This window comes from Archocentrus centrarchus, chromosome 4 (assembly GCF_007364275.1).
Source record: "Archocentrus centrarchus isolate MPI-CPG fArcCen1 chromosome 4, fArcCen1, whole genome shotgun sequence".
NCBI lineage: Eukaryota > Metazoa > Chordata > Actinopteri > Cichliformes > Cichlidae > Archocentrus > Archocentrus centrarchus.
Window position 1 is genome coordinate 3,088,747 of NC_044349.1, and position 72,089 is coordinate 3,160,835.

Genomic DNA, 72,089 nt, shown 5'->3' on the forward strand with positions numbered 1-72,089 from the left:
ACAACTGTGTGAGTGCGTGCGCATGTGCGTGCGCTCACCGCGCTGGTCCGCAAAGTAATGGCTGCGGTCTGCCGAGTCCCGTATGGAGGTTCTTTGAGTACAAACACCTGCACACGACCACAAGGTAATTAACACACACAATCCAGCTACACAAGCATAAATGCGGACATGAGGTCGGCAACTTCTGTAGGTTGTGTACAGAGGCCGCAAAGACCCTGCAGGTTTAATTAGCGAGCATCTAACCAAGCTAGCTCCAAAACAGAAGCAGCTTCAGGTGGTGAGAACATCAGGATGCAGATGGATTTGAGCTTTGACTTCTTCAAAGAGTTTGTTTTTGTCTAACACCACATGTAGCTGTTGTTAATCTGCTGCACTGATGCTGAAGTTTATTGTGGAGTTTATTGTAGAATTTATTGAGTTTGGGAGTTCATGTTTTTCTTTGTTTCTCCCTGATTATGCTCATGTGTGTCCTTAATATTACACAAATTTAGCATGTCTTGTGAACAGTTGGTTGTTGACTATATTTCTTTAAACTGTATCTTTTGTCAAGTTTTCATTACACAATAGTCACTTTTGCGCCTTGAATCTTGCACCTGATTAGGTATGAAAATACTAAAACTAATACTGAAACTAACTAAAACTAAGCATGAAACCAAAAATAAAACTAATAAAAACGGGCAAAACCACTCTGAAAACTAATTAAAACTAACTGAATTAGAGAAAAAAAAGTAAAAACTAACTAAAACTAAACTATAATGTAAAATCCAAAACTATTATAACCCTGCTAATCACCTTACGTCCAGGCCCCAGGATGCCCTCAAAGCCCAAGAGACGAGCCAATGAGAGGGTCCCCTGTGTCAGTTGCTGCTGAGACCAGCCGCCTCCCCTCAAACACACTCTGACCAGTCTCACAGTAGGTTTCTAGCTCAGATAAAAAAAAAAAAAAAACTGTAAAATATGGGAAAACTGCCAGCAGTTTTTTGAGAAACCACTGTGTTTGGAAGAGATTTTAACTAATATATATCGTCATGAAACTATTACAAGATTTCATAAATGTTCAGTTTATGTAAATGAGGTATTATGAGAGGACATGAAGGGGGTTGGCATGACAGAGAACAGGAAGATACAGAGGAGATGTGGTGACCCCTGACGGGAGCAGCCCGAGGAAGAAAAAGATGCAAATGAGATATTATTGCAATAAATATGCACTAATTTGCATAAATTTCCAATAGATAGAATGTAGTAAAACAGACACATAAATGTGTATTTTGAATGTTTTCTTTTCATCAGTCTGAAAGAAGGCATGAAATTAAAGTAGAATCTTGAAATTGATCAATGCCTGTAGTATCTTGCCATAAGCACTCAAAAAAAAACTTCAAGCATACTTTTAGTAAGTTTTGACTGGCAGCAGCCAGAACCTTTACAAGTATGTGGACGTTTGACTGTATTACCCCACTGCTGAAGTCACTTCATTGGCTCCCAGTACAGGATTACCTTTAAAATCCTTCTGTTAGTTCACAAAGCTCTCAGTGGTTTGGCCTCCCAGTACATCTTTGACCTGCTCACTGCTTAAGCCAGTCAGACCTGTCAGGTCATTAGGCGCAGACTTGTTAACTTTCCCAAGAATTAGATCTGAGTGTGCTGAGAGTGCTTTCAGTCCTGTTCTTTTGAATGAGCTGCCTGCTGACCTGAGATCAATTACATCTGTGCATACATTCAAACACAGACTCAAAACCTTTTTATTCACCCAGGCTCACACTCAGCAGGTGCTGCTGACCTGCTTTGTTTTGTTTTTGTTTCTTTTTTCTGCCTCAAGGCATTGTGAGCATACACAGGTTTTTTTTAATGTTTTTATCTTCTATGTTAAGCACATTGCGTTTGCATGCAGTAGGATGTGCTATATAAATAAAATTGCCATTGCCATGACATCAAGAAAAAAGTGCATCTATTCATTCTTTGCACTGAAATTGCAGCACATTGTTTGAGTGGCTTCATAAAACCTTCTAATGTGGCTCTTCCCTCATTGTAGCTAGCGAGCTACAGTAATGAGCATACGGTTCCTCTCAGCGAGCTGACCAAAGTCAAGTGTTTACATGGTGCCAGTAAGAAATATCAAGCCCTGACCACTTCAATCTGCCCTGTTTTCTGTGGTAGAGCTTCTGTGTGTCTTTGTGAAATCCTCTGTGTGCTGATGATGTGAGATTAGCCATTTGAAACATAAATAAAAACAAAAAAATCAGCCCATTTAAGGCCAGTGCCAAAGGCCACAACATCACAAGCATTATATCCTCTTTAGTCATTCTGAGTGCTCCACCATTACCTCCCCCACTACCCCAAAATTAATCCATCTCCCTTCAGGCAACCACACACATGCACCCATACACACAAAACCAGGTCCAGGCTGGGTTTGCAGCATTAATTAATGTATGTCCCCTCCATCCCCCAAAGGACAGAGATGATATCGCTGTGACGTGTCCTGTGAGGCTTGTCACTGGGAGGTGTGTGTGTGTGTGTGTGTGTGTCATGCTAATTCTCAAGACAGAATACAAAAGCTTTACTGCAATTACAGTGGGTAGTGAAGAAAATGAATGCAATGATGGCAACGTCTTTAACAGAAACAAGATTTTATCTGAAGTCATTTACTGTTAATAACATCGCAGAATGTGTTTTTTATGCCTTAATGACTGAAGCCATTTAGGAAACAATCACCATTTTCGCAAACCTTTTATGATAATAGTTCCTCCATTTGAATTTATATAAATGTCCATTTTGCTTCTCTCAGTCACCAAAGTAATAATGCTCTGCAGGACAAAACAGTGACAGTCCAGATCCTTACCCCTGACCCCCACGGTACATCACTCCCAGAAATGATCACACCCACTTAAAACAATGTTTGCGATGCAGTCTGTTTTGGAAGAATCACGAGTCACTAAAATGTGCTAAAGTCAGTTTCTTAAGAAAGCCAAAGGACAGGAAGTTAGGCAACACAGAGCAACCAGTAAACTGTCAAAATAAAAGACATTGTGCAAAGTAAAAGCCCCCCCCCCCCCCCCCCCCCCCCCCCCCCCCTTCTTAAACACTCCTGGTGTTTCCTCCTGTTTACCCGCATTCACCCCAAGCTTACTCAGATATGATTGGGCTGTAGAACTCATCTAATCTCGTTAAGCCTTCTATGGTTCAAAACTCCATCTTGAGCCATAGCAGGCTTGCCCCAGTGTTTACAGTTGGAGCAGTACTCATCACTGACTGGACAAAATGACCAAACCTTGAACTGCTGTGGAGAACTAAAACATGTCTGATGTCCAGATGTTTATCACTTGTTCTCTGGGATTTTGTCTTGCCCTAATTTCAGTCTATGCCACTGGTCTTATCCTTAATAATCTTTGTCTTGACTGCTTTAAGTTCTTTTTCAAATCTAATCTGTATTTTATGTCTAATTCCCACCAAATCCTCTTTGTGATTTCACTGTAAAATTAGGAAAAGTAAGAGGAAGTACTCTCTGCCAATGGGATAAAACTCTGCTACAAGGGAACAGTGTCACCAGCTGGAATCTGCGTTTATGTCAGTTATCATCATGTATAGACCAGCTGGAAAAATGTGACTCTGGTTTAACAGCATTTGGATTCAAATTTGAGTACTTTGCTTGATCTTTTGTGCAGAACACATCAGAGATGTTACACTAATTTTATTTAGGGGGGTGGGGGGGTTGAGCCTTTATTTGACAGGAACATAGAGAGCAGACAGGAAAGTAGGGAAAGAGCAGCATTGTTTGCAGGTAATGATGTCATTTGTAAATAAAGCTACACTTCTACTGTTGTAACTAAGAAACTGCATTAATCCTGTAACAGAAAAAAATATGGTTAAAAAAATACTGTAAAGGTAAATGCTATAAAAAAAATGCTGTCAATGAAATTATAGTAAAGCTGCTCTAAACACTTTTTTACAGTAACTTACTGGCATCCAGCTGGCAGTAAGTAAAATTTACAGCAAGCTATAAAGCCAACATCATCTCTGCTGGCCTTCCTGTAAAAGTCACCACTCCCCACTGTTACAGACCACACGTCTGTGAGGGAGGAGGGGTTGTTAAGAAACACAAGGATGGTGACAGATGACTAACTTGGGAACATTTTAACTTTTTTTTTTTTTTTTTTGCTGGTCAGTGAAGAAGGTACTTTGGGCTGCACCCTTATTTCCCATGCCTTCACCACAACAGCTGAATCTGCAAGTTAGATTTCACACAGATTTGACAATGAATGTCATTCCTGACACCACCCTCCCTTTTTGGGACTGGGACTCAGAGAACACCAGCTTGTGACCCTCTGAAGCTGAGTTTGTGTGTCCTCCTGGTCATGAATCAGAGGTCATTCACATGTAAGGCAAATGTGTTAACCACTACACCTTGGAGCCATTGACTGACAATAATTATTCTGTGTTTATCAGTCTCTAACAATAGACACTAAACTATTCAATTCAACCATCTAGTTTCAAATCGGTGGGGAGGGGGTGTCAAAATTTAATACACAACTGGAACCAAAGACATTTTGGACTTCATCCAACACAAAGCCTAAAGATAATATAGCATTGAAAGCACCACACAGTGTTAAAACAGTAATAAAGAACACAAAGGTATCCAGATGAATCTTTTACGGCTCTCTGTTCTGATCCTTTTTTGCTCTTCTGAGATTTCTGCAGAACTTATTCTCTCTTTGATAATCTCTCTGAAATACTGAAACACTGTTGCTTCAACAACAGAAACATTCATCTGTGACATCATCAGAGTCTTTCAGCTAATTGTACATTAAAACATGAAGCTAACACCATTTAAGATAACTGTACCTTTTCATTACAGGGCCATTGTCAGTGTTCTTGCGTTGTCTTTATAGCATCTCTGCAGGTTTAAACAGAGCTTCTGCCACGACCAGCAGGGGCTGCTTTGACCACAGCACCTTTACCCAGCAAACAACCTGTGTTCTGACCTCCTTCTGACTGAACTAACCAATTAGAAGCTAGAAGGTCTCAGGCTGGGATAAATGTGGGAAAACCGCAGAGGCAGGTTCAGCACATTATCATAATCATTTTGAAAGGTGCATATGTAAACATGTAAATTCCAAATATAAGCACAAATACATGTATAGTTAACTCTATTTTTTGATAATTGAACCGAAATATATATTAACTTCTATACCTATGATGATCAGTATGGATGTTATACATATATACAGATCATGAATTTATTTTAGGAATATTTATATAAACATGGATTTTAGTGCTTCAGAAATCTGTTGCAATTTCATTATGATAGCCTGTGTGTTACACATGTATATTTTCCCCATTCATTTATAATATGTACTGTATGGTTCTGACCACTCTTTGCCATCCTAATATCCCTCCAGTGACACTAAAGAACATCTCAGCCAATGAAATTCAGTCCAAAAGGCTGACAAATTGTATGTTTTACACTTTCTGTAACACTTTTGGACCAATGTTGGCATTCAAATATGGAACAAAGACTTTGTTCTTTGGGCAGCAAAAGCTTATTTAACATTCAAGAACTACATTTTTCATGAAGGAGGGGCTTTGAGGCTCTCTTGAGAGAGATTTGACCGGGCAGAGCGACACAGATCCTGAGAGTGGGTCCTCTGGATGAAGTCTCTAATCTTCCATATGTTGACACTTTCTTCCAGTTCCTTTTAGAGTTTAAATATCTGCAAAGCACTTTGAAACTGCTCTGAATAAATTGTGCTATTTAAATAAATTTGCCTTGGCTTTGCCTTCACGATGCAAATGAACAGGTCTCTTTTTCAACTTAGCTCAAGCTCACAGTCGTGGCTGTGTTTGACAGAGACAGGAGAAGGTGCAGCACAGCAACAAAGCGTGATTATAATATAGGAAACAGACTAATAGGCGATTATGTTTTAAAATGCAGGCTTTCTGGAAAAGGCAGGAAATGCACTGCGGACCACGGATGTCATTAATTTGCATTGCAGACTATATATATATCAGCTACAACAAAAATTGGATAACTAAACAAACAGTAAACGTCTCAAAACAAAGCAAGTGTGTGTGTGATGTAGATGATATAGAAAATGTTTCTAAAGTAACAGAAAAAAGGGAAACATCTCAGGACTCGCCTACCACCACGCTGAATTCTCTTTGTTAGCTTGATTGACATCAGAAGATGAAAAGACTTTTTTGTTTTTTAACAGAAAAGATTTTACATGGGTTTAGCTCTGTTTCTCTTCTAGAAAGAGACTGTGCCATTAACACAAAGTGAGTTTTCAGACATGAACCGAATCTAATTCACAGCACTATCCGTGTACAACTGCACATAATAATCTCTTACTAACCTGTGTTTGTGTGTTACATGAGCTAATGTTCGTGTCCCACGCAGCCATGTTACGTAAGCCCAGGACATGGAAATTCATGGGGGTTTTTTCTCCACAGCATTTTAACAAGCAAACACATGATCCTCTGTGGAAAAAATGTATATTAATAAAAAATGACAAATAAATGATTCATATCCATTTTAATAACTGAAAAAAGCATGGTGACATAGTGGTTAATATGGTTATACTACATTGCCAAAGGTATTTGCTGACTCATCCCCATCATCGAGGTGTTCCAGTCACTTCCACGGCCACAGGTGTATAAAACCAAGCCCCTAGGCATGCAGACTATGTCTATGAAGATTTAGGAAATAATGGGTTACTCTCAGGAGCTCAGTGAATTCCAGTGTGGTACCGTGATAGGATGCCACCTGTGCAACAAGTCCAGTCGTGAAATTTCCTCACTACTAAATATTCCACAGTCAGCTGTTACCGGTGTTATAACAAAGTGGAAACCATTGGGAACTCAGTCACAAAGTGGTAGGCCACGTAAAATCACAGAGTGGGGTCAGCAGATGCTGAAGCACATAGCACAAAGGTTGCCAGCTTTCTGCAGAGTCAATTGCACCACAGACCTCCAAACTTCAGGTGGCCTTCAGATTAGCTCAAGAACATAGACAGCATAGAGAGCTTCATGGTTTCCATGGCCAAGCAGCTGCATCCAACCTTACAACACCAAGCGCAATGCAAAGCGTCAGATGCAGTGATGTAAAGCACACTGCCACTGGACTCTAGAGCAGTGGACACATGTTCTCTTGAGCGACTAAGCACATGTCTCCATCTGGCAATCTGATGGATAAGTATGTGTTTGGCAGTTGCCAGGAAAACAGCACTTGTCTGACCGCATTGTGCCAAGTGTAAAGTTTGGTGGAGGGGGGTTATGGTGTGAGGCTGTTTTTCAGCATTTGGGCTCGGCTCCTTAGTTCCAGTGAAAGGAACTCTTAATGCTTCAGCATACCAAGACATTTGGCACATATTGGCACATTTTGCACAAAGCAGGTCCATAAAGGCATGGATGAGCCAGTTTGGTGTGGAAGAACCTGACTGGCCTGTGAGGCCTTCTTGTGTCATGGTCCTGGGCCGGTGGCCCAGTGTTTTTTGTTATCCTTTTGTATTGGTCTTCAGTTGCTTTTTCTTGTTCCTTGTGTTTTCCTGGTGTCAAGTCTGCATCTTTGTTTCTTGTGTCTTCCTGTTTTACTTTGATAGTTGTCTGGTCCATGTCTGTTGTCTTCAGTTTTGCCTCCCCCAGTCTAGGTAATCAGCGTCACCTGTGTTCCCACCTGTTTCCTCTTCCCTCATCAGCCCTTCTGTGTATTTAAGTCCCGCGTTTTCTCTGCCTGTTGACGTGTTGTCTTTGTATGTTCTCCGGCTGTGTCTCTGCTCTTCCTTGGAATTAAGTTTGTATATTTTTTGGTGCCTCGGGTTTTTGCTACTAGCTCTGCCTAGTCCGGCTTTATGTTGAACTTCTGTGAATAAAATAGTATTATCTTTTACCTCCGCCTGACGAGTCCTGCTTTGGGGTCCTCTTTCTGCCTGCCGCACAGCTGACATCTTGTCCAACATCAGTATCTGACCTCACAAAGTGATTCTGGAAGAATGGTCAAAAGTTCCCATGAACTCACTCCTAAATAATAAGTAATCTTAGAAACATGGTGTCTAACCAGATACTTACTCTGGATGGCATTACTTTGGCCTCCAGTAACAGCCTATAATGCACTGTTTCCTTTCATTCACCTCTTTTTACTCTGTTTATACCCCACTCTGCATTTAATCATTAGTTATTATTATTGATCTCTGTCTCTCTTCCACAGTGTGTCTTTTGTCCTCTCTCTCTCCCCTCAGCCCCAGCTGGTCACAGCAGATGACCCCCCCTCCCTGAGCCTGGTTCTGCTGGAGGTTTCTTCCTGTTAAAAGGGAGTTTTCCTTCCCACTGTTCCACATGCTTGCTATAGTGGGTCATTTTGATTGTTGGGATTTCTCTGTAATTATTGTAGGGTCTTTACCTTACTATATAAAGCACTTTGAGGCGACTGTTTGTTGTGAACCCCAGGCCACCTGCAGGCCCCCCATGAGCACTGAAGACCCGAGACCACACATCCTAATGACAACCATGTGTCCAACCCAAGAGAAGGAGGAGGGCGGTCCCAGTTGGGGCTCCCCGCATCCACGAATAGTGTTTGGCACAACAGAGAAAGCAGCAGTTTTGCTTGCTTAAGCTGCTGGACTAAACAGTTTTGTTTTTTTTTAAAGAAAGGTTCATATGCGTGTGAAGGGAGATGAATGAATTACTTTTGGCAGTATTGTGTATCTCATAGGATGAATGTATTTGGTTTGAATCCACCAGCCGGCGGGGGTCCTTTCTGTTTGCATGTTCTCTTAGTGCATGTGTAGGTTCTCTGTTTCCTCCCAAAGTCCAAAGACATGCATATTAGTTAAATCAGGAATTCTAGGGGTCAGATTTCCTAAATGGGGCAAACTAACCACTAAGCATAATCCCCAAATAGTGCTGATAGGTGTTTTGCAGGTGATTTTCAAAAGTTGTGCTGCTTTCTAAACACAGGCATAGTCAGTTCATTTCAATATGACAAACACAGTTTAGTGCAGGCCCACAAACTAAGAGATGATATTCAGCTGCAGGTAATTTACTAACAGGATAGGTGCAGCTTGTTAATTGTAATCAGAAAAGCACATACATATAGGCCATATATGTGTATGTTAGGCCTATAGTGGCAGTTTGGCAGATGGAGCCATTATAATGGAAACAGGCTTCAGTAACTGACAGGCTCTGCTGTAAGACAGCTTACATCGGAGCCTGTTCCCGTTCAAGAGATAAAACAAACCGGAAATGCATGATTGACACGTGTTAGAGCACAGCTCATGAGATCAGGGTGAAAACCACATGCACCGTCTATGGTCCTGAAATTATAACAGTTTAATATTTCACTGTTTATTTGATTGTAATAAAACTTTATTAAGGAAAAAGTGTTTATTAATTTATATCATAAAAGCACTGATCAGAACAAAAACACACACCACCTTCAAACTATCAAACCAATTCCATATGAAGAACGCGCTGCCATTAAGACATCGTCATCCCTCCGTTCTCTCTGTTTGACAGCCGTTTAGCTTTGAACCCGATTGTTCTGAAAATTCTGCCACAGGAGCCACAATATGTTGAAAACAAGCAGACACCAAAGATACAAGAGTTTTGTTGCCACCAGTTTCATCCCATCTTTTTTTGGCAATCCAAATAAATGGACACAAGTGGAGAAATGTCTCACTCTTCCAGCACATGCTCTTAAATTTCTGTGACACCTCCTCAGCGCAACAATAACTGCCACCATGTCAAGTGTAAAAATAAGACTTTTTTTTGGTATTAAATATCAATTAGCAGTAAATTTCAAGTTGCAAACGTTAGTGAGTCAGTGATTTAAATATACTCCTCCCTATATTTTGCACCCAGAAATGTTTATGCAAGAGTCAGCCACATCTTCTCACTGTGTTCTCTTTGTAAATACCAACAGTACCATTTTATGCAAAACCCAGTTTGTGCTGGTGCAACACGTTAATAAATCTGGCCCTGATAAACATGGTGTATGTCTACACTTGCAGAATAGCTGTTTGCATTAGCATGAGCAAGCTGCGTCCTTATTTCCTTCTCCCTTTTGCTGTTACAAAAGCAAAAAATAAATAAATAAAATTTTTTTGCAAAGTTTCCTTGTCTTGGCACACAGCTAGGATGTTCTTTACTTTTTTGTGCTGTTGTGATAACTTTAAGTCATCTGCTGAGGAGCTCAGCCTTCCCATTGTGAAGGAGCAAATTGAATAGGCATGCAGACTGCTCCACAACACTCCCGTGGCTCGCTTTGAGCTAAAGCAGGCTCTCTGTGTGGAAAATTATCAAGCTTGTTGTGGGTTATGTGGTGAAAGATATGCAACCAATATCATCTCACTGTGCTGTGAAACAAAATCAATACACTCAGAGGTAAACGAACAGCAGCCTCACACCCTCTGGATGTATCACCAACATGCACAGGCTAATTATAAAGAGGTGTTCAGTTTTGAACGCACAAATCTCTTTACCACAAAATGTTATTACAGGATCTCAAAGTAACTCTTCAGCTGCATGCCTCTAAAAATCAGAAATAAAATGCATAAATATGACCTGTATGGGGCTCCTTCCTTCAATGCACCTGAGCACTAAGCTGGATGAAAATACCAACATGGACTGGCTAAAAACACCAAGTACAACAGAAATTTTACTGTGTGGCATGAAAATGAATCCTCATCTTTGAGGTCTTGCACCTTTTGCAGGTAGTAATATGAAAGCCTTGTATCGCAGCTGCAAGTGCAGAACATTATTAATTACTGTGCTATTATGTTTATTTAAAAAAACACTCCAAGAGGCTGGAAAATCAAAATCTATTGCATTAATTTGTTAGGACATTTCAAGACATCTGGATTCTAATCCACAACCCAAACTCATATAGATGCTATAAAATGGCTAGATGGATGGATCTGGTAAAAAATAATAAATCTGGCATTCTTGCTGATCTACAAATCAAACAAGCTTTAATAACTGGGTCAGATATTGACTGAAGAACAGCTGTTGATCTGTGGGTTTTAAGGTTATAAGAATCTGGAACTTAATAGAAAACCCGGAGAGTCCAAGACGTTTTCAGGCCCATAAGACAGTTACTGCATTTCTGTTTATGGCTGTCAACAACCCATTAAAGCTGCAGGTTCACTGCCTGCCGTTCACTGAAGGATGCTGATGAAACACAATCAATGGCAGTTCAGTCTGACTCATTTAACAACTTTACAACTAGAATCTATAATCTAATTATCTTGGTAAATGACACCCTTATTTGATGGATAGAAAAAAAAAACTGACTTACCCACTGCAAGGTCACCCACTGCTTTGGTCTACAGTTCTGATACCTTGAGTAGCGTTTGTTTGTTTGTTTGTTTGTTCATTGGTTTTGTTGTTTTGTTTTGTTTAACCCAGACGTTGACAAATTAGCTGCTGATCTGAAAACAGTGTATGTCCATAAGAGTGACTTGTCAATACAAATTGCCTGATTCGTTAACTCATACTCTGGTTTGTCTATTTTATTTTAATGGGAACATAAAGAACATGAAAATAATTTTTATTGAGAAGGATTTGAAACTGGCGAATGAGACTTTAAGCAAATCAAGAAATATTTTCTGAGCTCATGAATCAAGTGAGAGTAGGGTGATTTTCTTGCATATTTCAGTGCAATTATAAGAGTCTGAGTCACATGTTGGCTATTAGAAAGAATGCAGGTGTAAGCCAGTTTTGCAGTGGCTTCACCTTTCAGCCCAGGATGCTACATTCATCTTTTACATACAGTGTATTGTCAAGTCAGAGAGACAGAAGGGGAATGGACCAAGATTACATTTATTTTAATATCTGAATGGAATCGAGGCTTTTATTTGTTTAAGAAATACATTTTTTTAAATCAGAGACTTTGGGAAATGACTGTGTCACAGCAGAAGAAACAAACTTGGGTCGTTAAAATAAATACAATATCACAAAACAAACTAGCTCCAAAAACACAAAAAAGTAAAGAGCTCAATAGTTTAAAATCTAAAAATGATACAAAAAGGAGTTTAAATCTAAAATAAATGCAGGTATTAAAGTATGAGGTGATAAAGATTACCTTTAACTTTAAAATGTGGCTGGGGTCCCAGAAATGTTTCTCCTTCATATGATATTTTTTATATTACAATATCTGAATCCCACAAAAGAAACGGTGGAAATAGCCCTTTTTCTGTTGATGATAAGGGGTCATTCACAATTATCAAGATTTTTCCAAAGTGTACAAAGAGCACTCGTTTTCAGAAGCCCCGCCCCACAAAAAAGTCTACAAAGAAAATGTTGCTCTTCTTTTCATGACATTTAATTTCACCTGGCTCTTTATTTTAATGTAATGCGAAGTATTAAAAACATCCTGTCCTTGAAAAATGCTGGAAAACCTGGTATGAAATATACTCTTTGCTAGCTATTAAAATAAATCTGTTTAGGGTGCAATAAACTGATTTAAATTTTCATTTTGAATGTGAATGTGTACTGGATTGCATGTACACAAAATGTACACGCTGCCACACTATACACAGTGGAGCAATTTGCCATCTGAATAGCCGGTCTTTGCCAAAAAGTTTATTGCTGTTATTTATATTGTCATAAATTACATGTTGACCTTAACAATCAAGTTTATCAACATTCCTGTCACATGGTAGAACCTGCAATCAATGTTGCCAACATAGGAACCCCCCAGTGACTTTTTTTTTCCCAAAAAGTGACCAGCGACAAATTTTGTGACTTTTTCCGGTGACGTCTGTGACTTTTGGAGAGAGGCCAAATCCTCCACCGTCGTCGTGTTTTGTGTACATACAGAGCTTGTACTGCCTCCTGTCGTATGCCATGGCATCACTCAGACCTTACTTCAGCACTGAGCCCCCCCCCCCCCCCCGACCTTGATTCGTCCTTTATTGGCTTTTGAGACAGCCGATCGCGAGTTTTTTGTACACAAAAGTTGACAACAGTTCTGCCTGCCATTCAACAGATTACACATAAATATACGGGCCAGCATAGATGAAAACACACCAGGAACATGTAGAATTAATGTACATACCTTCTGAATAAAATCTATCATCATTTTCTGTAGTTTACAGTAATCCCTCGGTACTTCGCGGTTCGCTTTTCGCGGACTCGCTGTTTTTGCGGGTTTTCAATCAATATTAGTGTAAAATATTTATTGCGGTGTTTTTGCTGTTTAGCGGGTTTTTGCGGTACTTGTTCTTCTCATGCGTAGTACGTGTTGTACAGTAATGTATATATTTGGTGTATAAGTTTGTGGGGAGGGTTTATAAAAACTTAAAATAGAATATAACTACTAAAATAAATATAGCGTCCCTACTTCGCGGATTTTCACTTATCGCGGGTGGTCCTGGAACTTAACACCCGCGATAAGTGAGGGATTACTGTACTGTGTACGGTTTCCATTTGTGATTCGGCTTTTTGGACATTTGAATAACAACATTTTCTAACTATTTAAAAAGCGTATGTTGGGTGTTAACCCCCTCCCCCCGGCGTACGGTTTGTACGCTTTGGAAAATGTTGATAATTGTGAATGATCCCTAAGTAAAAAGTGCTGACTGTAAATGTGAAAACAAAGTCTTATCTCTTTCCACAGCCGCAACACTGTGTTGTTGCATTGAACCTATAAAAGACATTAGTGTTTCTAATGTTCCTCAGAGCTACAGTGATGGAGTGTGAATGGAAGCTGAATGTCACAAGCCTTGTAGAAGAACAGTTAATAATAAAAATTCCACATGTTAAACAAGCAGGAATGCAGAGCTGGTTTATATGAGAGCAGTCAAATGGACAGATTGCAGCAAATATTTATGAGTTGAGCTTATCTGATTTGTGAGGCATGATCATTAATGAAACGCTGACACCATTTCCAACCAGCAGTGCTTGCAAATCTGGTCCCCTGGTTCAGTTATCTGCCACCAAAACACTGCTGAACATCATGTGCATATTGGAAGAGAGAAAGGGAAAGTGTTGGATATTTAAATACAATGACTGGATATAGCCAGATATGATTAAATAACTAATTATAGAGAATTACTGTTGTCACTGACCGAATCTGCAGCGTGGAGCTCTTCAGCGTTTACTGAACGCTCTGTCTTCTGGTCAGCTGGGATTCACAGTCTGTTAGAGTTTTGTTCCAAGCTCACCAGAAGTCAGTGAAATCTGCAGAAACAATCATCTAATGACTTGAAATGTTAACAGCATGTACAGTGCCTGTTACTAACAGGTTGGCTCATCAACTGAAATGAAGTGCAAAACTTAAGCCATTTATGCATTCACATACTGTAAGCCTTTCCTGTATGCTAGATATTTATTTAAGTTTGCTCTTATTATTTTAGTTTGCATTTACCTTTGTGTGATTTTCTTATGGATCTTATATAAAAGATGGATGTAGCCAGTATGACACCCATTGGTTTCTGAACTCATGTTTTGAAGCCTTGATTTTATCATTTGGCATCGGCATCTTGTATTGATATATAGAATTCAATTACACTATTTGGTGATTAGACTCCGATGGTCCATCAAAGCAGAACAAAAGAATGTATAGTGGAGACTGATTGGCTTGATGAACGCGGGCAGAAAGACGATTGGACTAGAGCGATGATGTCAGCTTTGAGTTTGACAGCGTGGAAAATCAGAACTGATGCCAAAATTACCGAGTTTGGTTACCAAGGGACATCTAAGTGGCAACCGTTGTGGCTGAAAAATGAAGCCACTGCAGAAGTGAACAGCCACAGACTCCAAAAGCAAATCAATTCTTGTTTTTCCCTCCACTTCTCCTCAAAGATTTTGAGGACATATTCCACACCACGCCTAGATATGCCAGGTTTTCAGCTAATAGCTCTTTGGTAATCATTTTGTTGGTGTAAAAATACAATTTAATCCTTGTCTAAAGGTGTGATTTTCATTACTTTTCATAGATTCAAACAAAGAGGGAACAAATGGTGTTTTTTATAACAGACTGCTAGTAACAAAATGCCTAAAAGTACAATTTAAAATTAGTTCTTTGATACGTTATGTGTAGATGCAACACTGGTCCATCCCTTGAGTTTTATGCTTGAATAATTCAGGTCAGTGTTAAGTGTCTGAACAAAAGGGAAAAAAAAGATATGAGAGGCTCTTTGGAAGCAAAATATAAAGAAATGAAGGGTGGCTTAAGACTTTTGCACAGTACTGTATATATGTGGCATAAAGCAAAAACTGGATGAGCTCATTCAAGTGTTACTGTGTAACCAGAAGAGGATTTTTTTTTTAAGGTATAGCTTACATGAAGGTATTTTTATTTACATCGGTATTAAAAAATATCCTAATTGCATCCACTGTGATTCAAAAGTATGAAAGCAAACAAAACATGAAAAGATAGGATGAATACTTTAGGGACGTATGTACTGTACATTTTCAGACCTCATTCCAACACATGAAAGTGCTTGCTTTGTGCGCTGTATGTATTGTATTTGTGTATGTGTCTAATAATGAGAGGCCTATCTGTGCCTGCGGCAAATATTCCAGCAGCAGTTGGAGGGCTGGTAATATATTTATTGTGTAGTGCTGCAACACAGCCACTCACACAGTCACAATTATACCAACACAGACATCACTGAATACATTTCAGAATAGTCCCTACAGCCCTAAGAAGAGGTGTTATTGTTCATCAGGCTGCACATTGCAGGTCTGCACCTGTGTGCGCTGAAGAGTGTATCCATATGCCGGTATATTGGCAGGAAAACATTAACTTATTACAGTTCATATAGTGTTCAGATATGTGTTTACAGAGTTTCATTATGGGGGTGCGTCAGTCTCATAACACAATTTTCCTAGTGGTGATAATATGGTAAAGTCAGGGTAAATCCACAAGAATTTAATGGATGAGGTGCAGTTTCTGCCACTCCACCCATTTTTTATGTGTTTTTTTTTTTTAAATCACTCCATGGAAGTTCTGTTCAGACCACCAATGACCTCAAGTTGGAGCAAACATCGATTTCTGTGTCAGTGTCCCAGCTTTGGTGTCTCGAATCCACCGCTGGTTGTCTTAAGAGCTTGAAAATAAAAGGCGACTGGACTTCTTTAAGTTTTTTTTTTTTTTGGAAGACGTTTCACCTCTCATCCAAGAAGCTTCTAAAACCAAAAGATGGGGACTCCCAGGTTTTCAAACCCTAGTGGGGGTTGTCCACTTTGGAGGTGGTCATTGACCCACTATTAATCATGTGCTAAAAGGCGTGGGTCATTACCACCAGGAGTTTTGGGTGAAACCACAGTGAGACCTTGCCCCATCCTATCATGTGAGGTCACCTGAAGTAAGGTGTGAGTAAGGGTTGAGGCACCTGGGAAGAGATTTCGAGACTGCATTGTAGGTGGCTGACAGCTGGTATTGTAAGCCATCACCTCTGTTCAGTGATGGTTACTCACAGTGGACAAAAATGGCCTCTTTTGCTCCCTTTTCAAAAAATCTGTCTTTTCTGTCCACAATGTGAACACTGCCATCCTCGAAAGAGGTGCCCTTTATCCTTTAGGTGCAGATGTACAGCTGAGTCTGGTCCTGTCGAGGTGGCTCTTCTATGTAGTGCCATGCTTTGGTGAAGCGCCTGTTTGTATTGGCACGATCTGAAGTGCACTGGGATGTCACGCTTGGAGAGAATTCTCCTGTTTTGCTGACAAATCTGCTACATAAGGGATGACAGTGTTCTTCTGTTTGTCCATTATTGCTGTCTGACCTTCTGCATCTTTGCTGATTTGACTGGGCCTTGATCAAATCAGCGAATACGCTCAGGACTACGATGACCTGGATGCCTGAGAACCTACACAGATGTCCGAGCTGGTTAGACTCAAAGACCAATAATTGCAGCCAAGAAGGTTTTTTTTTTAAATTCCTCCATTCACTGAGTTTTGCACCATGAAGTTATCAACCAGAATCAGACTACAACAAAGAGTTTTACAGAGGCATATAAGGGGGAACCTTCAGTGCAAATGACCTGCGCTGTGGTTTGTACTATTGTGCACCCACACACAGGAGTTTTTTAGCCACACCAACACAATCTTCACGTGCCAGGTTCCATATTTGCCAGATTTAGTTTCCTGCAACTTCATCCTCTTCTCCTGAGAGATATTCAAGTTCAGAGGCTTCAATTTGGACAAACTTTTTAAGGATTGTGTCGTAGAAATTCACTATTCCACCTTGTGAGTCAATAATGTCCTCTGAAGTCTTGGATAAACATCTAGGTGCATGTGCATGTGCGTGTGCGTGTGCGTGTGTGTGTGTGTGTGTGTGTGTGTGTGTGTGTGTGTGTGTGTGTGTGTTCCTACCTGGCTGTGAGACTGTAAATTAGGACTCCAAATTTAGTTCAGGCTCATTAAAAAGTTTCTGCTGCTGCTTGCACACTACAGTTTTTCCCATCCACTTATCAGCCAGGCACGGGAAGCTGTGTCTGTAAAGAAAGCAGGGAAATACTTTTACTGAAGGTGCTGATGATTATCAGTGGTCCCCAGTGTCCTCAGCACCCCTCAGCACCACTGCTTCTCAGAGTATCATAATCTAATCAGGAACTAATTTACACCAGGGATCGTGATGATTGCAGCTAACTAGCTGACCGTGGCAGGGGGAAACTTTTTCTCTTTTTTTTGTCCTTCAAATTTATCCTGAAATGTAAATTGGAACTTTCTGAGCTTTTTAGGAGGCGAGAAAGGCGATATAATGAGTGATTTCTCACAGTCCAACAGGAATACAGTACTGTTGCCATGGTAACACTGCTACTGCTCAGGTGAATTAAATCTTGATCACAATCCCGATCACTGCTGCCATTGTGTTCTCACACTGCTGCCATTGTGTTCTCACACTGCTGCTGCCAGACTGGAGGGTGAGGAACAGCTCACTGAGGTAAACACATGCAAAAGTTAAAGATTTGGTGCTAAGAAATGCACACTGATGATATGCAGGTCAAACCGCTCTGCTGCCCCATGCCGGCAGATTTGTCCAAAGGCTACATGTGGGCAGAAGGTCAGTTTTAAAAGTGTCGAGCCTCCGTCATGGAGAACCAAGAGGTTAAAGACCTCTACATGCCGCTGAGAGCGGCATAACAGACACAATGAAGAAGCTTTTCATAATTAATACAGTAATACGGGTGGTCTTACTAAAGCTACTGACTTCTTCTTCTTCTTTGGTCACCTGGGGACCAGCAGAACATGCCAGAAGCACACAACTCCAGATGATCTCCGTTCATATGTAGCACAAATTATATCATGACTGTATTTGCATCAATTCGTATTTCCATCTGTGTATTAATTATGTTGTTTTCAAACTCGCTCCCCCACCCCCACATGTGGAAAAGAGTTCACACCACACGATTTTTAATCAATAATTAAGAATAAACCGCGTCAGTATAGTGAAATAAAGGTCACGACAGCAGCATTATCAAAGTCTTGTTTATTTTTCCTGCAGAAATGCCCCGAATTTAACTTAATTTCACTCCTTGTTTTTACCTGGACCATCCACACCTGCAGAGGTTCTTTGCTCCACCATAGGGGCCAGCACCGTAGTGTGAGAACCATTACATTAACTGGTCAGATAAACAACGGGTAGAGCTAACACTCCAGACTGTGGCACTGCAGAACCACTGCAAAAGAAAACAGGATAGAATAATGGCTCATTCAGGCCTGATAACATGAAAAACAAACATTTTTTTAATGGAAAACGTGCACTGCATTCATCATGTGCGCTCCCTTTTTAATAGGTCAGGGTTCATATACACATCTCTGCAACACCTCTGCCACGCCCATCATGCAGGAGCTCTCAAAGCCCCCTCGGTCCCTGCCGGTCACTATTTAAAGGAGAACCATGTTGTTCATTCCACAAGTGGTAGCAACATCATTGTACACTGTTTTTAGGTTCTGTGCTTGACATCTTTGTGTCTTTGATTAGTGTCAACTTAATGTTAAACAGTGAAATAATATAGAAAACATGATGTGACATCTGTATTCCTTATAACTCCACCTCTTCCATATTTATAGTGAGAGCCGGCCGTTGGAGCTCTAAACTAGGACAATTCAAGTTTAGGAAAAAAAACTGATAGCAAGTCATTGGCCCTGAGGGGTGGATGTTCCTAAAGTTTACTCAACAATATGGAACGCTAATGAGTTCTTGATCCACAGAGGTCAGCGGTCTGCATTAGAATAGTGGGTTTAGGCTGCTTCCACCTAGTGCAGTTATATAGCGTGGTGCCCACAAATGAAAAGATTAGAACTTCCCAATATTTCAGAGTTGAAGCACATATGCAGATTATTATTTTTTACACAAGATGCTCAGTGCAGAAGGCTCTGCACACTGTAGTTAGGTCATGTCCTCAAGGACTCTAAACGCTTTCAGACATGAAAGGTTTACATGTGAACATTTGAAACTGGCTTCATTAATTTATTCTTTATCATTCTGAAACATCTCTACATGTGTTGTTAACTCAGAGTCTAGATGAGCGGGAGGCTTGTTCGACCAAGCAAAATGTAGTGTCAGAAGCAAAGGAAGGAACAATGGAAGCAAGCGGTAAGCGGTAAAAGACAGACAAGAAGCTTGAGGGAAGCCAGGGAGAATGTGGAAGGTGAAATGAGGTGAGGATGAGTTTGGGATGCTTTAGATGATCAGAGCAAGACGTCCCACTGGGGCTGTTAACCAGACGACAGTAGAGGGACCCAATTATGGAGAAATCACACACTTAGCTTCACAGCCTTGCCTTGCTGCAGGAGAGGGGTGAGGGTGGGTGCATGGAGTCTAACTTTGTGCTCTGCTTTGGGCCCATCTCGTGCTCATAAATGATTCATCAATCCTCTCCAATCATTTCCATTTCAATTCATCTTCAGTCCCACTTTCAGCCAAAAATACCCTAATATTATTTTACTTCATTTTACAAAGTCACGCTGAGTTGCTGCGTAATGTTTTCAGTGATATTTGGAGGCTATTTAAATCAATCTTATCTTCAACCAGGCGTCAGCATGGCGCCACAGACTCAGACTCAGACAGGCAGAAGTTTAAATGCCCTCCTATCAGGCTTCACTAAATCTGTTAGACATTATTAATTACCTGCTTACTAATGCAATGACTAACATGAGATTAAATTAGTCCAACAGAGCATAATCTCATTACTTTCAGACACTATTACAATTATAATACCAAATATAGCTGCAAGTCATCTGTAAGGGTCTGGGCATAATACATCTCTCTGACTCAACATGCTTTAAGAAGACTGAGGAAATAACATGCATAGCTTACAGTCTAGTATTCTTTACTGTTGAGCCTGAAACATGATCGTTTTCATATTGACTTATGCAGCATCAAGTCTAATCAAATCATAAAGACAGCTGAGCATTTTTAAATATTCAAAAATGATTTAGAAATCACAGATTTCACAAATTTAGACTTAAGAAGATGAGCGATTATTAATATCTGTAATGCTGTACATATGGCAGTTGCAATGTAAAATGGAACAACAGTAAAATAAAAACCAGGGGAGTAGCTCTATACTATAGACTGTATATAAAAGATGGGCACATCCAGGACACCATCGCTCATTAGTTTGTGTAGCCTCCACTTTAGCCTTAAAGCCCCTATATTTATTTATTTTAATTAAATTAATTAATTAATTTATTTATTGGGGGGGGGGGGGGGGGGGGTTAGCTTAAAATCACTTTTGTACCAGGATGTAAACTTCTTAGGATAAGCAGAAGAGGATGGATGGATGGATGGATGGATGGATGGATGGATGGATTGGAAGTTTTAACATGCAAGGTCATGTGGAGTGACTCAGTTTTGCACCAAGAGGTCATCATCAGAAAAATAAATGCTTGGTGTTTGCTGAATTTTTTATCCCCAGAGGTTGCCACTTACTCAATGTAGTTTTTTTTTTGTTTTGTTTTTTTTTTGCCATATTTTTGCTTAGGTGGGAGAAATGTTTTTTAAAAGACGGAGCACAGAACACCACCAACCTTTTTTCAAGTGACTACTTTAGCTCTTTGTAATGAAAACCTGAAAATTGAGATTTGTTTTTCTGTTTGTCACCACACAATTTCTCAGTTCTTTAACTCTAAGTTAACAGAGAGTAGAAAACAGTGGTGCTCTGTGTTCGGTCTTTATTGCATTCAATGTAGAAAGTGATGACTCGCATGGAAAGGGACAGGGAAGGGAAGTAGAACTACAAGGTAATTCAATTCAATTTAATTATATTTTATTTATACAGCATCAAATCACAACAGTCGCCTCAAGGCACTTTATATTGTAAAGTCTAGACCATAAACCAATTACAGAGAAAAGCCAACAATCAAAATGACCCCTGTGAACAAGCACTTGGTGTTAGTGCAAAGGAAAAACTGTCTTTTAACAGGAAGAAACCTCCAGCAGAACCAGGCTCAGGGAGGGGGGGTCATCTGCTGTGACCAGTTGGGGCTGAGGGGAGAGAGACGGGACAAAAGACATGCTGTGAAAGAGAGACAGAGATTAATAATAACTATTGATTAAATGCAGAGTGGGGTATAAGCTGAGTAAAAGAGGTGAATGAAGAGAAACACTCAGTGCATCATGGGAACCCCCCCACAAGACGTGAACCACAAGTAAGCCAGCAGTCTGAGAGAGAAGTGCTCTGTTGGGGTGATATGGTACTATGAGGTCTTTGAGATAAGATGGTGCCTGATTATTCAAGACCTTGTAGGTGAGGAGAAGGATTTTAAATTCTATTCTAGATTTAACAGGGAGCCAATGAAGAGAAGCCAATATGGGAGAAATCTGCTCTCTCTTTCTAGTCCCTGTCAGTACTCTAGCTGCAGCATTTTGGATCAGCTGAAGGCTTTTCAGGGAGCTTTTAGGACAGCCTGATAATAATGAATTACAATAGTCCAGCCTAGAAGTAATAAATGCATGAATTAGCTTTTCAGCATCACTCTGAGAAAGGATGTTTCTAATTTTAGAAATATTGTGAAAATGCAAGAAAGCAGTCCTACATATTTGTTTAATATGTGCATTGAAGGACAAATCCTGGTCAAAAATGACTCCAAGATTTCTCACAGTGTTACTGGAGGCCAAATTAATGCCCTCCAGAGTAAGTATCTGGTTAGACATCATGTTTCTAAGATTTATTGGGCCGAGTACAAGAACTTCATTTTTATCTGAATTCAGAAGCAGGAATCATCCAGGCCTTAATGTCATTAAGACATTCCTGCATTTTAATTAATTGGTTTGTGTCATCTGGCTTCATGGATAGATAAAGCTAGTTATTGCCTACATAACAATGAAAATGTATGCAATGCTTTCTAATAATACTGAATGGTTTACATGTGAGCTCATCAACAGATGTCATGGATGAAAAAGCTGAATTTTATATAGACTGTAAATAAAGGACATAGGACCCCACTGGCTTCTTAACTCCACATATTGAAGCTTCAACATTAGCATTGGCTAGTTTAAGTCAGAAGTGACCATTTTTGGATTGAAGGAATTCCACTGGCTTCAACTAGCAGGCTCCATTACCAAGCAGCAGCTTGCACACACATACACCCACTAATTAATGCTACATACTGTAACAGACTAAAATTCTCATAATTTAAACTGAAACACAAACCTTTTGGGTTATTGGTATCTGATGTCAGGCTGCATTATTTGTTAGATAACATTAGTTAATAAGATAACACGTATAACACAGTTGAGAGGCCTGACAGACATCACTGGGCTACAGCAGAACGCCTGTCACTCAAAGTGGCCCTGCCTGTAACTGTAAGCTGTAACAGTATCCACTGGGATATTGTTAAAACTTAAAGGCCACTCAAGGAACTGCAGTTAATGGCATTTCCATGTTTGCTTCATTTTTCAGCCTCAGAAATTCTTGCTTGATTTCACTTTCAGCATCTCATTGCAGAAAAATCCAGCAGCTGCTTTTCAATCTTTACAGTAAGGCAAGCTGATGCAGTGGACCAAAACACACACACACACACACACACACACACACACACACACTGTGTGTGAGTGTAAGTTTGAGCTGAGGTGCAGGCTCAGTGCAGTTAGGCGAGCGGAGGTTACTCCTTTTATGTAAAGAAACTCTGTCAGCTTGGGAAACACATTAGTGACTCCTGTATTCGTATTCTGAGCAGCTGGCAGCATGGTGCGTACTGACTGACAGCAGTCGCAGCAACACTGACGTGGTGTGTCACAACATATCAGAATTACCATTGGCTCCAAGTGTGATGGATTAAGGACCACAATTTTGTTTTACTCCACAAAGTAGCCCACGTCATATTTATGATTGGCATTTTTTTATGAGTCACTACAGTTTTATTAATGATTAATTATTTAGTTTTTTATTTATTTTGTGGAGACTGCTCCAAGGATCCCAAATTTAAAAAAAAAAAGTTAAATATGAACTTATGTCACAGCTAAAATTGGTGACGACAGCTCACGGTTGCCAGTTGTCACAGAGAGGCACTTTCCAGGAAATGAGTTTACTGTTACTCCTAAATAAATAATCAGCTACACAAACACCACGACAATATTACCATTCTGCATCTCACCACTGTTCCCACATGTATATTACATTACATTGACAGCATGCATTTTTAAAAACATTTTTGCTTGTTGTTGCTTTAATGTTATCATATTAGGGTGTTTTCAATGGCTCCAGTATAAGCAATAAGATTACATAAGACAACATCAGTCTAATTTTAGACAACACACATTCAAACTAATGAGTTCCACAACATGCAACCCACATTTATAGCAGTGGTTTCACATAAAAAGGGGAGAAATGTCATGTTAAACATTTCATGAGCTAATAAGAATATTACACTGAGTCAGTTTGACATTTCTCAACAATATGCTTGATATCAAATATCTTATTTAAGTCTATAATGAGATGATGTAACTAAACCCTAAACTATGACACCATCTAGCCTACTAGAAGAAGCTTCTGGGTTTGTGTCCTCCCCCAATCCACAAACATGTTATATTAATTAGTGATTCTTAATTGGTAAAACACTGTTTTACACACCATTCAGATTTATCCCACTGTTATTTTCAACACTCCTACCTTCACCTGTGGGCACGAGCTGTGGCTATTGACCAATAGAATGAGACCGAAGGTACAGAAAATAAGTTTCTTCTGAATGGTAGCTGCACTCTGCCTGAGATGAGATGAAGAGCTCGGCCATTTGGGAGGAGCTCAACTTCTCCACATCCAAAGGAGCCAGTTGGTTGTTCAGGATGCCTCCTGGGTGCCTCCTAAGTTTGGTATTTTCTCCTACTGGGGCAGAAGCTCGAGAGTAGAACCAGGATATGCTGGAGATTTTCTATTATTGAAGAAACCATAACAATGCACACAGTCTGACATCAAAAAAGGAAATAAAGGCACCCAAATTTGATGTGGCAAGACAAAATCTTTATTTTTATTTTCTGAAAATCGTCATCCTGGAAAGTTGTTTTTTTAACCTTAAACGATGTTTGTGTATTTTGGCGAAAGGCCAAAACGAATTTTAGAAAAAGCAGATGTTTTCCAAAATACCTGTGTGCACAAGGACGGGGCCTGAATTGATCTTACAAGCATGTAAGTTGGGTTTTTCTCCAGATCTGAAATTAGAGCTGGCTTTTGATATGAAAAATTGAAATTTGAGAAGATGGGTGTGCAGTGATGCATTTGAATTCCTAGAAATGTGTCTTGGCAATGAAAAGAAATCTGTAATACGGGCTGAGTAAAAACCCTGTCACAGTATTCTGAATGGTCCAGATTTTGCATGATTGGAAAGCACAATGTCTCACTGTTCATGGGGGTGTAAACTATTTCAATATACCAATACCATACCCCAGCAACTGCAGTGCCTTACTTTCTAATAAGATTGCTTGCACAGCACATCTCCATATCTTTTCTTTCATACCTTTTCATATAGAAGGATCGATGGGAGGGGTGGGGTGAAGGCGAGAGGCAGGGTACACCCTGGACAGGTTGCCAGCCTGTCTCAGGGCTAACACAGAGAGACAGACAGCCATTTACACCTATGGGCAATTTTGAATCACCAATTAACCGAACCCCACATGTCTTTGGACAGACAGAGCATTCAAACTCCAAAAAGACCCCGGCCAGACCAAGATCTCGTTACTGTGAGGCAACAGTGCACCACCATGTGACCCACCTTAGAAAGTAAAGATATTAAATGTTTCCTCAGATTAAAAAAGAAAATTACTTTAATGCTTGGCTCTTTTTTTTTTTTAAATGCTAATTAGCCATGTTTTCTCTTGATTTAACTTGATTAGCTGTGTAGAGGGGAGCAAGAATTTGCTGGGGAAACAGGCGATGCATCAGGCAAAAGTGACTGTGTCCATTCTGAGGGTTATCTGGCTTTGGATGACATGGTCACCGGAGCCCTTCCTGTCTGGCTGCCACTTTCCTTTTTTCCGTTTCCTCCTGCTCTTCCTTTCCCCGGTCTGTGTCTGTGATGGTGGGCGTGTTTGTGTACATGTCTCTGAGGAGGTGCTTCCTGGTGTCCTCCCCTCCAGTCAGCGTCTCACCTGTGGATGATCTTCTAATCATCGCACCTGTTACACATGGGAGCTCGTCAGGGCGAACTATTTAAGATTGAAGAAGTTTCTCAGTCGCTGTCAGATCATTGTGTCTGCGAGGTGCAGTACTCTGGCTCCCGTCCTGTAAGCAATTTCCTGTTTGAGTTTCTGCATTAATCTTTGTCTCTGTGTAGACCCGGTCTGTTTGTGAAGATTCTTGAAATGAATGAATGAATGAATGAATGTGTGTGCCTGCAGATCACAATTAGATCACAATTAGCTGGCGAAATCCCAGATATTATATGGGACCATCCCAAGATGAAGCAGGTCGTAGTCCATGTGGGAACAAATTATATCCAATATCAGTATAAACTGCCTAAACAAGACTTTCTCCATCTGCTTAGGGTCCTGGAGTCTCTGAACTGCCACGCTTTCATCTCTGGTCCTACCCTCCGTAGGGTGGGTCGTTTCAGTCGCCTGCTGAGCATGCACACCTGGCTGTCATCAGTCTGTAGCAACTATGAGGTAACTTTTACAGATAGCTTCAACTTGTTTTGGGAGTACAAAGGCCTTTACTGGAGGGATGGTCTGCACCTTTATAGACCTGCTTCTTGCATGTTTACACCACCCACATGCTGTACTTTTCTCTGGCTGCTCATATATACCACCCAACCTCCATATTCACCAATCAAACACCACTCCTTCAGGTAACCGGTCCAGCAGTATCTTATGTTCTCCAGGTCTGAGCCACTCCCAGGTTTGTTTCCACAGTCTAATTACTGCTTACAATAAACACAGACCCTTAATTTCAGTAGCCTGTCTTAATAGAGCCTTTATTAATCCCAACAGAATGACCGCCATAACCTACAAAACCATAAACCCCTAGAGACTGCCTGTGCCCAGGCCACCTAAAAATAAACAAAATGCCAGCAAAAATGTTTTAATTATAATATAAAATATTGATTTTTCACCTTACAGAAACCTGGTTGCAGCAGGATGAATACATTAATTTAAAATGAGTCAACACCGAAGTCATAGTAACTGCCAGAATCCTCGAATCACAGGCTGAGGAGTGGCAGCAATCTTTGACTCTGGCCTGATAATAAACCAAAGACCTTGACAGAGTTATAATTCATTTGAAAGCCTTACTATTTTATAACTGGAAAACACACACACACACAAAACTGCTGTTGATTGTTTTCATTGTCGTTGTCTATTGTCCATATGGCTTTATTCAGAGTTTCTATCCATTTTCTCAGACTTATCTGATTTTAGTGCTCAGCTCAAACATGACATTTAATTCTTCACTGCCATGTGCCCACACAATACAGAGCAGCTACCTAAACTTTATCCCCACAGCGTCATGATTTGTGTCAGGGATAAGACGCAAATGCAGACTGGAAATTTTTAACAGATTTAGGGAGCTGGAGTGGTTCCCGCCCCTTAAGCGCAAGGTGTGGTTAACCAGGACTAATCACACCAGACAGGGAGAGAAAGAAGACAGTGTTAACAGTGTTACATCCTCACTGTGCACTATGCTGGATACTGTGAATACTCCAAAAAAGTGTCAAATCAGAGAGGTTTGGCTCCCTGGAATAATCTGCAAGTGCGCAACTTAAAGCCAACAACGTGTAACGCTGGAGAAGAAATGTCACTGAAACTCTTTTAGATGATCTTTGTTTGGTCTGGAAAATAGTTTGCTGCTCTATTTAAAAAAAGCCCTCCATAAATCTAGGACATCTTACTATTCGCCACTGTTCGAGGAAAACAGGAACAACCCCAGGCTTCTTCTCAGCGCTGCAGTCAGGCTGAGAGAGTCAGCAATGACTTCATAAATTTTAACGGTTAAAGAAAAAAAATTTTCAGTATACATCGAAACAGTCGCTTCAAGGCGCTTTATATTGTACGTAAAGACCATTTAAAAAAAAAAAAAAAAAAAATTACAGAGAAAACCAACAATTAAAGCTCCCCCTTACGAGCAAGCACTTGGCGATGGTGGGAAGGAAAAACTTCCCGTTGACGGGAAGAGGCCTCCGACGGAACCAGGCTGAGGGAGGGGCAGCCAGAGACAGGCCAAAAGACATGCTGTGGAAAAGAGCCAGAGATTTATAATAACTAATGATTAAATGCAGATTGGTTTTATAAACACAGAGTGAAGAGAGGTGAGTGAAAAATAAATACTCAGTGCATCCTAGGCCTACTGCAGCATAACTAAAGGAAGGTTCACAGCCTTCAAGACCTCAGGGTGGATCTCATCCACCCCAGAGGCCCTGCCACCAAGGCCTTGTTAACTACCTTAGTGACTTTACCCCCAGTGATGGGCGAGCCACCCCCCCCCCTCCCTCAGACTCTGCTTTCACTACAGAAGGCATGTCAGCAGAATTAAGGAGGTCCTCGAAGTATTCCTTCCACCACGTCATCTGCAAAAGCAGAGATGAGATTCTGAGGCCACCAAGGAGAAAACCTTCTGCCACTTGGCGACGCCTAGAAATTATGTCCATAAAAATTATGAACAGAATTGCTGACACAGGCCAAACCTGGCAGAGTCGAGCACTCACTGGAAATGAGTTCAACTCAGTGCCGGCAATGTGGACCAAGCTATTGCTGCAGTTGTACAGGGACTGAATGGCTCACAACAACAGGCCAGAGATCCCATACTCCCACAGCACCCCCCACAAGATACCCTGAGGGATGTGGTTGAACGCCTTGTCCAGATCCACAAAACACATGTGGACCGGATGGGCAAATTCCCACACACACTTAAATTTCCTTGACACATAGAGCTGATCCAGGATTCTGCGACAGGATGAAAACTGCATTGTTCTTCTTGAATCTGAGGTTCGATGAACGGATGAACTCTCCTTTCCAGCATCCTGGCGTAGACCTTCCCGGGAGGCTGAGGACTGTGATTGACCAATAGTTGGAGCACACTCTCAGTCCCCTTTCTTGAAAATAGGAACCACCACCCCAGTCTGCCAATCCAGTGGTACCGCCCCAGATCTCCACACAGTGGTCCAGAGACGTGTCAACCAAGACAGCCCTACAACATCCACAGCCTTCAGGAACATGGTGAAGGGTTAGGGTTAATAACTCTACTAAGACCAAGCTTTTAACCTACCTTCATGGTGTTTAGGTGGGTTAAGCTCTGGCGAAGGCCATGGCACATGATTCACATAATTTTCATCCTCAAACCATTCACTGAACCCTCACGGTCTTTGGATACTGATATTGTCATCTCAGAAGAAAACTCCCTCATCAGGATATAAATGTCTTGTCATAAGATGACTGTGATCACTCAGAATGAGACCTGAGCCACACCAGAAAAATGACTAAGGATTTAGGGTTTTCTATTATTTTATCACATGTCTGTATGTTCCTTTCTGTCTGTTGAATGTGTCATTGGACATATATTTTCAGTTACCAAATTCAAAATGAGGTTAACTATACTCTAAATTTCCTTTTAGATTATCCTGACCAAAGGTCTAGTTTTGTATTTTCAAGTCATCCAGCGTTAACTGCCTCGCGACTTTCTTAACACGCTGATGCTGCCTGAGTTGCCTGTGCTTCATCTTCAGCTCTGCCACTCAGCCTGCCCTTTTGACTCTGAAGTCCAAGTTCTGTCTGTCCATGAGCAAATGCAAATCTCCCTCACCCCTTCAGCCAGAGCTGCTATGTTGATCAAAGCTCCTCGGTGCTGCATACAAATACGCTGGCAGTCTGGCTTGGCAACATGCACCTGCACGAGCACTGAAAATCAACAAAATGTCAAAACCCAGACGATCATGAAGGTATATCTTGGTTTGTGGAAGTATATTCAGATGTTTGTGGGTGAGGGAGGGCCCTAAAGCTGATGAGGAGAAGGGCCTTGAATAAAACATTACATTTACTGGGATAGTTTTCCTCGCATGAAGATTACTTGCTCTGTTTCTGCAGGGAGCCATGTGAGCTGATCAGCGCGAGGACAGAAACACGCCCCAGTTTCGAGACTTTTTAAAGATTTAAAAATCAACCTCTGCTTTTAAAATGCTGATTAAACATTGATAACAGGGTCCAGAGAAAATCAATGGCTGAGTGATATTAACCTAATTCTCTCTAACACGGACCCTCTCTGGGAAACGCCTTGTGTTCTCCAACTCTCAAATACAAGTCAAAGTCTAGGCTTCTGGCAGGCATCACAATTGCATGTTTTCGAAGCTGGATAAAAGTTTGGAGCCAGTGAAACAGAATAGAAGTGTTTGATGTGAGGATGCAGCTGAGTGAATTCAGAACTGCTGCAGAGTCTTGGCCTCCTCCCTGGCTGATGCCATGGTGGTAATGAAGCCTGATACTGAGCCAGGCTCTACATCTCCCTCTAGACTCTCCTGCGCAGCATATAGTGGCTCTCACTGTGGCCCTGGTGGCTAAAAGCTTGTGGCAGCATGTCATGAGCTGAACTGGGAGGAGTGGCCACATGAGAGTCCTGGGTTTGAACAACTGCAGATGTATCTTTGTTGCAATGTGAAGTGCTGCTTTTGTGTTCTGTTACATGTGCTTCTGAGACAGAAAACATTTAAATGGGTCAGCCAACACTCCAGTGTTTTATTTTCAAGTTTCAGTCATAAAAAAAGTAAATTTAAACAATCTATTTTATGTTGGATATGTGGATATTTTTATATCTGGCCACAGATAAGCAGAAGAAAATGATGGATGGATATTTTATGTGGTTAGTATCAAATTAAGTTTTTTTTTTTTTTTTTTTTTTTTTTTTCATACCTGCTTATTTTGAACTTGTGATGGGAGATTTGTAATCAGTCTCAGCATGCAGTGCAATAACATTGTCTCATTGACTGTTTGTGGTCTCCAAACTGGCGGCCCGCGGGCCGCATCCGGCCCCGCCCACTTCCGGTCCGCGAATCGATGTCAAAAACAACATACAATTTGGCCCTTTAAGTTACTTTTTTGACATTTCACTTAACCCTCTTAATTGGAGGGGAAGGCTTAACCCTCTTCATTGGAGGGGAAGGCGAAATGTCAAAGTAACTTAAAGGGCCAAATTGTATGTTTTTGACATCAATTTGCAGACCGGAATTGGGCGGGGCCGCAAGTTTGGAGACTCCATTTAGGTGATCACTGGATTCTCTTCAAGCACCGAGATCTGCGGCCAAGGAATTATCCAATGCCTTTTAGAGTATTTTATATGGGATTATCTTATAAATAATAGGACTTGCTGTTTGGTCCAACCCATCCAAGAAGAATGGGTGTCAGTTTTTGTGAGTGAAATTTTAGTATTTTTCTTCCATCTGTTAATTAGCACTCATTAGCAGCTTTCTGTGTCTGTATGACGCACCCATACAGTTTATGGAAAAAGCTTGATAACTTGTAACCCTTTACTTAAACTAGGTCTAAGTATGTAAGAGTAACAGACCAGCATCTAGGTTCGGATGAGGTATTGTAAGCTAGGAGTGATACGCAAGGAAATAGCTGGAGCCAGGAAATGAGTTAGACAATTAGTATATTTTAAACATGGAACAAAAGCATAAACAAGAATTCAACTTCACAAACTGGTATTCAAAAGTCCACATCAGGTTGATTCATGTTCCCATTAGTACCCATAGTTTGTTTAGTCAGAGTCTGTCTTTGTTTTAGTCGTCTGGTACCATTCAGTTTTTTTTTCTTTTCAGTCAAATAGTGTTCCAGATCTTGTGGTGAGTAGTTACCACAAGATGCATCAGTGCTGAAGAAACGAATGTGGTTCTCCGTTCAGGAATCCAGTTCCGGGCTCAGGCTCGCCATCTCCAGTCAAGGAGAAATCCATTCAGTCCAACCAGATGGTCTCTAAATCAGCATTAGAAACCTAGCCTGTATAACAATAATAGTATTATTGCATACGACTAGTAATCAGTATCATCTAGAATCTTCTATCTTAGCTATAGCTCATTAATCAATCAGTTTTCAATAATACCATTGTTACAGTTACAAAAACATTATAATCAATAGCATTAATTTACATGCATGTTTTCTTTCCCAACTCAATAACTGCTATACATGAAATAGTTTTTACCCATGTAAATAAGCATCATGAATTTCTATCTTATCTGTTTATCAATCATGAAATTATGATTCATTTTAATCAATTATCAATTACTTTACCAAATGAAATAAAATTCACCATTTGTGTTACCTGGCAGGTAATAAAATAAAATGGTAAAAACTCTCAAATCAGTTCTCAAACAGTAAACAATGTAAGGTTTCTCTTACATAGCATCCAACACGTGCTTGCCTAGTATCAGCACCATTAGCACAGTGTTGAGCAACATTTCACACATTTATAATGACCATACACAATACAAAAACAATCGTGCGCTGCATCACAATGTCACAAACTCAAATAAAACTCCAAATGACTTTAAAATATGTTCAAACAATATTTTAGACAAGTTTTTGCAGCTAATTAGCATGCGCGATTAGCATGCTACTAGGTTAGCGTATCGTTAGCATTTTGCGCTCACCTGCGTATCGCATCAAACACCTACTATCAACTTTCATGAAACGACTCACCAAGATGGTGTATAAGTAGAACACAACAGAGGAATCGTCGTGCAGCCTCTCTGCTTCGTGCTCAGAGACTGGAAAGTTTCTACGATGCTCGGTCAGCAACGTGTGGGTGAAAACCTCGCTCACGCAGCACGATCATTAGCAACGACCGTCAAACAGGATGTAAACTCAAAGAGAGAGGATCAACACTTCCTCTTTTCAAAATAAAATGTTTTTCAAAATAAAATGTATACATAAAACAAATAAAAGAAGAGAAATAGAGCACTTTTCTCTACCGGGTTACACCCTCCCCTGTTGAATATCATGCACGTCTCGTTGCATGTATATTCCATAGTGTCCATTTCTGTCATTCAGGGAGTTTGTAAAAGCTGTACTCAATCCCTGAAACAAAGATTTCACAACAGTCACTAGAGGATTTCCCAAATCCTGATAGTCAAGTCTTCTGGGTGGTTGTCTGTTTCGCTCTGACCTCCTCAAAGGTTGAGTTGTAATAGGATCATCACTTTGTAATCCTTCAGGTAAGTTTTTGGGATGGTCTCTTAGTTCCTTTCCTGCCTCCTCAGGAGATTTATCAGGTAAGGTACCTGGTTCCTCATCCACAGATTCATTAGGGCTTGGCAGATTGCCACACTCAGTTCCAGGATCGTCTTCATCTGGTAAGTTGTCTGAAAGCGAGTGATCTTCAAGTTCTTCAGGTTCAATATTTTCCTCTGATCCATCCTGTCCAGCAGAAGGTTCAGGTAAGATGTCCATGTTCGGTGACGGTTTGGAATACTCATGTACTGTGGTAAATCGAGTGATCCTTTGACATGGGGATTCCTCAACCCATGGGATGAAAAACTCATGGTCGGTTTCATTAGATTCCTCGAGTTCAGTATCCTCTGTATTGGCAGTTTGACGAGTCCGAGGTCGACGAATAGATTTGGGCTCACGTATCTCCTCAATTGCTACAGGAAGGAAACCACATGGGAGCAAGAGATCTCTGTGTAGTGTGCGAGAGGGACCTTCTTTTGACTCTGGTTTCACAACATAAACTGGTAGGTCTCCTGCACGTCTGACCACAACATGTATATCTGCCTCCCATTTATCTGCAAGTTTATTCTTGCCACGTAGTCGTACGTTCCGAACCAAAACCCTATCTCCGGGTTCAAGGTTAGAAACTGTGACTCTGTGATCAAATCTGGCCTTGTTCTTGTCTGCAACCTTTTGTGCATTTCTTGATGCTAGCTTATAGCTTTCCTCTAGCCGAGATTTGAGATTTTGCACATATTGGGAATGAGACACTTTCTGATCTTTGTTCAAAGGAAGTCCATAGGCAAGATCGACTGGTAGTCTGGGCTTTCTACCAAACATTAGTTCATAGGGTGTGAACCCTGTTACATCACTGCGCGTGCAGTTATATGCATGCACTAAGGGCATAACATAGTCTTTCCAGTGATATTTCTGTTCGTTGTCAAGTGTTCCTAACATACTGAGCAAGGTCCTATTGAATCTTTCGACAGGATTACCCCGTGGGTGGTAAGGGGTTGTTCTTGTTTTCCTGATTCCTGAGATCTCACATAACTCCTTTATCAACTTTGATTCAAAGTCGGGACCTTGATCGCTATGAAGGCGTTCTGGTATGCCATAGTGGACGATAAAATGGTCCCATAGACACTTGGCTACCGTTTTTGCTTTCTGGTTTGGAGTTGGCAGGGCGATTGCAAACTTTGTAAAATGATCAGTCATTACAAGTATGTCTCTGGTATTTCTGCTGTCTGGTTCCAGACTGAGAAAGTCCATACAGACTAGCTCTAGTGGTCTTGAGGTTGTTATGTTGACTAGGCTAGCTGCTTTTTTAGGAAGACACTTCCGTCTAGTACAGCGATCACATGTTTTTACTTTTTGTTCTACATCTGTAGACATCCGAGGCCAATAGAATCTAGTCCTGACTAAGTCAAGAGTTCTGTCTATTCCCAGATGGCCCATATCATTGTGCAAATGGTGGAGCACAGAACATCTGAGCTCCTCAGGTAGAACAAGCTGAAAAGTCACCTGATTCCCATCATGTCTTTTCCGGTATAACACCTCATCATGTAACACCAACCGATTCAGCTCTCTTAAAAAGAGAGGGAGATCTGTGAGTTCTTTTCTGATGGCTGGTGGAGGAGTTTGACCGGTTTCTAGCAGGACAATCACTTCTCTGATTGTTGTGTCTGTTCTTTGTTTGTCCTTTAGCTCTGCTTTAGACAAAGCCGGAACTGTTGGTAAGCCATGCTCACCTTCTTTACCAAAGATGTCTGGAATTGCATCACCTGAGATTGTAAGTGACTCTACGAGTGTAATGCCATAGTCATTATTGTCATCTGGGTTCTTAACAAGATGGCTTTGACAAATGGCTTGAACAACATCGCGATCAACAAGCTCTGTGGCGTCAGTGTCAACTAAGTGACACTCAATGAAGCGATTTACACGCTCCTGCTCTTTCTCTGACTGGACATCATTTATGAGTTCACCATGAGGGCGTCTAGACAGACCATCTGCGTCTAGATTTTGCTTGCCTGCTCGGTACTGAAGTTTGAAAGAATAGTTAGACAGAGATGCTAGCCACCTATAACTTGTGGCGTCTAACTTGGCAGAGGTGAGTATGTACGTTAAGGGATTACTGTCGGTGACAACAGTAAACTGGCTACCATATAAGTAGTCATGAAACTTTTCAGTAACAGACCACTTGAGTGCCAGAAACTCTAATTTATGAGCAGGATATCGGGACTCACTTCTTGACAATCCACGACTGGCGAAAGCTATGGCCCTCAGTTGACCTTCTTGTTCTTGGTACAACGCTGCGCCTAAACCAGTTGTACTGGCATCCGTGTGAAGAATATAGGGCAGCTTGGGGTCTGCAAACCCAAGGATAGGGGCTGATGTGAGTTTGTCAATGACTGTTTCAAAAGCTTCCTGACAATCTGGTGTCCATCGGTCCTCAAAAGGCAGTTTGGGATCGAAATAGGACTGATTGGTTACTGATTTGGTCTTGGCACCTTTGCGGGATGGTGGATACCCACGAGTGAGTTCATTGAGTGGACGTACTATCTTTGAGTAACCTTTAATGAAACGCCTGTAGTAGCCTGAGAATCCTAGGAAGGACCTCAGTTCTCTGAGATTTTTGGGTCTTGGCCAGGTCTTTAAGGCTTTGACTTTTTCAGGATCGGTCTCTACACCACTTTCGGAGATCACATGACCAAGGTATCGGACGGATGTTTGGAAGAATTTACACTTCTCCGGAGATAACTTTAGTCCATACTCCTTAAGACGGTAGAGTACTTGCATGAGTCGGTGTTCGTGCTCTTCCAAGGAACTGGAAAAGATTATTAGATCATCTAGGAAGACTAAAACTTCCTTTAAATTCATGTCGCCTACGCACCGCTCCATCAGCCTCTGGAAGGTGCTTGGTGCGTTTGTTATGCCTTGTGGCATTCGATTAAACTCCCAAAAACCAAGTGGAGTCACGAATGCTGTTTTAGCTTTATCTGCTTCGTCAACCTCAATCTGGTAATAACCAGATTTAAGATCGAGCACCGTAAACCACTTGGAACCAGTGAGTGCTGAGAATGCTTCTTCCAGATGAGGAAGTGCATAGGCATCTTTTACTGTTTGTAGATTAAGTTTGCGGTAATCTACACACAGACGAACATCATTGTTCCGTTTACGCACCACAACTATTGGTGACGAATAAGGGGACTGAGACTCTCTTATGACACCAGCAGCAAGCAACTCTTGAAGGTGTTGGCGAACAGCCTCAACATCTTGAGGGTGTATAGGTCGTGCACGCTGCTTGAATGAAGTCTCATCATGAAGCTTTATCTGGTGTTTCACTTTATCGGTACACCCGAAATCAAGATCATGGTGAGAAAACACCTCGGGGATCTCATTAAGCCTTTTGGTTATTCGCTCTTTCCAATCTGGGGGAACAGGGGAATCACCAAAATGAAAACTCAGCGGGGACTCTTTATCTCTGCTTGGCTCACTTGCATTGACGACATTGTGCTGTGTGAGAATGCACTGAAAAGCTCCCAACTCTGCAATAACGCGAGTAGGAGGAATAGCAACATCTTGGTCTGACTCATTAGTGATAACCACAGGAACTTTGTATGGAGCTCGAGAGGGAAGAGTTATCAAACAACTCTTAACACAAAGGCCTCCAGGCAAGGAGGACTGGTCGGGATGTTCAACTAGGGCACATCTGTTGGTAAAGGCACAATGGACATTGGCGGACCCTTCTAAAACTACAGTGTGACCAGCTGGGATGACAGCTGCAGTCTTGCCTGATAGGGTAACTAGCCCTATAGTACCATTGTTAGCATGTTCGTGCCTTAGTTCAAGGGTCTTGAGAAGTGCTTTGAAGCCATAAGGGCCTGGTGAGTGATCAGGTGTTTTAGTGCCTAAATACATCTCATACAGAATATCAAGTGTGTTGGTCCCAACTAACACTGGTATCTGGCTTTCAGGGTGAACATCTGGAATGACAAGAGCCAAGGTTTGTATCTCAGCCTCCATTTCAAGAAACTCTTCTGGGAAGGTAATAGAAATCTCTGTATAACCTAAGTAGGGAACAGGCTGTCCAGCGGCACCTTCTACTTCTAATAGGTTATAGAGGGGTTTGAGGCTTTGGTCTGGGAAGTTCTGCTTGTAAAATGACTCTGAAATGGTAGTCACTTGTGACCCTGAATCAAGAAGACAGTTTACATTAACACCAGCTATCTTCACTGAAGCTGTGCATTTGGATCCAACTAACCCCTTTGGCAAATAATTTTGCCGTTTAGCAACAGATTGCTTAAGGTTAGCATGTAGTCTGCGTTTAGCTTTATTGGGACTGGATTGTCTTGCTACAGCCTCCATTCGCCCCATAACAGAGACTGACTGCAGTTTAACTGTTCAGTAGCAACTGTGGGGTTTTCAGTTTCCCACTTCTTCTGTCTCTCTCTAAGTAGCTTCCGTTTTTCTGTGACTAGTTCTGGATTTGGTTTGTTTTCGCAGTGAGGCTTAATGTGACCATCTTCGCCACACTGGAAACAATACCACGGTCTAGGTTTTGAGCTTGGAGCTTTAACCGTTTGTTCAGTAGGTTCTTTGGCGATTTTATCTAGTTTCTGTTTCTCTTTCAGTTTCGCAGCAGACATACTTTTTGAGTTTTGGGCTTTCTGTCTCGATGGCTTTGCAGTTAGTTTTACCAGCTGACTTTGAATTTCTGCAACTTGTTTAGAGAGCTCTTGAGCAACTGTGCTTAGGGTAGCAATGTTGTCATTCTCATCTTCCAAGTAACCTTTAGCAGACTGCGCATATGATGTCACTTTTTGCTTTGGATGGCCCAAATGTTGTCTCATGCGCTTGGTTTTAGCAGCATACTGATCTTCTTCTGTACGCAACGACAACAGAAGCTCAGGAAAGCTTGGGGGATTTGTTCTCTTTTGTTTTAGCTGGAGTTCAGTAAGAAGGGAATTGTCCCAACAACCTCTACAAAATTGCGTGAGAAGATGCCGGTCAACGTCATTGCCTGAGGCTCCTCCTCGCTTTACAGCAAGATTCAAAGCTACTTGAAGACGCTGCAAATATGCTGATGGTTTCTCCCCTGGATTTTGGAAGGTGTCGAGAAACTTGGCATACAGTTCTCCCCCATCTTGTACAGTACCATAGGCTGAATCTAGCAACTGAAGATATTCAGCAGGTAAGCTGTTAGGACTCAAATGTTTAACAACATCAGCTGCTGGGGGCAAGAGGCTCTCAAGAATCCGGCGAGTTTTTTGCAGTTCTGTTATGGCAGGATCCGTCATGATTAATTCCACACTGGAACGCCAGGAATCAAAATCAGGTTCGGAAGCAAGACGGGGTTCTTTACCAGAAAAAGGCCGTAGTCTGTGAGAAGACTGCTGCACTGCGAAGTCATCTCTCTTTACAATATGCTCAACCACGACACGCTGCACTTCAGGTGGGTTGAGCTCATGTGCAAGGAGGGCTGGCACACTCCGAGTAAAGCTACTGGGAGCAGAATGTGATGGACTGTCAGGATTTTGTTGTGCACCTTTAATGTTAGTGGCCATTGCAGGGAGCTGTGGCTCGACCCGTGGAGACTCAGGTAGGTTATCAGGTACATCTGCTTGTTCGGGTACATTATTCACAAGATCTTTGATCGACTCGTTAATTTGGGACATCACATCCTTCAGGACGTCTGCATATTCCCTCCCACTCATCTTAGCTAGGTTGTGAATATCAGTGAGATACGACTTTGTAGTGCTATCACCAACACTCTGTGTGTACACATCGGCCAGAGACCGTATCTGGTAGGTAACACTACTATCAGACACATGAGTACATGGCAATGGGTCTAGAGCTTTAACAGCGGCTCCTGTATTGTATTCCACAATAAAACTCGGGAAAAGCTTTGAGGTGTGGTCATCTACAGTTATGACTCTAGCAACCGATCCATATTGTTTTAAGAAGTCAACCACCTCATCATCTCGCTCATCTCCAGCTATTCCACTCACAATCACTGCATTTGGGATCTTAATTGATTGGTTTTGAATAATCTCCATTTTGAGCAATTACTACTGCAGATTAAGTAGCCAATACCTCCTGGCTGGCTCGCCACGTTTGCTCTTATGTAACCCTTTACTTAAACTAGGTCTAAGTATGTAAGAGTAACAGACCAGCATCTAGGTTCGGATGAGGTATTGTAAGCTAGGAGTGATACGCAAGGAAATAGCTGGAGCCAGGAAATGAGTTAGACAATTAGTATATTTTAAACATGGAACAAAAGCATAAACAAGAATTCAACTTCACAAACTGGTATTCAAAAGTCCACATCAGGTTGATTCATGTTCCCATTAGTACCCATAGTTTGTTTAGTCAGAGTCTGTCTTTGTTTTAGTCGTCTGGTACCATTCAGTTTTTTTTTCTTTTCAGTCAAATAGTGTTCCAGATCTTGTGGTGAGTAGTTACCACAAGATGCATCAGTGCTGAAGAAACGAATGTGGTTCTCCGTTCAGGAATCCAGTTCCGGGCTCAGGCTCGCCATCTCCAGTCAAGGAGAAATCCATTCAGTCCAACCAGATGGTCTCTAAATCAGCATTAGAAACCTAGCCTGTATAACAATAATAGTATTATTGCATACGACTAGTAATCAGTATCATCTAGAATCTTCTATCTTAGCTATAGCTCATTAATCAATCAGTTTTCAATAATACCATTGTTACAGTTACAAAAACATTATAATCAATAGCATTAATTTACATGCATGTTTTCTTTCCCAACTCAATAACTGCTATACATGAAATAGTTTTTACCCATGTAAATAAGCATCATGAATTTCTATCTTATCTGTTTATCAATCATGAAATTATGATTCATTTTAATCAATTATCAATTACTTTACCAAATGAAATAAAATTCACCATTTGTGTTACCTGGCAGGTAATAAAATAAAATGGTAAAAACTCTCAAATCAGTTCTCAAACAGTAAACAATGTAAGGTTTCTCTTACATAGCATCCAACACGTGCTTGCCTAGTATCAGCACCATTAGCACAGTGTTGAGCAACATTTCACACATTTATAATGACCATACACAATACAAAAACAATCGTGCGCTGCATCACAATGTCACAAACTCAAATAAAACTCCAAATGACTTTAAAATATGTTCAAACAATATTTTAGACAAGTTTTTGCAGCTAATTAGCATGCGCGATTAGCATGCTACTAGGTTAGCGTATCGTTAGCATTTTGCGCTCACCTGCGTATCGCATCAAACACCTACTATCAACTTTCATGAAACGACTCACCAAGATGGTGTATAAGTAGAACACAACAGAGGAATCGTCGTGCAGCCTCTCTGCTTCGTGCTCAGAGACTGGAAAGTTTCTACGATGCTCGGTCAGCAACGTGTGGGTGAAAACCTCGCTCACGCAGCACGATCATTAGCAACGACCGTCAAACAGGATGTAAACTCAAAGAGAGAGGATCAACACTTCCTCTTTTCAAAATAAAATGTTTTTCAAAATAAAATGTATACATAAAACAAATAAAAGAAGAGAAATAGAGCACTTTTCTCTACCGGGTTACACTAGCATTACCTGATAACATTTCAAATGCAGCAGCTTCAAATTTTGTGACACTGGAATCCAGTGTGGTGGAACCTGATGTAAGCTATTAACTGAACCTTGTGTTCATAGTCAAAAGAATCCAAGTGTGGGATTTATAAAAACCCAAATGTGATTTTATAAATAGACCTCTCCAATTAGTCAGGATTATTTTCAAAATAAATTGTTTTAAAGGCAAACTGTATTGTCCTTTTTGATGTCCCTGGTCTCTTCTGATAAAATAGTTCTCTTCCTTCCCTTCATCATTGAGTAGTTTCTCGAAATGTTACCCAGGGAAACTAAATTTACACTGTTATAGAAGCTGCACACAGACTACTTTTCATTGTGTCAAAGTGTCATTTTGTCAGTGTTGTCCCATGAAAAGATATACTTAAATATCTGCAGAAATGTGAGGGGTGTACTCACTTTTGTGATAGTGTATATAAAAACTGAGTCTAGATTTCTTTAAACACAAATAGTGCAAATGAATATTTTGTAACTATTTAAAATGTTATGTCAAACAGCTTTATTTTGAAAATCATCCAGAATAAAATAAAAGCAACAGTTTTAAATACTGTAGTTATAGTTTGAGTTGTTTCAGCTTAATTGCGCCTTAATTCTGAGACACATCCTGTGAGGATTATTATCTGTCTGTTTAGTCACTGGGGGCTGATGAACCCTCCATTTGACTGTGTTTTTAACAAGCTTACTTTTGTCTTCTTAGCAATGTAAGACCAACCCCAGCTGTGACAGCATGACTCCAACCTCTTCTTCTTTGCTCAGACTTTCACCTCTCAGACTGTCATTAACTCTGTTATTGGTATAAGATTTCAGATGTGACCTCCTGTTCCTTTTTGACAGAATGACACAGAAAATGTCGGAAAAGTGAGAGGTTTGTGTCGTTGGTGCCAAACCTCCATAGAGCCCATAGACTTGAACAGAGACTGCTAACCTGCAAAGTAACTGGGATTTATTATCTTTAAGCATATCACTGGATGTTCTGCAAACCTTCTTTACCTCTTCAGCAGGTGACCCCCCCCCCCCCCCCCCCCCCCCCCGTCAATGCCTGTTGCATTGTCACTTTTCATGTAATTACTGAAAGTTTTTTTTTCATTTAGATTCCAGATTGCCATCAATGATGTTTTCTTTCCCCTCCCAAATCAAGTGCATAATCGTAGCTACTGTGGCCTCTGTGGGACAAACGAGTCCAGCTGCCGCTCCTCTGTAGTGAGTGTAGACTGCAGTCTGTAGTGCCAATCCGCTGTTCACTTCAGCTGTCCACATCTATTTACTCTGGAGGAGTCTGGTATGAGTCAGTGAGGCTCAGTTCTGTCCAATGACAGTGACACTGAGGGGAGTTGTTGAGGATGTCCTAAACTTTCTGTTAGTAAGCGCTGCTGTTTTTGCTGCTGTTAGGGGAAATGTTCTTTGAAGTGTTGTCAGACTAGGACACGCGATGCTAATATTAGCTGGAATAATGATGGCTCATAACCAGCTGTTGGTGGTGTGGTTGTTTAGCTGGCTCGTTGTCAGCTATCTGGAGCCGGGAGGGTCACAGGTCTAATCTGCTGACAATAAATAATTGCGGCAATATTTGCAATATAGCATGTTTTGCACATTTTCATGTGTTAGATCCCCGACTTCAGTTCAGAGCAGAAGGCGGCTGAGGTGGAAATGAGTGAGGAATGAGTGGAGGAGGCAGATGAAGAGGAGGAGAAAGACATAATGAGAGAGGAAAATATACATGTATAAATATTAAATGAGAACTCAATAAGCTTAGATACCTGGTTTGTACCTGCTGGAAAACCATTGTGTGTTATTTGTGAGGAGTTTTTGCTGTGTGTTGGTGTATGTTTCTGCCTTCATGTCCTGCTTTAAGCTGGAGACTTGTTTTTATGTGTGCATTTACAGTACATGAAGAATAGTCATTTGTTGTTAAGGGAAATGTTTCATCACTGGATAACTTTATTTGCAATGATCCTTGCCTCTAAGGAGACAAATGAACCCAAACCAGCCACAGCAAAACACAGCCAGTAGATCCCATCCAGCAGTGCTGTCACAATAGCCTTATCTAATTTCTTTGCTGGATGATAAAGTTGGATTATGTGCTAATTCTGCATAAATTATTTTTAATATATGTGAGCACATTTTCTATCACAGTCTCCTCTCTGAAGTTGAATTTTATCTTTTGTAGACGTGAAAACATGTATTTTTTTTTTTCTGTCCAAATGACTCCTGTGAGCCAGGCCTTTTAATCTGCTGCTGCAGTTTCAAACTAAGCACCGGGATGCCTGCATCTCTGTTCAGGCCCCTGAATGCTGGCTCCCGCCCTGCATAGCCTCAGCCCAGCCTCCTGGAGCAGCTTTGCATGACAGCCGGTCCTGACTGATTGTGCTGCTTGTTAGTATGTCTTTGATCATTAAGCAGAGCAATGTCACCGCCTTTAGTGTCATCAATTATAATTTGGGCTGTGTCACTTTGATCTTAACAAATATTATCCCAGTTTTTTAAGCCGTTGTTGGACCACGTGCTGCAGACTTCCAGCTTCTTCTATTAGATGCAAGCCTTGTGATGAATAATTTACCTGAGTGGATTTTACTCCCGCATGCTCTCTGTGCTAAACCTCAGACTACACAGCCCACAGCCAAGAAGTTTAGAATGAATGAGGGAGAGCGCGGGTAACACATAAATGGCTCATCATGTGCCTCTGTGGTGGCACCTACATCTGCCCAGTCCATATGGCGCTGTAAGTCAGCTCCAATTTTCAATGAGTCAACACTCAGTATGAATACTGTAATTGGTCAGAGGCGGTTTTATCAGAAGGTTCCTGTTCAATGCTCTGTATATTCAGCACGTATTAATATCAGTTGACTCAGGTTCAAAGAGCATAGAGCAGATTGAGTTCTTTACCAAAGACATGTACACAGTGCACACAGTGTTTAGCTGCTGTCTTTCTCAAGTGTCTTTCACACACTGAGCATAGCATTAGCACAGGCAGGCTACAAAATCAGCCTCAGGCCCAATTTTAATCCAGTTCCTACACATTCACTCCATTTGCATGTTCAGCCTTTGGCAGTATAGTAAAGAGAGGAGGCAGGAAAGCAGGGAGAGTGTGTGTGTGTGTGTGTGTGAACATGCAGACTCATGTCCCGTTAGTACCCTTTGGCATCCTGCGCAACCAGGTGAGCTATAGCAGCGTCCACTCCATTTGCATGTTTGCGTGAAGGCTTTGATACATTAAGTGCCTTTCCAACCACAGACTGTATATAAAAGATGATTCATAGATTCTGCTTCTGCAAAATGAGAACAATGCAGAAATGCCTGAATGTGCATTCTTTCTAAAGTCCTAAAGGTCAGCTTCCTTTTTTGCGGTTGTTTAGACGACTTGTCAGCAGGCTGTAGACGGGAGGGTCGCATGGCTAATCTGCTGACGATAAGTAATCACCACGATATCAGGAATAATAAAGTATGTTTATGCATGTTTTTAGGTGTTAGTCCTGACTTCAGTGACGAGGCTTGAGGTGTGGAGGAAGATGAGGGAGGAGAGAGAGCAGCAGTGGAGGAGGAAGCAGGTGAAAAGGAGGAGAAAGACATAATGAGAAAGAAAAATATACAAATGTTAAACCGTCACACAGTTTGAAAGAGCTATTTGTGATCAGTAAATTAAAAATAACTTATAAAGACGCACTATGTTTTTGGTCGCCCTCTCTAACTCGAGGCCCACTGTGGCCCCGTAGAAAATTGCAGTTATCAGTCTCATTTATTGGTATCTGGACTGTTGTTTGTCCAATAAAGAAGAAACTCTACACACGTACAAAATAAGATCTTAAAAAATTATTAGCAGTGCTTTTATGAAAATATGAGTAAAAGACATTGGTTTGTATTTGAATGTAGAATCTGAGTCTTTGCTGCCACCACAAAACTTAAATATGGTCTGTAGGTCTTTTCAGCTGTGTAGGGTTTCTAAGTGTACAATAAGATTGCCTTTTTTGTTCTATGTACTTTAACAGCACAAATTCAACTGTTACTTTATTTTAATACATTTGAGTATTCCCCCACCACCCACTGCAGCTTCCACTATGTAAAATGTAGACGTGCTATGAAAGCAGACTTTTTAAACTGGTGTAGCTAAAGAGTCTGTTAGCCGCTGGTTTCCCCTCAGGACAGAGGATAAGCAGGAACGGTGCAATCAACAATGTTTATTTCACACACCAGGAAGGGCCTAACACAAAGCCGTGCACTCTTATCGCTGCCCAGTCAATTTAAAGACTTACAATCAGGATAAAGAGACACGCCACGCTCGTTTGCTCGGGTCTGTTTTCCTCTTGGGCTCTGAGTTCCAAGACAGAGATAAAGGAAGAGAGTAATTAGCAAACACAAACCACCTGTGCATATCAGACACTCTCCCTGGCCCCATTTCCCGAGCCATTCCCAGCAACTCTTCCTCCTGTAGCTGAGCTCTAACCGGGCCCTGATTACATTAGATTTCACAGGTGTGTGTGTCCAGTAAATGCAGATGCTCCTCAATGTACTGTACTTCATAACCAGCCTTCCCTCCAGATCCAGCTGCAGTCTGGGATCATCCTCTTCCTTTATTAGCTGTGGGACTGTTAGAACGACCAGAACTAAAGCTCATAACAATAACAATATGTATTTTCATTGTAAGCTACAGGTGACTTTAGACATTGTGCCAATGAGCATTTTTCAATAATGCACCAAAGCCAGTAACCAGGTGTAACATACTAGCTGTCATGGTATTGGCTGCATTTGAGAGAGCATCATAAATGTAATCATTGCTTTTTTACACAAAAAGTAATCTGAGAACAAACGGAAGCACATTTTCTATGCATGTTCATTTATATTTATGTATTCATGTTCTTTGAATATGGAAGTATGATTTTGTCATTCTAAGGTACAAGGTGTCGTGATAAAGATGTGGCGGCCCTTCAGGGACATATCTGCACCTTTTCAAAGGGGACATTATCTCATAGCAAAGCACTGAAGCTCCTTTATTCTTGCCGGAGACAGAATTGTTCTTTCAGACGTACAAAGTACAATAGATTTTAAAATAATAATAATAATAATCCCCTTCTGAGTGCACAGACTAACCACAGCGACAGTGATCATTTGTACTATGGGTCTGCTTCTGTATATGCTATACTACATTCCTTGGTTTATTAGCAGCATGGCATGGTGCAGTAGTACATAAAAATGTGCTTGTCATTAACGGTTTATCTTGCAATAATTTCAGAATGCTTTTCTTCCTTTCATGAATTATTTTGAGGGCAGACTGATCTGCTTTACGTGTTTACTGTCTTATCTTGCAAAGAGTGTAACTTCCCATAGAGTAATGCTTAACCAATCCAAATCAGTCATCACCTTAACCACTAATCAGTCACCTTCTCTTTGTAATTGCACCGTAATTATTGCAACAAGGTTGCCGCTGCTCAACTGGGGATTTGCAAAAAGTCAAATTCTGTCCAGAACTGGAGACTTCAATCAACTTTCATCAGAATGAAATCACTTGACTCAATATTGTGTTGGTCTATCTTGTGAAGCCAAAACAGAGCTAACCCACCACAGGATGCACAGGGTGTATGGCGCTGGCCCCTGACTGATGAAGGACTGTGATGTCTGTGGATGTGACCTGTTCTGGTTCATCCCTTAATGCGAGAATGTTTTGAGATCTCCAAGCAGTCAACCATAACCTATAAATATGTATTCACAGTTTAACTTTCATTACAGTAGGTAACACACTTCCACTTTTGTCTTATATTTGGGTTTAAATGGTTTTTCTACTTCTGTGCATGTGAACAAGCTAAAAAAAACAAGTTTTGATCCCAAAACTTTTGGGCAATGATTTGACAAATTTATTTTCCCATATGATGGCAGTTATTAGGTTATTAGTTATTAGGTTTTACCCTCTTTTTTTTTTCAAGCTGTTTTCTCTTCAAAGATTTTCTTAAAAAAAAAAAAAAATGTTCAATTAAAAGAAAAAATAACAAATAAACCCCAATCCTAACCCTGACCCTTCACACAAATCAAGAAAAACTGTTCACTTTTAATTTTAATAATTGTTTCAGAGGTTTTACAAATAAATCTTTTTGTGTTTTGAATTTAATTTTGCTTTTTTTGTGTCCAAAAATAGTATAAAAATGGTGAAATTTAAATATTTTGGGGCAAAAAAAAATCATTCTAAATTCTACCAAAAAACAAAGTTTGACAGGAATTATGGACTTTCTCTTGTTTTACAATAAAAAGAGTTAGAAAATAACACTTCACTTGTTTGTCAAAGACAAACAACGTGTTACATTATTTGTTCCAGTTCCTGTCCCCCACAGACAGAGGGCGCTATCACAGGCCTGACACTTCCAGGTGTGTCACTCTTCCCGTTGTACACCTGGAGAAGGCCTGTTTACATTTGAGTCTGCTAATGTAAAGTATTTCTCAAAAATTTGTTTAAAAAAAAAAGTAAAAAATTGAAAATCTGTCTGGAACATTCTGTAGACCTTTACCTAATAAATGCTGATAAATTGGCCAACACAATAAGGGAGGAGTGGTGACTGAAGTTAAACATAAATGTACAGTTTGAAGATTGTAAAAAGCCAAAAATCAGAAATTAATCTGCAACATTTTGTAAAGATTTGCATCAATGAATACTTGTAGCAAGTTTTAAAAGATTCAGCCAATAAATGAAGGCGAAGTCTTCACTGAATTTAAACATGAATGTACTATTTATCATCGAAATTTCAAAAATTCATTTTAAAAAATATTGAAAATAAAAATTTTAAAATTGTCTGAAGAATTTTGTAGAGCTTTTCACATTGAATATTCAATTTTAAAAATTCTTGAAAAAAAAAAAAAGTCAAAAGTCAAAAATTCATCTCTATTTTGCAGAGCCTTACCCAGAGAGGCTATTATATATAATTCCAACCACTGCAGCACACTACCTTTAATACTGCCACCTTTGACCCTTTCATGAATTATGAGAACCTCAGTCAGGAGTGTTTTTATTCCTCTTCAGGCATGAAAAAAACCAATGCAAGTGAAATTTTGTTTATGAACCTGTTTTTCATGAAGTTACAAACATTGTCCACCCAGCTGGACACCATGCATCTGACCTTTGAACCAGAGAAATGTGTATTTAACAAACCAATAACAGAAAATAATATTGCGTCCTCAGATCCACTGTCACTACTCTTAGCACTGATTAATCCTGATCCTGTTAATTACATTCAAATAAGAAAAATAACAAAAACAACTTCCCACGGCTGGCCAATAGGCAGCAGCGTATGAGAGACAGACTGATCATATTTAAGACTCTAGCATTAATAAATCGTAGGGCTTCTTTGTGCAGTTTTGTAGGAACAGTCTTCCCAACTCCTCAGGAAGGAAAGTAGCTGCTGGCTCTCAAAAAGTTGCTAGAATTTGCTATATGATGTAATCACCTAATTTGCATAATTGGCCATTTGCATGTAGTTGTAATTGAGGCTGTTTGAGCTACAAGTGAACTTTGTGAAATAACTTCATGACTTTAATGCTTTGCCTAGTCGCACACTGCACATGCGTGATTCATTAGTGGTGTGGAGGTGGAGTGGAGTGTTTGGGTCTCCTCTCTGCTCTGAGTGCAGCAGGGTTGCAGTGTAGGGAGGGGGCTATTGAAAGGATGGGGTCTAATGGACGTGTTGATGCTTTGGAGAATAGTAATGAATAGCGAGATGACCTAGCTTATAGGGAAACTCTTTTTCCAGGTTAAATGGTGATCTTCTAAATTAATGACATGCCTTTTTCTTCCCAGCTTAAGGGTTATCAGCTTTAAGATGTGCATTTGTGGGTTATATCAGGGAGTCAAGCACTTCTTTCTCTTTCTCAGAGGAGCCACTGTATCCAGAGTCATACGCAGTGAGGATGTAACACTATTAACAAGATAGTCAACCTCTGTGGGAGAAGAGTTTAGGTAGCTGCTCTGCACTGTGCTGGCACATGGCATTCAGTTACGTGTCTGTGTACTGTAGGTTCTCAGTCATCCAGGTCACTAGTCTCTGGAGTCCACTGTGAGCAACCATCACTGAACAGAGGAGGTGGATTATGTCACCAACTTTCCCCAGTCTACAATACTGTCCTGAGTTCCCTCCCCAGGCGCCTCAACCCCCATTCACACCTTTTTTTTCAGGTGACTTCAATAGGTCACGTGATAGAATGTGGCAAAGACCCAAATTGGTTTCACCTGAAACCACTGATTGTAATGACCCATGCCTCCTTTCACACCTCGGTACACGTGCCAAGGTGTGAAAGGCACATGAACAGTAAAGGGCCACAACCACCTCCAGGGGACTACGCCCACTGGGGTTTAAATACCTGGTCTCACTACCTTTTGGTTTGAGAACTGAAGAAGCACTTTTATAGTGAATGACTCCTTTTAAAGTTTGCTGAGTGTGTGATTTGCCACCTTAGCTGAATTAGGTTTGTCGTGGACAGCGGGCCCACAAAGCTTTTCATATTCCTCATACTCTGAGTGGCGGTTTGTTCGGAGATGATGGAACAGGTTAGTTGTCGACTGCTTTCCAACAAAGTCTGCAAACTGCCATCTTTTGAGCAATGTCCGTCTTTTCAAATCCAAACCACCTCCACGTGAGTGAAGATGATCCTCGTCTAGGAATTAAGTCTAAGGCGGTAGACTGCGAGGCTGAATGTGTGAATTTCTTCCCCTGGTGCAGTGCGTTCACTCATTTCCAGCTTTAGGTGTGTTGTTTAGGCAGCTATACGAACACACAATTATGACTATCCATCCATCCATCCATCCACGCATAAAAATAAAACATCATGCTGGATGGCTATACTGATTGGGTAATGTGTTAAAAATAAAAGGATGCCAACATCGTTTGATGGGAATTAAATTATCAACCTACAGAGGGCAGAATTAAAAGACTTCCCAAAAATCAAAGTGAAAAATGATGCTGCAGGCGAGTCCATTTTGCTGAAATTTCATTGCAGTGACTCAAACTGGTACTAAAGTAGTTTGTATGGCCCCACATGCTTGTACGCATGCCCGACAATGTTGGGGCGTGCTCTTAATGAGACGATATCTGGGAGGAGATCCCCCAGGACACCATCTATTACCTCATGGTGCCAGTACTGACACGCCGACCCTAGCCAAATGCAAAGCTAGTGAAAAAAGCACTCAGAAAATATGAGGAGGGAAAAATATCAGTGGCCTCGACCTGTGAAAGAATTCCTGTTCTGGGGATTCTCTCATTGCTGCCCCTTGGGTGCGTCCATTGTTAATTTCATTAACACCAAAGCAGCAGATTAACAACCCCGTCTGCTGCTTAAATGACAAGATCAATATCCCAGAATTTGACTTGATGTTATATTTTTTGACCAGTAGCCGCAGTCCACATAACGTGACAGGAAATGCATCTCAATTAGTGCACATTGAAGTACATAATAGTGCATTTGGATGTTTAAACATGCTAACTGAGGGGAAAATGTAACATAAAAAATAACTTTTAAGAAAAATAAGCAGCTGTGGAAGTTCCATAGTGATGTCTATTAGTTGTGACTTCTTACCCTATTCACCTATGGTGTCTTGCCTTAAACCCTTAGGTTTCTGCGAGCACTGAAGAGATGCATAATAATAATAATAATAATAATACACCTTTTTAACAAGTTCTGTATGCGGCATCCCGACAGGCACTCTCAGGTTTCGCTTGTCTTCTCACCTAAACAACTTGCACTGTTAAAAGTCAGCCTCAGTTTTACCTTGCGGCCCATTTTACCAACTGTTCCTCCATATTTATGAGGTGTAAGAACAAGAAGTCTCAGTCTGAGCCATGAAACAAAGTTCTTAAGTAAACTCCTGCCATCCCAGCCTGGTTACTCTAAAAGTTCTGATGCAGATCGCTTGCTGTAGGGCATGTTTCACAGCACTGCGTGATATTATCAGATTCTGAAGAAGTGTCTGATACAGAATATAATAAAATACATCTCCTGAAGGGTTGTTTGTTCTGTATGTGTGGGTCAGGAACAAGTTGAGCTTTTGTTTTTTTTTATTTAAAAAAAGCTGTACTGTCAAAGAAGAAACCAGTCACTGCTCACTGGGTCAACAAACAATCTTTTTTTCTCTCTCTCTCACACACACACACACACACACACACACACACACACACACACACACACACACACACACACACACACACACACACACACTTGCATGTGAGAATGAAATCACATTGAACCAACATGAGCAGAATTTATTTTTCTCACATTTCCAAAACAGCTTCACGCTGATATTGTTTACCAAATGTGAAATAAATTGAAATCACACTCATCAGAATCACTGCCTCACTAAGAGGAGGAGGTTATACTGAGGCACTGCCTCCTGTGCTTTGGTAGCTTCTGTATTAAGGGGAGAAAATCAGTTCTTCTAACGCTGGTGCTGAGATGGTGCAAGTGCACACCAAAATCATCTGACAGTCAGCAGGTGGGATTAACTGATGCATACATGCCAATATGTACACTGATTTGTTGTTGATGCCTTTAAATTAAAAATGTAATTGATTATCTGGTGAAATTGATTTAAATTTTCTCCATATCCGCCTGTTCATAAACATCCATACATATCGCTATAAATGTACCTTGTCAACATAAATTAGTGCTTAAATTTGTCTATAGAGCCAGCTGGTTGTTTGTGCTTTTAATTATTAATCAAACTTTTTTGCAGAGCCAAAGGATCATTTTTAATCATTCATTCATTTCTGATTACTTGGCACCTGCATCTGTTTGTGTGCTCAGGGTTAATAATAGGCTACTCGCTGTGGTCTGTGCTGCAGCTCAGATCTTTAAACCTTAGTCGATAGTATAGAAATGCTTGCACGCGGACACCCACTCAAGCCTGCAGGCTGAAGGAGGCAAGGGACTGGGGGAGGCAGCCATCTACCAGGAAGAGGTTTTAATCACTTTCACACAGTGTCAAAGATTGAGAGGCTGAATGTGAGTGGGTGTCTGCAGAGCAATACAACATATTGTTAGCGCTTCTGTGACAAACACACCCTGTCTCATTAGACAAAAAACACATTTATCTGCAGCATTTTCTCTGGTGAATCAACTGTACAGAAGACACACACACACACACACCACAGCTTGTCTCTACAGTTCATGTAGTGTTTTGCTTCTGCAAACTGCATCAAGATAAGACTAAACATGATATCTGTTTTAAGGCTAATTTCAGTATTCAACAACAATTTATTCTCTTCTTTTACTTCTTTTACTAAGCAGGTGATGGATGATGTTGGGGATGCGGGGGGGTAATAATAGATCAGTGCCTGCATGATTCCATTTCCACCTTGTAATGGATGAGACAGCCTGAAAATTAAAGGCATCCACTTCATGGTGGAGGGCAAACCCATCAGAGTGAATAATACTGTGTAAACCATGTTTCATGTACAGCAGTTGAGTGATAAATAATTTCCTCCCTCCCTTTTCCACAGGGTAGTGACGACATCTTTCATCAGAGCTGAACAGCGCGGCTCACTGTGAGCTGCTGGTGAGGTCTGATGCATCTGCTCATGTAGATATCACCGATGTACTTGTTTTTACATGTTGTGATGAGATCACCCACAAGAAAATCATTGCAGTCCTTCAGCAACATCTTTTTTTGGCCCCCACAAAAATATGTACATATCCAGTTGACCCAAAACATCTTATTTCTTTTTTTACCCCTCCTGTTCACATTGCTGTACCCTCAGGTGGCAAAAATAAACAGCAACATGAGCAAAGAAGGTAGCAGAATTTGGTTTATGCTACAGTCACTGGAGGGAAAACTGTGTTTGGAGACTGCGGCACAACCAAAACGATTAAGACTGTGTGCAGTGAACTTGCAGTCTCATTGCCTTTTAAATAATTGCTTCAAAGATGGGGACCAGGTCTGTTTTTATACAGGAATATAACAAGAACACAACCAGCTGGCAACCAGTTGAGTCAAGTGCCCTATTACAAAGACACATCATCACAGACAACCTGCACCCATCAGACTGATTGCAATGACTTGGCTGCATTTATAAATTAGACTGCAGTTATTTGGAAACCTTCGCCACACTGAGAGCCCAAGTTGGACCGCAATTGTTTGGAAACAGGAAACCTGAGCAATCGCCTTGAAGTGGTCACCCAGACCAACCTCTGGGCAATATTTGGTCACCACAACTACTTGCAGCAAGTCTCTGACCACAAAAAACTGTAATATAACCAATTCATAAGAGTAGGGATGAGGGTGAGGTGGACAACAAAACACTGAACATTAGCATCTTTTGTTTCCATTAACCCCATCCTTCCATAACCTTCTCCACATGTTTAATTTAACCATATAGCAATGAAGCTTACATAAAAGCAGTGATTTTACAACTCAGTTGTTTACAATTACTGAATAGCAAGTTTTAGAAAACACAGGCGATGTTATCAGGATGATTTGAGTGTCAGATCAGCGCACACTTCTGTGCATACCTTTTTTCCTTTAAGTGCTTGTAGGTTAATTATCTACAATAAAAATAAGAACATCCAATGAAAAACATGACTGTTTTGTTTTTTAATTAAATTATGAAAGTGAAAAAAAAAAATACCAGTTTATGTGCTGGTTGTTTGTTTCACCTTCAGCTGCATCACAGGCAAGTTTTGACTTGTTCAGATATATATTGGATCATTATTTCAAAGCAATATGAGCTTCACAGACTGAGTGGGTCAACAAGTCTCTTGAAATCTGTGAGATGGGATTTATATTGTGCATGAAGCTCTGTTAATACCAATACTTGAATCAATCTGTACAAATAATGCCAAATCAAAAACGTTATTAAGCAGATGCTTCACCATGTGTGGCAGTGACGGCACCATTTGTAAAACTCTCAGTTCAGCTTTAAGTGCTTTCACGTTTAAAAGGATTAAAAGAAAACTTTGTTTTAGATTTTTGTTTCTTATTTTCCTGCAAATTTACGCTCTCACACACCTTCAGTGTATAAGACAGTTGTTCCTTTGGAAACAGACTTTAATGAGGAGTTAAACACATAAAACAACTGGTAACATGTGAATCCCATACCCTACGAAGGAGTATTAGGGCCACACTGAGGGAAAAAAAAAATGTGCATTTTGAGAATAAAGTCAAAATTTTGAGAAAAAGTTGAAATATTATTTTGGGATTAAAGTTGTCACTTCAAGTCAAACAACTGCCATGGCTGCTATACCCTCTACAAAATGCCTTGGGTAGATGACACAACTCGATCAGTTTGTCTTATTGTGTCTTGTGATTCTACATCCTTGGATCCGAGCTTTGCCAGTTTGTGTGTTTGTTTTGTTTTCCTTCTGAGCAGATGCAGCTTTCTGCACCATCTCTTCAACGTCCTCATTCTAAATTATACTTTCACTAAATCATCTACACAAAACAGTTTGGAGAGGGTATAGCAGACGTTGCGTGGCAGTTGTTTGACTTGAAGTGACAACTTTAATCTCCACATTTAGACTTTTTTCTCAAAATAATATTTCAACTTTTTCCTCAAAATAGTATTTAGACTTTCTCGAAATTTTAACTTTATTCTCAAAATGCACAATTTAATTTTTTTTCCTCAGTGTGGCATTTAAAACTCCTTCATAATAACCACAGGCTACAACATAAATGTCGTAATCTCAGAGAGTCGTTTACTGTGGAAAAGACCGAAGGTTTAACTGTGCCAGCTTATTAACTACTGTGTGGAGCTTATGCAGTCTATGAAATGAAATTTCAGACTCTGTCTTCTCTTTTTTTCAAACACTTGAAGTAGACAATTTAAAGACCCCACATTACACTTGTTGAGTGTAGGTATGAAGCAGTGACGTGCAGTGAGGGTCGTGACTGGTGAGGCACTGACGTCATCACATCAGATTTACAAACATATAGCTTATTCACCATTTGATTGGCAACAGTTGTTTTGTTTAACATTAACATAGTCTGAAGCAAACCTTTTAGCTCCGGTGTTGGTCTTCCTTTAATTATTATCTTCTGCTTCGATTGAAAGTCCAGTTTAGAAAATTCTTTCAGTTGAGTTATGTAATCTTCCATGTTGAACATAAGGCCAAGCAACAGGAAAAACTAACTGGCCTTGCTAACTGTTTATGGTAGCTTGCCGCCGAGGAGTCGTAGAGTCCCTGGGATCACCAGCGCCCCCTACCACGAGGCACGAGAACTGCGTGCCTCACCTAGTGTCTCCTCGCAGCAGTTTCATGATCGCTCAACACAAGAATGCATTACACACACATACAGTTGTTAATGAAAAAAACAACAAAAAAAAACTGTGCATTATATACACCAGCTAAAATATAGAAATTTAGTTCATATAGTAAAAGTGTTAGAACATTTTAATAGCCACATGCAAAGGGAAAGTAATCCGGTCTCACTGCATAGCATGCCAGCACAGTTAGTAGTCATTGGCAATGACTATACTGAGCCGCACCACGGATTGCGCAATCCGTGGTGCGGCTCGCCGGGCTGGTGCCTCACCGTTCGTCTCTTAGTATTTGACCGGCAAATGCAAAAATTCAGCGATTTTGAAAAAACTAATCTAAAAATGGTGTAGTTAAATGGAAAAGAACTTTAAAATACAAATCACTGAATGAATATAACCATTTAATTTATTTTTTAATTTTATATTTCCACGATGACAGGTGAGGCCGTGCCTCACCTGCCTCCCCTGACTGCACGTCACTGGTATGAAGGTTGATTCACTTTAACCAGCACAAATGAGAAGGACCACTCAGGATGCTCATGAAAAGATCCATAACAGAAAAAAAAAACCCTTGCTATACTACTAAAAGGAAAAAATGAAATGGCAATGAAAAAAATAAAAGAAATGTGTATTTGTTTGACAGCCCTTAAAGGCTCTGAAAAGCAGTTCATCTCTGGGTGCAGTGAATGAGGAGGTGAGAAAAGACAAGAACAGCTGTGAATACTGAACTGTATTTGAACTGATTATTAATAAAACCCAAAGTGTAGAACATGAAAAAAAAGAATACAATGATTTGAAAATGAATAAAATCCTCTACTCATAGCGTGCTGCATTTAAGAAGAATATGCTTATAGTGAATTTGTTTTTGTTTGTTTTGGTCTGGCTTTACAGTGGCACGTCATCTGCATAAAAACTGAAGTTTTTCCAGTGGTTTGTAAGGAAAGTATTTGTCCTAGCACGTAACCCTGCTTAACTTCACGACTAAGGTTTGTGTATGTGAAAGAGTCTTAAACATCAATTTTCAATCTAATGGATAAGCAGGAATCAGTGTTACTTTTGACAGCAAATTCTGATTTAGTTTTAGTCATAGTCTTTTGACAAAAATGTAAGTTAGTTTTAGTCATAATTTAGTCATCTGAATAGTTTTAGTTTTAGTCTAGTTTTAGTCGACGAAATTATCGTAAGAATATAGTCGACTAAATCTACAGTCGATTTAGTCGACTAAAATATAAAGGATGGATGGATGGAAATATAAAGGGTGTAAAATGTAAATGCTTTTTCTTCACTTCCCTTGAATTAGTCATTATACACACAAAAAATTAAACATTTATTAAAAGTTATGGAACATTATTAATAATATTAACATTAGTGTTCCACCTGCTTCCCACACACCTGATCATTAACACCACCTTACTGAGATAATCCGAGCGACGCTCTGAAAGGTACAGGGCAGTGTTCAGGACTAAGATTATAAAGGCTAATCCACCGCGGTGTGGAGATTTTCTCTAAACACAAACTGGGAAAAACACTTTACCCTGCATGACATTAAAATGCTGACCTTTGCACGGAGATCTGGGTGACTGGTTTGCAGATGTCGTTTAAGATTTGTCGTGTTTTTACCCGAGATAGTCGCCCCACATGGTTTACACATCGTTTTGTCTGTCACGACGTCAAAGGACAAATGTGTCCATACATCGGCTCTTCTCTTTCTCCCTGCTGACATTGTTTAATAACTTAGTTCTATCGGAAGGAACGACCAATCACAGGCTAGTTTGGTCTTCCCGGGTTTAGAGCAAATTTGTGTATCTGTGCGTTTAATTGGATGTTTTCCTAACTTGTCCCGCCCTTTCACAAAATTAAATAAGTTCTGATTGGATTTCGTCCCCGCCAAGCATTTTCTTCTCGTTTTCATTCGTTGACGAAAGTGTCAATTAATTTCATTATCGTTTTTATCATTTTAGGTAGTTTTAATTTAGTTATCGTCTCGTTATCGTCATAAAAATAAGGGTTGTCGATGAAAACTGCGACGAAAATATTTTGTCAACGAAATTAACACTGGCAGGAATCAAGTAATCCAAGTGTTGTGAATGCTGTCAAATGTGGGGTCATGTGGACACAGCAGTGCTGTATACTGGAGCTAAAACTAACCTTTATTTTGGAGGAACCGAAGGAAGGAAACTCACTGGCAGATAGATGGGAAGCAAACAGTAACAAACTGTAGCAGACAGTACAACACAACAACAAACCTTTTCAAAGCTATGGTTTAAAGACACACTAAGGAAATGGGGTAATGGAAAACACCAGGGTACACAGCTGAAACTAACTGAGGAAGACAAGACCGTGGAAGCAAAACTAAATACAACTCACACAAGACAAGAGACCAGCAAAATAAAACAGGAAGTAGCTAAACATGGGGCATCTAACACAGAAACACAGACTTTACACAGGACAGCAAGAAAACAGCCTCAGTGAATTAACTACAAATGATAACTATAATTACGAATGAACAGCTGCTCCGAGCCCTCCAATCAGTGCCTCCACTCTTCTAATTGCAGCTTCAGTTCCCAATTGTTGATTTGTTCTCTGGGGGGAGATCACGGGAGAAAAAAAGTACGGGGCCACATCTTGCCCTCAGATTGTTGCGACCAGACTGTGTCTTCCACAGAGTCCGAAGCACTGACCTCCACAATAAACTGGGAAAGGACGGGTGCCGAGGCGAATAGAAGCTTAGCAGAAAGGGACCTTGAGAAGTGAGATTGGTTGAAGGCAGGGCGATCTTCCTGAAGTTCCTGCAAAGCCTAAGAAACTCTGTATCTACTTGCGTGTTGTAGGCACGGGCCATTCCAGAACTGCTTGTATCTTTACTGGGTCAGCTCTCATTTGTCCCATCTCAACGATAAAGCCCAGGAAGGAAAGTGTTTCCACATGAAATTTACCTTTGATGGACAATTTGTTCAAGAAGCTGGTGTAGTATCTGACGCACATGGACCTGGTGCTTCCTGTGGGAGAAGATAAGGATGTAGTCCAGGTAGACGAAAACAATGTGGTTAAGAAAGTTCCGAAGCACGCTGTTCACCAGTGCTTGAAAAACTGCCATTTACTCTTCGGTGAGGCCAACACCGATGGCATATAAAGAAATTTAGAAACTCTCTATGGTTGCCTAAAATGAGGAGATGAACGGGTGCTTTCCCATTGAGTGCAGTAATTTGTAGGTCTGCAGAGAGTCTCCAGGGTTATCCTTAGAAGGCCGTCTGTTTCCCAGTCCAGAAAACCTTGCTCTAGAGTTGATTAGTGCCGTTATGGTGATGGAGTGGGACTGATGGGACAGAGTGGCTAAGACTGACAGTTTTAGTGGGGTAATGGTCTTGCTAGCGTTGCCTGACAGTGTCTCCACACTGATGGGTGTTTCCTTTTAGCCACTGTGGGCTAAAAGCTCTGTTTGGGCTTTTCAGCAAAATGTCCCTTTTCCCCACCGAACAGAGACCTGCCCAGCTGCATGGGTTCCAGCTTGGATTCCCCCCCTGGCAGTCTGTTTCCGGCTGGCTTCCTCCGGTGGCCCACTTCTGGTACTGGAGACATGGCGAGCCCATGCTTGCCAGGAGTTGAGCATTAATGGAAGCAGGTGATCCTTTAGTGGCTAGCTCATCTTGAATGTGCTCACGTAGACTTTGTAGGACAGCTCCACAAAGAGCTTTAACCTCCCATCCCGTTTCTTCTGCCAGTATCCAGAAATCCACAGAAAAGTCAGCTACACTTCTGTCCCCTTGGCATAGGTTAAACAACTTTTGAGTCGCAAAATCTGCACCAGAGTCTTTGTCAAAAACTTAAACTTAAATAGGAAATCCTCAAACAAAATGTTCATATTTCCTGCCAGTACTGCCTGGGCCCACCTGAGTGCTCTGTCCCTAAGCAGGCTATCCAGGTATGTAATTTTCACTCTATCGTGGCCAAGCTGCATGAACACTAAGGCACAATGAGTGAGAAACCCTCTGCTTCTGGTGTTGGGATGAAGCCTCCGGTCTGGCCAGTGAGTGGAGGCAGAGATTCCACTGCTGGCGGCGGCTGTGTGGGCTTGATTTCCACTTTTGTCTGGAAGCAAAGACTTTGGAGCAAACCTTTAATTTCAGCAATCTGCTGAAGAATGGTGTCCTGGCGATCATACAGATGGCGCAGAGCCTTATCGTGCTCACCCAGAAGTGCTCCTTGGCTGGTGAGAGGTTTTCTTACAGGATCTGCGTCCGTCATATCCGCTGCATCCATTTTCGGCCAGATCATTCCGTTAAGCTCTGTTAAAGCTGGACACAGATGCAGAGCACAGAGGTAGGGTTAAACGAGTCTTTATCAAACAACAGTTTTTGTAGCAGGATTTTCTCGCGACAGTTTCTCCACGTCTCTCTCTTTCTCCAGCCTCACACTCGGGGCGACATCTCGGCAAAATCTTTGGCCTCTTATAGCAGGGTCGTCAATCAGCACAGCAGCAAACCGGTGCGTAGTCAGGTGCAGGATTGCAGGTGCTTGATTAGCAAGATGGAGACCTTTTCCAAGCCCCGTCTCTGAAAGACAAAGCGGAGACAGAGAACGCAACAAGGTGGAGAGGGGGAAAAGAGCAGTCCGGCCAGGAGGACAGAGGGTCCTGACATCCAAAATGTGACCACTGGAATAATAATAAAACCCAAATTCACAAAAAATATCATATGACTACAAAAATAAAAAAATGAAAAAGGTAGGTTAAGGCCAAGCCATAGAAGTGTGGAATTACTTCAGCATTTATTTCTGGCTGGAACATTGGTTATTCCTCTATCCTACAGCTTTGATTACAGCTGCAAATGATGTCATGTCATTGAGCCTTTTCATCCATGCATTTTTACAAGTTTTTGTAATCTTTTTCACCATGACAGTGGAGAGAAAGCAGGGCAGAAATTAAATGAATGAATTTTATGAGGCTAAGACTTAACATTTACCAATACTTGGTACAGTGTACTCGTACCACAGAAAGTTGGAAATTTTCTCCTCCTGGGTGTTTTTAGTAGCGTGGCTGAGGCAGCTGAGGACATATCCTGACTGTTCACAGCTCACATCATCTGGTATGCACTCTGAATGCCATTGCTAATTAATTCCTCAGCAGCAGCAGCCTCAAGTACATCTTCATCTGCAAAGATGCTGTCATCAAAACCTTTCATCAAAAAAATATCTGAAATGCTGCTCTGAAATAAACCTGCAACCAGCTGCACTGTCGCCATGTCACAGTAACAATAACACACTTTTTCATTCAGTCTGTGTTCAGGCACTGATACAGTAACACAATACCAACATGGTGTAAAGCTGAAAACTAAAACACTGGCCCCTAATGTTTTTTTTTTTTAAGCAGAGTTAAATTATTAAATAGAGTGGATACCATATTTTATTGTAAATGCTTTATAGATAAAAGCAGTAGGAAAAGCAGCCACAGGGAGCAAACACTGAATTATTATTACCAAAATATTGTGAAAAAGTATGCTCCGCTTTATCTAGAGCCAGGATAAATGTGAAAATGATGTTAAATAAAATCTTTCTGGACTTATATTAATAAACATTAGGTTTTATGTAGCATGTAAATAAACAACTTCAGAGCAGTTTAAAAATAAAAGTTTATTTAGTTCATTAAAACAAGGTTATTTAGTTTAATATTCATGGTGCACCTACGCTCTACAGCATCCTGCCTCCACCCAGTCTGATCAGGCCATTGAAAATGGGGACCCCCCCCCCTTTTTTTTTTATCTGCAGAACTGTCGTGGGGCGGGCTGCTTCTGTGTGTGTGGGGGGGCTCTGCTCGGTGTCGGGCAGCTCTAGGTCACCTGGGGTCTTGGGCCCTCCCCTGGCTCATGCAGGTGTGGCCAGCACCTGGGATGGGGGGGGGGGGGGGGGGCTGCTGCCTGTCATCGCTGGTTCTGTGGCCCAACTACACCAGAGCATGCAGGTAATAATTTTGCCTCGTTAAGCTGCCGGACAGGACAGGTTAAAAAAAAAAATAAATAAATAAATGGAGCACTGGGAACTACTGTATGTATGATACAAGGTATGCATTTGAGGGTTAAAGGATCACAGTATATCCTGTAGAAAAATGACCAGAACTGAGGCTGGGTTACAGGAGGGCTTACACAGCTATGGGTGGTAACAGTTCATGCAGTGTGGCACGCTTTTCTGAGAACGTGAATGGAGATTCTGTAGGGTGCATGCACGTGTCCTCCTCAGATGCCTACATCTGTAGAGTCGCTGAGGTCTGTTCATTACTGCAGTGGCATGGATTCTCACACTGAGAAGTCTGACACATTTTATTGAGCCCAACATGTGTATAAGCAAATGTTCTCATTTGGTGTGTTTGCGGCGGCCTGATTGATGCTCGGCCTCCTGCGATGCATCGACTATATTCAAGAAAGATAATTAAACTACAAGCAAACACTTTTTCACAGGACTTATTGATCAGCCGCAAAGGCTTTGATGGGGTCAGTGTGCATGTCGGCTTGTGTGCACGCTTAGAAGGTTAGAACCAATGAAAACATCCAGCTTTACTCTGATTTAACAAGCATAATATCTGGATGTCCTTGTGGATAGAATTAATTATACAGCTGCATGACAGATGAGAAAATCACTTTTTGACAAGGACGTTAATGATTTTACTGAAAAGGCCAAATGTACACAGTAAGAACTGCAGAAATCAGTGTGATCTCGATAGCAGTGGATATAAAAAACACAGAAACAATAAAATAACTGTCCTTGAACATCGTGTCTCGTTTTTGTACCGCTGCTTGTGTATCACAGAAAATGCACGTTCAAATTATTGTTTGACAATCCAGGATCTCTTCACTGCTGTGGTGGTAAAATAAAGAGTGGTTAAAGCCTGCCTAACTCGACCTACCTTACATAAGCCACAAGGGTCACGATGACAGTCCTTCCCATCTCTGGGCTTTTTTTTAACCTCGTGTTTTTGGAACCTCAGCTGAGTGCAAACTTCTGAGCAGCAACAAAAAACAGCTTGTTCGTTTTCACAAAACACTAAATATTTCTCTCTGGTCTCAGTCACAGGGTCTCTACACATGAGATGTCCTTAAATATTGGTGCTATGACACACTAAGCAATAGCAACAATTGTCAAATTGTCATTTTTGGTGTCACATTTATAGTATATACACTGCTTAAACATCATTTTTCCACAAACATGGTCGCTGTGAAATCTTTAAACCTAACTAAGTCGTTTTTGGTACATAAAACAAAGCAGCTACTCTGAAACACATGGGAAACAAACTTATGACACTTTAAAAGATGACTGTCATCGCTTGGCGTCCAATACTGCCACATCCAGTGTATCAAGGCACTGATGCTAATAACATCTGACAGATGTATTTGATGCCCAGGCCTGAGAATGCATTGAACTAAACTGTCTCCAGTTGGCTAAGGATTACCTAAGTGGGGACTAATGAATATACTTTATAATGCAGGATTTGTGGCTCTCTGCTGTCACTTTTTGAAGCTCTTTAGCCAGAGGCATTCACATGTATTCCTCCTTAAAACCATCAGCACAGAGCCCGTCACAGAGCCTGCAATGACGCTACGCACTGGCCGAACGCCGTCCGTCCGCCTGCCCGCCCACCGGGCCGGGTCATGGAGGAAGCAGCCTGTAAATGTACCCACAGTTATGTTCATCTGTTCAGATTTTGGTTTGAAATGAACTGAAAGTAATGTGTGTTTAAGCCTATTGCAAGTATGAAGCAGTTTCATTGCTGGCCTACTGGCAAGCAGAAGTGTAAAGATAATCAACATTTCTGAAAGCTACAGTTTTGGCACTTTTATATGCAGACTCGACAGCTTTGGGAGCATACTACAATAGCAGGAGTTAATTTGGCTGGGGGGGGGCATAAGCACAGATGGGGTAGATGGAGCCCGATGTTATGATTTGGACTGATTTAAAAAAAAAAAAAAAAAAAAAGGGATTTTAGCCAAAAATCTCACCTAGTGCAGGTTTAAACTGTGTTGTGATGTGAAGTAGGCATCAGTCACAAAGTGTGCACGTCATGTGTTTGGTGTGTGTGGTGCGAGGCATGCAGCCAGCAGGCTGCTGAAGTGGAAAGCTCTCTGCCTGGTCACTAAGTGGGGTCGCAGCTCAGCACTGATCACTGCACTCCTTCATCCTCCACTTCACTCCCTCCTCTCATCACTCTCTTCCTCTTTACTGTTTACCTCCTTTCTTCCCATGCCCCCCCCCCTTCTGCTGCTGTTTCACAGTGTATCTGTCCATCTCTCCCCTTGTTTTTTTTTTTCTTCTCTTCTTCTGAAGGATCCTCTCTCCCGTCTCTCCTGTCCTTTCCATTTCGGCAGCTTTCACTTTCTTAAAGCCTCTTTCTTCCCCATCGTTCCATTTCCCTTAAGGCACCTCTTTCTCTTCATCTAACCACATCTATTCTCTCACCATCGCTCTGTTTTATTTATGTTTTTGCTCTTTCCTCCACTCACTTTCCAATGTTTCTTCATTATAAATGGAACCCATCAGCTGCAAACGCACTATATGCTGTGCTGCTTCCAATCTAATGCAAATAATTAGATATCTATATTTAAAGGTTGCATCATATGTTGGTGATACACAGTTAGGATATCTTGAGTCCCATAAAGATAACTTGTTTGGGCAGTTAGACATTGTATTCTTCCTCAGACTCTGAGTCTCACACTGAGTTTTAAATAATAATGCACACTACAATAAAGTGCAGAGTCTCAGCTTTAATTTGAGCAAGTTAGCATCAGCATTGAAAGAACTGTGTGGGAGATGAAACTCTTTTAATGCTGAGTTTCTGATGTCAAGGGATTTAAGAGTAATTGGACTGATACCAATGAAGTTAAATAGAATCATGACACTGGATCATTTGTGCTAAAGTCTTTCAAGTCAGTAAATGTCTTAGGTTTTGCACCGACAGACACCAGCTGACTCTTTGCATCTCGACTAGTGATGCTCTCCCAGACCTTCACTGCAGACTTTATCGGCTCTTTCTTGCTGTGGGGTATCTGCCTTTGGTCTGATATTCAGCAGATAACATGTATCTCAGTCATGCTGACATCCTGTGTTTAACCCAGACAGTCAAAGATATCCCATCTCTTGAGACTGAAAAGGATGAAGATTGATTTATCTGCATGTTTAAGCTGGTTGCCCAGCTGAATGATGAAATGTGGTCCAGTACATTTTCTTGCATTTGAGCTGTGAGCTCACAGCATACCCTCTGCATACACTCTTCTGCTTTTGTTAGTCTTCTGGTTCTGAGTTTCTGTTTCAAGTCGTTTCCAATTTTATTTACTTTCTGGTCACTTTGCAGTCCTGTCAGTTTCACTTCCTGTCTGTCAGCTTTACCATTTTACAGCGCGAGCTGATGCAGGAGAGCCATTCCACCTCTTCTCAAAATTCCTCAAACTGTTGTTCAGTGTTGTGAACATCAACTGCTTTTTGTTGCTAGTGAGGTGAGGGGTGAGGTTGTGTGTCAGCTGGAGGAGACAAAGATAGCACTGTTGGTGTCAGTGCTGTTGGAAATGAGTATCCAATCAGACAGTAATTTTTGGTATTGATTAGTATCTGAGTATGGCATTTTTTTTTTGGTATCAAATCTGGCACCTGTACAGTAATATACAGTACTGTAGCTCTTCACTCTGACTTCACATGGAGTTATACTCAGCATGGCATGACAGAGTGTAGGGAGTGGATTGAACTTAATTGTCTGCCCCGCCCTCATCCATTTCACCTGTGTTCAGTCAGCCAATCACTCTTATAAACGCTCCTCTTCTTCCGCTTGTCGATATCCAGATTGTCTTGTCAAGCTTTCAGGCTGTTTTCTTAGTGGGAATTTCTCGTGTGTTCTTTCCTAGTTGGTATTCCTAATCCCAAACTTCTCTCTTATCTGTATTTTTTTCTGTGTGAACATTGTGTGCTTTCTGGATTTTGCCTTTTGTCTGCCACTTAAATTGTTGAGCGCTTCATTTGTTGCCTACCCATGTATGACCTCAGCCAGGATCCAATCATTTTAAACATAAGCTCTCACATCCTCCACCTGTGTTTAGCTCCTCTTTCCTGTGAAATCATCCCACTGGCAGCCACATATGTCCAATATGCAACAAAAATCACTGTAATGTTTGATGGGTAAACTTTCCTCTTTTCATTACTACGTTTCAGCAGTCCACAGAACTTTGTTGAACATCTGTCTGTTTCTGGAGCAGGTTTACTCTCTAAGATCATGTTTTATTTGCAACTCCCTTGTTCAAACAGATTTCCATATTTTTTTTTCACACTACATTAACTGCTTTACTGGGTGTACATCTAACCAGTCGCTTCTTGAGCCATTTCTGTCTGCAATAATTAATAAGATCTTTGAATTGTGTTTCACCCCCAAAATCCAGTTCATTTGACTAGTGGAATTGCCGTATGCTCTGGCCAGGCATGGTTAACCACAGACCCACGCATGGAGCACCAAAGTTTTCTCAAACACTGGGTTCACAGCTTGCTCTGTAAACTTTGCTTTAAGTAATTAACAAATATGAGAAGACATGGTGTGACTGATTCTCCAGCAACGTGCATAAAATCACGAAACTCCTGCTCTGCAAGAATGCTTTTCAAAAACTCAGAAGAGCAAACGTAAGACAGAAGTTAGGCTGCTGAGGCAAACTGATGCCCAGAACATTATGCACAGTGTGAGTGCGGGCCAGCAGGGGAGTGCAGACAATCACGCTTGAGCATACTGCGAGGCAAACGTGTCTAGTATGAATACTTCCTAATTCATGTTTGTGCGTTTGTCTGAAGGTGCCAGGCTGCAACTTGTGTCAAAGGTTCTGAAGTTTTTTTTCTTCATGTTTGCCAAAGAAGCCTGTTCGTCATTCATGATTTGCTTGTGTGGGTTTTTGTCAGTGAGCGAATGATTTTCATCTCACCCACAGACTCGCGTTCCTCAGCCTACCGTCTTTTTGACACTTTCTAGATTTGCAGTGAACACCTGTCTCGCATTTGGATAAATCAACAAACCAGCCACATTTTCATATCTTCCTTTAGATGGTCATCTCTTTACTTCTCGTAATGACAGACATCAGCACTTCAGTTTAAAAGGTGGATCGACTCTCGATTAACTGAGCCACTTGCAGCAGTTTGTTCTTTCAGTTTGAACTGCATGAACATCGTCAATAACAGAATGATCGATTACTTTTGAGCCTTTGCAATTTAAATATTTTTACTGTGAGGTAAGGACAATGCCTCCCACAGTCTTTCTATAATAATCTAAATTACTTTGGAGAATTGATACTTTTCAAGTCGAATGTTCCTAAGTGCCTAAAAATCAATTTGTCACTATTAACATGCTTGTTTTAAACTCTGGGGTTTATAAAGGGTGACAGGGACACATGCAGCATGTCAGCACCCTCTTTCTCTTGTTTTTACTCCGTTTAAGAGGAACTGTTCTCTTAGTTCTGCGGTAAACCAGAGTCATAATCCACACAAAGTGCAGCACAGGTTTTAGATTCTGGCAACTGAAGAGCTTCTAATTCTGTTCCAGTCTCTTTTTTTTTTTTTCCATCTGCCAAAGCAGACCCAGATACTGTCGGGTCGAATTTCTCCCTTCCTTTACTTTCATGTTTTATAGTTTGCCCTCGCTCTCTCTGTCTCCCTCTGCTCTTACCTCCTCTTCTGTCTCGTCTGTCTACTTGATTACTCGTTGCTCTCATCCCGACTCCTATCTGCCAACTTGAATTAGAGCACAATCTCAGCTGATGGGCTCGGTTTTTGCACCCAGATGTGTGTGTGTGTGTGTGTGTGTGTGTGTGTGTGTGTGTGTGTGTATGTGTGTGTGTGTGTGTGTGTGTGCGCGCGTGCGTGCATGCATGGCAGTGGCACATGGCATAAAGAGCGCTTGAGGCTGGAAAAAGTTTCATTGCATAATGTTTTCCCACTTGATGAGAAAATGTTATGTTTTTAAAAAAGGGCTCTTTTAAATCATGCACTCAAGAGAACCCCAGCACTCTACCACTATACACAGACAGACTACACTGATACCACAGATCTGTTATTGTTCTAAAATCAGTGAAATGTTGTGTATCTGTCTTTGGTTTGTTTCCCTTTCTAAGTCTCCTATGATTCATAATATTTTGAACAAAAGAGGCAAAATCCAGAACTAAAATGTAACATTTACACCAAAGATTTCTTGGGTGTAAATGTTCGTGTGCCTAACAGTTATTGCTGTGTGGGATAAATCAGACTTCCCATCCCATTTTCATTCCCAGGGGATCAGTTACTGTCATTTGTCAAAGCCATTTCAGAATTATGCACAAGGTGTCATTTGGCATTGGTGATGTGATACACTTGTAAAGGATTCCTTAGTATCAAATTCAAACACACTGGGTAACTATAATTGTTCAACTATGAAGGTTAATGAAACAATGAATGAGCAGGAGCACTTCCTGGATTCAAACTGTTGCCGGCTTAATGCTGTGAACGGCTGTATTTTAACTCGAGACTCTGTCTTTCCTGGTTTTTGACTTACACGATGTACAATCACCTGATGAACTGTACTTAGCTAGAGGCTAACATTAGTTTATAAATTCACAAAAGCAATACCAATCAGATAATGCTAATGAGGTATAACATTTAAATGTTGCCATCCTTGGATCAAAGCCACTAAAGTTATCCCAAACCTGGTAGTTGGGTCACATCACCTTTAGATCACAATCTCACCATAAACTAACCACTCCATCCAGAGTTTGGAATTGGACCAAGACCACCTCCTCCAAAGGGTCTCTGTGTGGTTGTTTTGCACCCAAGTGCGATTACTATGTTCACATCTCTGCAAACGAACTGCACCAATGAGAAAAAAGAACCAGAGGTGCATTTGAAAGGACTGAACAGCAATCTAGCTGTCTCTACACTTTGAGAATAAACTGATTTTACTAAATATCTCAAAGCTAACTCACAATGCTAAACAGTGATGGAGATATTTTTCTTGACACAGTAACAGGACGGTTCTAATCCCAGCCAGGACATTGCCCCCAGGCTATGAATTTGTTGTATATTGGCATTTGTGATCTCTCATATTTATAAAGATCACCAAGAACATAAGATGAAGTTGACATAAGTAACAGTGATCTTGTGACAGTGGATCCAGAATCTGTAGGTGAAATTAATTCACTGTGCAGGATTAAATTATGAGCAGACGACTGGGATGAAGGATTTCTGAAATCTTAAGTTTTGTGAGTACCTACTGACAGCAGTACTGACATCAGAGGCAGAACAAACCATGAACTGGTGACAGGGATTGTTCTGGAACAACGCAGGTCTGTGGAGGCTCCAGCTGGCTTTTTCAGCACTTAAAGGAGCTGCTGCTAACACCTTGGTGCCAAATTTCACAGAGCGCCATCCAGAATCCATGTCATCTTTATTCAACCCATTTAACACATTAAGATTTACTTCTTATCTCATAAATTTGACTCAGTTTTAAAGAATTTTCACTAACCGTGACCATTGTGAGCTTTATTGGTGGTCATGTTTCCAGGGAGATTTGTGATGCTACTGTAATGTATCAGTCAATAAAGTCAGCCTAGTTTATCAGAGAGCCTGGCGGGGCCACGGCACTAAATGGTTAACGATCCTTAAGAGATGAGGAGGCCGTGACTAATCTTGCCTCCAGGCAAGGTGCATTTATCTGAGGAGGAGGCTGGAAATCATTCCAACAGTCTGCGCGCACTCACCCAGCAGCCGAGAAGTGCATGTTGGACAAAGTGTCTGAGCTCGGTCTAAACCCAATGTATGGTGAGTTATTTTTAGTGAGCCTACATTTTGGTTTGATGGAAGGTGTAACAGCAGCGCAGCCATAGAAGCTTTACTTAATGTAATGTATGGTCTGCCTCTTCTGTAAATGGCTGGAGGACTTAAACTTGATTTGACACAGAATAGCTTCTAATGGGGCCGGGGTATTGCTGCACCGTTAAACTCATCCTCAGCCTCCTAAGCTCACTGCTCTCATCTGTAGCTGCCACAGTAAAATTCCTCCAACAGCCTTCACTTTAGAGCAGTGCAATAAAGATGGTCAGGTCAGCCTGTGTCAGCCTCCCATTCAGACCTGTCATGTCCTTAGAGGAGCTTTCTGAAGCTCTTAAGGGCCACACTTTATGACATTTTAAATGCCACTTGGAATTTAATACCAATTAAAAACCAAAATTCTTCTTTCAAATCTTTTGTGACAGCAGTCGTGAAACACCGTGAAGGGGTTCAAGGGATCACCGCAGTAATCAAATTTACACACACACACACACACACACACACACACACACACACACACACACACACACACACAGAGCTTTAAAAGGAATATAATTTCCAACTCTTCTGAAGCAGGAAGGATGTTCGGTGTCAATCACTGCAGATGTTCAGTGGTGTAATTGAGACATCTTAAAATGAAATCTTTTTTTCACTGAGCCACCTTCACAAGCGTCCCCTCATTTGTGTTCAAACCTGACAATGACAACCTCACAGTTACCTCAGAGTTGCTTTTATATTGCTCAAGCTTAATTGTGTAGTCTTTTGCAGCCACTCTGCTCCTCCTGAACGTCGACAGGAAAACAGACAATAATTGGCAACTTTTTATTTCTCTTAACTGATGTTAACAGCACAAAAATTCGCCATGTTTAGATCTATAGATCCATCATACAACAAGATGCAGTGCAGCACTGGAGGCTGCAGTTGTATGTGTTTGTATAGAGTTATTCTGCGTCATACATGTGATATTATAAAATCCATCAATCCTTCTGTTTTCTTCCATTCATCCAATTCCAGGATTGTGCTGGAGCCCAGCTGTGATAGGGTGGGTGGCAGGTGCACTCTGGACAGGTTACCAATTTGTCACACAACTACCAGATGGAGACAGACATCCATTCATGCTAACATTCACACCTAGGGCCAGTTTAGACTCTCAGATTAACCTAACCCCGTTCATTACCCAAAGTAGGGTTTAATATTTTTCCCGAAAATGACATGAATCAAATCCCGGGAAATGACGAGCCATTTCCCGGGAATCCCGGGAAAAAGTTTATTTATTTATTTATTTTAATTAGGCCTTCTGTAGCCTGTGTCGGCCTTAACCTATTGTGATATTGTAGAGGTAGCTTTCCAGCTATGTCCTGTTATGCCCAGTAGGGGGCAACGTTGGCTTGATTAACGCAATAAAACCTACATCTCGGCATTTGAGTGCTCGAGCTATGCGGTGTTATATCGTTCCTCAACGCTCCCTTAACAAATATAATTCGAATATTCCTGCATTGTACATGGAATTATACCAAGATATTTTACAACTGCTGGTGCAAAACAATACGGTTCATCTCCACACAGCATTGATAATGGCTCAGCCACGCTGTTGTGGCGACATCTGTTGCGCTATATCTCCACCAGTGGAACGCTGTAATAGTCATTGAAAAGTTAACTACCGTACTACACTATAATATGACATAACACAGGGCCTTGAGTAATGCACTACGACTTGGTCATTGCCATTCTGGCAACAGCAAATTTATAACACCGTGTCTGAGGGTTAAAGTAGGTTCGCTGTGAATCGTCTTTTGAAAAACTGGCCAATCCTTATAGCCTAAAAAATATACATTTTACTCAACTCCATTTTAAAAGCGAAATATGTTAAAGCAATCTATTTCATGATAATTTCTTCACACATTAGGCCCACATCCTAATTCATGATTGTTAGTAAGCGGCTGCAAACGAGGAAAAGAAACACTCGAAGTTACACAGATATTTCTTTATTGTTCAGGGCAGGCATATTTTATAGGCTATATAATGCAATATAACAATATATAATAATAAAGAATTATATAATACAAAATACCTTAGGGTAAACACATTGCCTACGATTTCAACAAATTAAAGAGGAAAAAAGTACAACTGTGTAATACCTCTATTAAAACGCTTGAGATGAAGGCTGAAGCCTTAAACGGAGGCTGAACGTGCCTGAAATGAAGAGTAATGCTTTTCGCATTAAACAAACCCTTCTCTCAATATTTCCTTAAATTTAACATTCTGAAGCTTTCTTTTCTTTTCTTTCTTTTCTTTCTGAAAGTCAAATCGACGCGCGCGACTTTTTTCCCGGTTTCCCGTCTAACGTTTCCCGGGAAACGGGAAATGGTTCTGATCGCATTTCCCGGGAATCCCGGATCCCGGGATTAAACCCTAACCCAAAGAGAACCCACACAGACACGGGGACAACATGCAAACTGCACACAGAAAGGCCCAAGCCTGGACTCAAACCCAGCTGTGAGTCCAGTGTTAATCACCACACCACCATGCAGTCCACAATATTATTAAAAACCATTACAAAGTGCTTGAGAATTAATATTTTGACAAGCTAAAGGAAAACCCTGATTCCTTGAGCGCTATAGTCTCATTTGAGAGATTTTGCAGCATTTTAAGACGGTGTCCAAAGTGTTGGACACCGTTTATTTATTTTAATTTGTCACCTGCCTTATATCACCTTAATTAACTAAAATGAAGGTGTGCTTAGAGGGCACCCACTCTTGGCTCACCCTAAACCCACCACTCTGGCTGTTCATCCTGCTTCCCACAGCTCCGTCTCAAAACTTCAACCTGTGAACTTTGGACCCTTCTCTCCAGGTCACAGACTCACTTTATGCTGATGTATATCCAATTACCCTTTCCACCACATGCCCCCGGGTTCTGCACAACGTGAATGAAGGTTAAATTGCTGTTTCTTGCTTGTAATGCATTTTGAAAATGTTATGTCTTCCTTTCTGGCATCTTTTGCTTTGTTAAATTGCATTTTTGCAGTTTTATCATTCAGTCAGGACAGGATGTGGCTGCATTTCCTTACAAATTTGACAGTTGAATATGCAATAACCTTAAGCTGGATGTCATCCAAGGGATAAACTGTTCTTTGTCCTTTATCTTCTGATTTTTCCTGTCATCATTTTCCCCTCATCTGTTCCCTGCGGGTTCTTGCTTTACAGCTCTAACGATATTTTCATTCTCCCCCTGTAGGCAGAGAACATTAGCCTTGGGAAATCACAGGCGTTAGCACTTGCTTAGAATATCACATTTTTTTTTGCAGGAAATATCCATGCTCGATGACAAATAGTTCCACATCAGAGTGATTCTCTTCCTCCTCGGGCTCCTCTCAAACCAAACATGAGCTTTCTTTCAGACTGTCTCCGTTCTGCTATGCAGATTATCCCTCAAGGCCTTTCTTTTGTTTCTCGGCTGTTGGTTTTGCCTAAATCGGCCACTCAGTAATTTGCATGACACCTTTGTTTTTAGATAAAAAATGCAACGCCGAAGCACATTTGTGTTACTGTGTGCTCATCCGGTGGAAGAGCTCCTTCTTTCCTCTGTTTTACTTTCACTCAGACATCCTAATTGATGCTGCTCTTTAGTGGGTTAGGTCCTCTGTTAATGAACGCCCTCCATCCACCTGAACCTCCTCCTCCTCCCCACTCTTAACGCGGTTCATAAAAGGGACACTTCATTCATTACTGTAAACGTAACATTACACAAAAACAGTTGAGTTGCATGGGAACATTGTTGCTAGGAGACAAGATTGTACGGTGTCTAAAAATGTTTCACACCACTGTGCAGGATCCACTTTAATACGCAGACTGCACAGGCCCGAGAGCCGGGCAGTAGC

At 40.9% G+C, this 72,089-nt stretch overlaps 1 protein-coding gene across 1 annotated transcript; it reads right to left on the minus strand.

The window, feature by feature from the left end:
* Positions 1-30,897: 30,897 nt before the first annotated feature.
* On the minus strand, positions 30,898-34,448 carry LOC115778497 (uncharacterized). Its single transcript, XM_030726541.1, has 2 exons — positions 32,054-34,448; positions 30,898-31,354 (listed from the first exon to the last, which is right to left on the minus strand). The coding sequence occupies exon 1, from the start codon at positions 34,016-34,018 to the stop codon at positions 32,330-32,332; it is 1,689 nt and encodes a 562-aa protein (XP_030582401.1). The 5' UTR covers positions 34,019-34,448; the 3' UTR covers positions 30,898-31,354; positions 32,054-32,329.
* Positions 34,449-72,089: the final 37,641 nt, after the last annotated feature.

Excerpts from the sequence above, each read along its gene's own strand:
- LOC115778497 (XM_030726541.1), bottom strand. The coding sequence starts at position 34,018 with ATGGGCCATCTGGGAATAGACAGAACTCTTGACTTAGTCAGGACTAGA.